This window comes from Rutidosis leptorrhynchoides, chromosome 1 (genome assembly GCF_046630445.1).
Source record: "Rutidosis leptorrhynchoides isolate AG116_Rl617_1_P2 chromosome 1, CSIRO_AGI_Rlap_v1, whole genome shotgun sequence".
Lineage (NCBI taxonomy): Eukaryota > Viridiplantae > Streptophyta > Magnoliopsida > Asterales > Asteraceae > Rutidosis > Rutidosis leptorrhynchoides.
Genome location: NC_092333.1, coordinates 510,899,881 through 510,971,969, shown reverse-complemented (window position 1 = coordinate 510,971,969; position 72,089 = coordinate 510,899,881).

Genomic DNA, 72,089 nt, shown 5'->3' with positions numbered 1-72,089 from the left:
GATTAGGACGGGTCCTTTCAGTTGGTATCAGAGCGGTGGTCTTAGCGAACTGGGTCTTGCATTAGTGTGTCTAACTGATAGTTGTTTAGATGCATTAGTGAGTCTGGACTTCGACCGTGTCTGCATGTCAAAAGTTTTGCTTATTATTTCTTGTCGGAAATTACCTGCGTATCATTCTTAGTCTAGACATGTCTTACTGCCTCTATTACATAGACAGTGTATAGATAAATTCATATCTTAGCGTATATGTTATTGTTACCTTTGCCTGACAGCTTCCGTAGATTCCTCCATAACTTATGGGATTTTAGTATTATATATACATATGTAAATTATATATTGCAGGATACTAATCTACAATCTATTTCTTATCGAAAATCATTCATCTGATCGTACGAGATGAATCCCTCAGCCAGTTCAAATTCCTCGGATTCCGATAGCTATTCCGATATGGAGTTTCACCTAAGCTCTGAAAGCAGTGTCACCGGAATGAATCAACCAATCATCCATCCCCAATTCATCTGATGAGTTCGTAGTCAACTTAATCAATGGAGATGCAAAGAAGGCGATCCTTTTCACCAACCAAATTACCCTCTTGACGATGAACCTGAAGCACTTACCGGCGAACCTGTTCGAGACACCATTTTCTCTCTCATTTCCAAAGTATCTCATCACAATTATATTCTCTCCACAATTCTAAACCTTATTCATCCACTTGTTCCGACCGACAATCATCCCGGAGTAATACAAGAAGTCAGCGAACTTCGTGCTAGAGTTGTAGCCCTGGAAAATATGGTGCAAAACTTACCAACTTCAACAAGATCATCGGCACCAACAGTACCATCAGTAACAGCATCAGTACCATCAACAATCCATGCCTCAACATCTCATTCTGTACCTCGAGTATAATCATCGTTCTACATGACGTTCAACATCATTTATCTTCGTTCGACATGGCGATTATGTATTCTCTAATGTTTTAGAGATTATATATTCTTGTTCTAACGGTAAATCAAATGAGACTATTATCATATTGACTCATTAAATCCATGATTACATCTGAGGAAAATATATATGTAAGTATATTTTCATAAAGATTGTAATTGAAAATTTTTTCGTACAAACTGTTAATGATGAAAATATTTTAACGGGTAGGTAATACCCGAGGAATATTTAGATTTCACATTAATAAGTTACACTGTACATTCTTCGAATCTGATCCAACAGTCATTTACTATCCTACTTACATCTACAGATATACGTATCCGTTCATCGCAGATTAACCATTTTCATTCAATTTCATATTTGGATTTTGATCTATCAGAATCCAACAAGTGGCATAATGAAGAAAATATTTGACAAAATAAAATCTGTTAGAAACAGACAAATTAACTATGAGAAAATTTTGTTAAGAATCCACGCTAACTGTTCCTAGCTAACTGTTAATTCCGTATTACCTTTTATTTATCGCAATTTATTTATCGCAATTTATATTCTCGTAATTTAATTTATCGTCATTTAATTTCTGTTATTTATTTTTACGCACTTTAAATATCGGGACACGTATACAAGATTTTGACATATCATATCGACACATCTATATATATTATTTGGAATCACCATAGACACTCTATATGCAGTAATGATCGAGTTCTCTATACAGGGTTGAGGTTGATTCTATAATAATATATATACTTTGAGTTGTGATCGAGTCTGAGACATGTACACGGGTCACGATACGTATTAATTAATTCGAATATTATATATTAAATTATATATGAAAATGAATTATTGAACTGTCAACTGTGGACTATCGACTGTAGACTAATAACATTGGACAATTAAAATGAATTAAAATATTGACTATAACATATGAAACTAAACAATCCCTCAAGTTTGCCACTTGAATTCACCTTAAACCTCATTTGTATCTTGACGATTACAATCTGCGTTCAAACCTTTCATAATTCTTGAAAACACTTCAATCGATAGGATGAACCAACCGCACTTCATCTACGGAAGAAAAGATTGATGCATATAGTTATGCACTTGAAAAACTCTCGGAAACTGAGTAAACGTTTAAAACATAGCTGTGCTAATTTCTTTAGTGTTATTATCACCCAAAATAACTTTGCAGTTCTTCTTCAAAATAGCCAATTTTGTCACAGCTCCAGCAAGACAACTTTGACTTTTCGTACGAAACAACCTTATTATAACGTTGATATATACGCGTGCTCTTTTATTGTCACCAGAGAACCTTTCATATTCCACCATGTTACCATCAGCGTTTAATTATCTAAAAACACAATTCTCCTGAAACCACCTCGGATTAATAACCGATGATTCAGATATCATAGCATTAAATGCAGAGGAAACAGAAAAATGATAGGTGGTCTAAACGGCCAAAAGTTTGATGATAAAGAAAGGAGTGTTAGGAACGCTCGATAGAAAATTGGGTATTGAAAAACAGATTGAGCTACCCATTAAGGAGACCAAGGACAAATACAAGGACCAAATCCTATATTCAAAGGATTCAGGTAATTCTGGATCCGTTGAAATCTTTAGAGAATATCTTGCTCTGAAGTCATGTTAAAATCTTGCGGAAAATCTTTCTCCATCAACCATCGAACTTAGAAATTCCAAATTATCATCATCAATATCTTCGATATTTCTGAGGATATTTTCATAAATATTCTCGTCCGAGATTATATACCTCTTCGTGCTTCCTGTGTATCATTATATTGGAAACATTCAATAAAAAATTTAGTACCGAAAAGCAGATTATGCGAAACTATGAAGAAAGCCGGGGACAAATCACAAAGAATAAGTTTGACTTCAAAAAAAAAAAAAATCCAAATGATTCAATGTCTGCTAAAGTCTTTAGTGAATATCTTGCTCCTTACTCTAAACCCTTGCAGACAATAGTTTCTATCATCCTCTGATCTTAGATATTCAAAGATATTATATTATATTTCATTATAAATATCCTCCATATTTCTGAAGATATTTTCATAACTATTCTTATCTAAAATCATTAATCTTTCCGTACTATCAGTGTTACATCATATAGAAACTGCTAGTTTCTATACTCTGTAACTTTCGAGCTTAAAATATGAATGTTATTGAAGTAATGTTGGGAACTGATGCATGAGTTAGTATAATATAATGACACTTGATCAACGTGATTATATTATAGTAAGTCATGCTGAGTTTCTAAATGGAATGTGATGATTCACAGATTATAACGTCATCATGTGCTATGTTACACGACTCTTACATTCTGTCTAATCTGTAAACATATCAAGAACATATTTTCTTGATAGTTGTATTTTTCTCTTGAATTCGGGTAATTTGACAAGTCAGATTGTGCTATTACCGTTTCTTTCTGAGAACATCAACTATATTCATTCCGAAATTCATATCTACGAATTCTGGACCATTATTCGCTTGGTTTAAAGTCGGGGGAAAAAAATGAATCTCCGAAATAGAAATGAGGGGTATAAATAGCAGTAAATAGGAGAGAGTATTAACCGTGGATAACAATGATTATTGAAGACAGAAGCAGGGACTTTGAAATATAAGAGAAAATATAAAGCCCAACGACAACACAGGAATTATAAACCGTGGATATTAATATGAACAGCAATATAAAGACACGGTATAATTAAGAATAGTATCACCCCAAGGTAATAGTAGAAGTAGACAGATTTTTCTGGTGGAAGATTGAAAGAAGGGTGACAGAAATGATAATTAAGAAAAATAACAAGGATTAGAACGGGATTAAGCATATTCATAATATTTTGGGTGTATGAACTAAGAAAGAAAGTATAGGAATGGTGAGAATAATGGAACGGAAGAGCTTAAATTTATAATGGAAATATCAGACAGAGTAATCGAGGCAGATCACCGTATTTAATTACAGAGATCCTAATTTTCTTAAATCTCGAAGAATCAGATCTTATAGATTTCGAAGATTTTCTTTAATCCCTTGAATTCTGGAATTCAACCCTGATTTTGCCAAAAGTTAAGACTAACTTTATTGTCTGAATTCAAACGTGACTACGTCATCGCTTAAGTCAAATCTTCATTTACTCATTTTCACTCTTTTGTGATAGCTTCATTCGTACTCTTCGAATAATCAAATTACTTCATCCTTATTTCTCAATGGTAATAAAACTCTATTTATCAGCCTATATGAGTCATGAAAACATACTTATTATTATTCATGACCATCCCACTCAAATTTCGGGACGAAATTTCTTTAACGGGTAGGTACTGTGACGACCCGGGAATTTTCGACCAAATTTAAACTTTAATCTTTATATGATTCCGACACGATAAGCAAAATCTGTAATGATTAAGTCTCGAAAGTCTTGAAATTTATATTCATGTAATCAATTACCCTTTGACTAATCCCGACGATTCACGAACCATTGTTGTTAATAATATATATATATATATATATATATATATATATATATATATATATATATATATATATATATATATATATATATATATATATATAAGTTGAATATATGTGTATGAATAATAAAGTGAAATAATAAAATACAAATTAATCAGCAGAACTAAAGTTCATAGTATTCAATTGATTTAACTTCAAAAGTACAGAAATATTTTTCGATTCAATCGAGTGTGATTATTAAAATGTTTTGTTTAAATGACATAATTGGAATATATATAATATGATATTAATTACTAGAATTAAATATATAAATAACTTGCAAAGTGTAATTAAAAACATGTTTACATATATTTCGAATTATTTAATAAATAATATTAGTAGTCGATTAGGGACTCGATTGATATTTAATTAAGATAATTAAAATATTTAAGAAGGCAGAGTAAACACTAGTACATAAATGATTCATAACAAATTATGTTATATAGTATAATTAATAACTATTACAAAATTAGCAATATGTAAATAGATTAAATGTAATTACAAGTTAAGAATATAGATGTTATAGTAATATTATTATTACTTTCATTAAAATAAATAATAATACCAGTGTTATTAATACTATAAAAATTATAAAATATGGATATAAAGTTTCGTACATGTAAATTGTTATATTATTATTAGATATTAATATGGCTACCATTTCTTGTATTATTATTATTTTTATGGTTACCATTTCATTAGAAATTATTATTACATTTATTAAAATTCTTATTACATTTATAGTTATCATTATTATTATTAATAAATAAATAATTATTAATAAAGGAAAAAGCAGTAAATCACGGACTCAGTTTGTACAATTCTTTATCAATCCCTTTCCCTTTTGAAATTTGATGGATTACACTAAACAAAGAGACAAATCACTTACTAATCAGTATCAAGCTTTTTATTTTTTTTTAATTCATTTATTCTATTTACTTGTGATTTTTGGTCGACTAACATTCATCACAAGAATACCAACTCATATCCCCACCACATTTAACTCTCTCTATGCTTTTTCTTTTGTGTCAACTCTATCACCAAGAAAGTGTACACAAACAAGAAAGTGACAACCACATTTGTGTCAAGTAAGTGAAGTTTCAATTTGGTTCATCTTCACTTGCAGCTATGAATTCACATCTCCCTTAAAACACGATCATCACCACCATTTGAACCAACTCCTGTTACTCGATCATCGAACACCTTGAAACCACCCTTTCAAACCCCACTAACACCACCCTTCGGTTGTTAGTTATTGTTGCCATTATATATTCCTGGTTCATGAATGACAAAACTCATAATAATCATCTTCATCAACAAATCAACGCCACCATCGTCAACCTATAATCATAACCACAACCGCCACCATTCCATTTATAATTTTGTTACAACCAACACACATGATCACCAAAATAAACATCATAGTAAACTGTTTGTTACTGCCATTCGAATTTTCAAACAAACACAAACCTGGTATACTCAAAGATTACTGCAGCTTGCATCCTTTCTCAATGACCAAACCGATCACCATCATCATCATTACTGCTACTATGGTATTACTGCTGTCTATCGAACAATACCAAATCACACCATCTTCTACTCGATCATCTTTGATGAATATGAATACGGGAAACTACTATCACACCTACTTATTCATGTTGCTGTTTGAGTTCGAATCACTCATCAAGAAACCATCACTAGACCACAAGTAACTTTAGGTTCCTGCTATAAATCGAAGCCCTACAACAAACTTACACAATAAGTTCTCAAACCAAATATCATCACCTACAAACAAATCAAACCTTTATTACTGTTGGTCATCTCCTTGCTCCAATAACCTGCAACCGACAAATCATGAGGATAGCCAAATAATGACGAATATATTGATAAATCTGCTTATTCATGTTCGCGTACACACGACCGAAAATCAAATCCTGCGATGGTTGCTGAAGATTGATGATGACGGTTGAAGATGATGAATCAAGAACTACTGTATATCGACGTTTGTCATTTGATTGATTGAGCTGTGTGATGAATCGAATAAACCCTAAACCAGGATGTTGTTTTCCTCTGCGTTTTTTTTTTTCTTTTCCTCTGGTGTCTCGATCTGTTTGAGCCGATGAGTTCTACACTTTATTAGGTAGAATTATTACTCTTATAATTATTACTTTTATTTTTTATTTTTATTATTATTAGTATTAATAATAATAATAATAATAATAATAATAATAATAATAATATTATTATTATTATTATTATTATTATTATTATTATTATTATTATTATTATTATTATTATTATTATTATTATTATTATTATTATTAGTATTACTCTTATTATTATGATTAGGATTACGAAACTTTAGTAATTAGTTTACAAATTTAACATGAAGATTTTGATTAGGATTAACATAGGTATTGTTATTAATATTATCATTAGTAATGAAATTTCTATAATGGTTATTATTATAAAGTATTATGTATTACTATAAAAATTATTATTTTCATTATCATTATTAATAAACTTTTTATTTTATTAAAAACTACTGTTATTCTTTTAAAAATTATCATTATTATTATTATTATTATTATTATTATTAGTATTAATAATAATAATAATAATAATAATATTATTATTATTATTATTATTATTATTATTAACACTAGTATTATCATTATCATTAGTTTAATCACTACTAATAATAATTTAGTATTAATATAATTACTATTTTTAATAAACAAGTGATAAATAATATATTTAAAAATATATTTAATAAACATATTCTAACTACATTAATATTACTATATATAAAATGAAAGTATATATATATAATGAAACTTGTTAAATTATAATTTACTTCACAAATAATGATACATATATTGTACGATTATAATTACGTATATTAATAAATATACAAATTATATAGGTTCGTGAACCCGAGGCCAACCTTACACTTGTTCAATGATGTTATATGTATTTTTACTACAAAATACAGTATGGTGAGTTTCATTTGCCTTTTTACCCTTTATATTTTTGGGCTGAGAATACATGCGCAATTTTTTATAAATGTTTTACGAAATAGACACAAGTACGTGAAACTACATTCTATGGTTGAATTATCGAAATCGAATATGCCCTTTTTATTAAGTCTGGTAATCTAAGAATTAGGGAACAGACACCCTAATTGATGCGAACTCTAAAGATAGATCTATCGGGCCCAACAAGCCCCATCCAAAGTACCGGATGCTTTAGTACTTCGAAATTTATATCATGTCCGAAGGAGGATCCCGGAATGATGGGGATATTCTTATATGCATATTGTGAATGTCGATTACCAGGTGTTCAATCCATATGAATGATATTTTTGTCTCTATGCATGGGACGTATGTTTATGAGAAATGGAAAATATGAAATCTTGTGGTTTATTAAAATTATGAAATGATTATTTATGTTAAACTAATGAACTCACCAACCTTTTGGTTGACACTTGAAAGCATGTTTATTCTCAGGTATGAAAGAAATCTTCCGCTGTGCATTTACTCATTTTAGAGTTATTACTTGGAGTCATTCATGACATATTTTAAAAGACGTTGCATTTGGGTCGTTGAGTTCATCAAGATTATTGTTTAGTCAATTATAGTTTGATATATTATGAAATAGTATGCATGCCGTCAACTTTCGATGTAAATGAAAGTTTGTCTTTAAAAAACGAATGCAATATTTGTAAAATGTATCATATAGAGGTCAAGTACCTCGCGATGTAATCAACTGTTGAGAATCGTTTATAATCGATATGGACTTCGTCCAGATGGATTAGGACGGGTCCTTTCATCAACAGTCATCTACTTCTATCTTATAGGAATAAGCAATCAACTGCAACTAGCAACACTAATCGTCACATATTATCATCATAACAAATACAAAATTCAACAAGACAAGAACACAATCTACAGGTACAATAATAACAATTACAACAATGTAACAAGAATGTACCTTTATGAATAAGAAGACATCTTCTGTATCTATCAAAACCTCGATCGCACCCGCACCCTTAACCCTCATCAATTCTGCAACTGAATCCTCATCATTAAAGCCACGTCAAATAATACTCGTCAAATCCTTCATCCAAATCAGCATCAAACGCGTCCACCGAAGTTCTGTCAGCATTGAGGGTCAACGGGGCACCAGCAGGGTGGAATCGATCTTCATACCTGTCTTATCACAACATCTCACACACAAAAGCTTAGTAGAAAATCTGTTAGTTTCCACCAACTAACTCGTTAATACCTACTTCACTCACTTAACCCACCCCCAATATATGTTTGACTCGACACACAGTTTGGGAACATGTCACTTCCGTGCACATGCTGCCAAACCTACGCTCTGATACCAACTTGTAACACCCCTGCTTTTTTTATTTTTTTTTATACAGTGGAAGACCTGGTTATTATATATATATATATTATATAAAATCCACTTGATTATAATATACACGTTAATATTTAAAATTCTGGGTGTTATATTAAATATTACAATAACTTTTAATATAAAGGACACGACATCAGAGTTTTCGGCTTTGTCAAACATATCTTCCAGCATCCCATCTTCACCCTGATAACTAGCATACAATAAATCCATAACCTGCAGGGAAGATGTGGGGGATTAGCACGAAGCTAAGTGAGTGCAACTAACTACGGGCATAGCATATAGAAGTGTTATACTAATCATGTCACATAGTCTAACACACAAACATCACCCAAGTGCCGTCTACAGAGACTCTGGCAGCTCGGCCAAACCATTAACCACCAGCTGATCGGACTGAGGCTTACCAGAAGTTCCTCCACCATCGTATGTATATACATAATCCACATGCGACGGACGCATCATTCACATGTATATACACCACGGCTGTCTAGGCAACCACATGAGGAACCCAACCCGCAGGTTGATCTCTCCTACTGAGGCAACCACACAATAGGGATGCACTAGGATCCAACAGACAAGCATCAACCAATATGCAGTCATCACAACATACTAACTAACTGTATCAGTAAGTATAACTAACAAGCATGGCAGTCATAATATAACATGCTACTCTATACTATATTCCACAGTTAGTCCCACTCACCGATATCGGCAGCACTCGGTAGTCTAATGTCACTGAGTCTTCCTCGTCCATATCACCTGAGAACAAATACTGAATAAGTTAATAATCGTATTCCAATACTAACTATATCACGATCACAGTATATATAAACTAACACTTAAGCACATAACAACTGGTCCATCAACCGTACGAGTAAAACTCTCACTCGTACGTTTGAGAACACTCAACCGTACGGGTGACAACTTACTCGTACGTTTGATCTATGACCATACATCATACAGTGACTAATCTAATCCGTACGGTTCACCACACTAGTGACCGGTGACTCGTACGAGTCACATCTCAACTGTACGTATCATCATAATCAAATTATATGTTTCCATCACTACTCACTCGCACGGTTCACCACACGGGTGACTATCTCAACCGTACGAGTGAAGGCTCACTCGTGCGAGTGATGAAGAACATTAGCAGCAACTATTTAATCGGGTTTCAACTCCAAATGTACAACATAAACATCAATTCATACAATAAGTTAACACATATCATCATATATTCACTATATGATAAGTCTACATCATAAACTCAACCAATAACGACACTAAACGAGTGCACATCAAGACATACACTTGAAAATACCTACTTCTGACCAAAATAAAGTTTGATCTAGCTTTTTAAAACCTTATCATTGGATATTAAACTTCAAGACGATTCCAACAATAGTTTATTCATCGAAAACGGAGTTACGGTTTGAAAGTTACAGCCTTTTCAAATTTACCAAAAACTGACCAGTGCTCACTCGCGTGGGAGAGACCTCACTCGTGCGAGTGAGTCATCAACCACCTGGTTGAGCCTCAAATGTGTGGTCACATGTACGGTTGACCTGTCAGAAGTGTGGGAGCTGTTAGAACATTCCAGCTCGCTGATTTTTGCCATTTTGGCCCAAAAACTCGATTTTTGCAAGATCTAACACCAAAACCACTCCCAAAACATCATATAAACTATATAGAACATATTTCTAACATCAATTAAGCACAACAAACACTTTAGATCAAAAATCAAGCATCAAAACCTAACTTTTACTCAAGAACACAAAAACCCATTTAATCAAGGATTAAAGCAATGATTCAAGCAAGCAAACCTGGTTAGATGATCACAAGGATGCTAGAAATCAGTCCCTCAAGCTTCTTAATCCAATCTCTAACATGAATGAATTAGGGTTTTGGTGATGGAGGAAGTTAGGTACGAGCTTCTTATCAAATTTGGAAGAAAATGGACAAGAATTGTCCAGACCATGGCTATATGTGGGTTTAAAATCCATACCCCATATCACACGGGTATTTATCAGTTAACTGAATTCTTTCGTATGTCATTTGGTGACCCAAACGAAGTCTAAATTAAACAAACAAACCTGTTCTGTGACCCTTGTCACAAACTGGTCCTAACCACATCATCAAATAATAATAAACACTAATTAAAAATAAAAGCATATTAAACCACACAAGGGCAAAATAGACCATTTCAACTAGGCCCAATTCAAGGATGTTACACATAACATCTCGTCTGTATAATATATAAACTTCGAAGTACTAAACACCACGCCCACTAGCTCTTTCGTCTAGTGAACATTCTGGGTGGGGGTGTTAAACCCGGTAGCTACCTTTAGGATTCGCGTGAATTAGGGTCATACCCGATTCTAATTCTTAGGTTACCAAGCAATAATAATCAGAGGAAAATATATTCATTAATTGGTGGCAATTATCATGTCCACCTAATTCAATAATAATCAACAGAACTTCTGTCTGTATAATAATTCATTCGAGGAATGTTTTGCTTGTGTCTATCTCGTTAAACATTTATAAAAGCATATCAGTCCAAAAATATAGATTTCAAAGGCATTTAATAAAGCAGTTGTAAAACAGTTATAAAGCAGCACACGTATTCTCAGTCCCAAAAATGTAAAGAGTAAAATGGAATCAAATGAACTCACGATACGATATTTTGTAGTAAAAATATGCATACAACGGAACTGAACAATGCAGGGTTGGCCTCGGATTCACGAACCTCAAAGAAGTATCCCTAAAAAAAATACACAAGTCCGGGTTTGAACCCGCGACGTCCCGCTAACCCAATAATATCCTTAACCATTGAACCATCTGCTGCTTTTCTGAAATAATACCCAATCTATATCTATATATCTAATATATCTATCTATTTCCATCTTCTTTTCTAAAAAAAATGCCACAACCGAGACTCGAACCCGCGACCTCTCAGTTAAACCAACACACACCAAACTATTGCTCCATTTCTTATTTTCTGTTATAATTAACACTTTAATTTCTTTTAACTAATATGTTTCCTGCCTTCTTCTTCTTAACTTAAAAACTCGATTAACATCATTATCATCTACAACTTCTTCATGTATTCATACATCATCTTCATCCTTAATACGTTTTCGTTTATCACCACTTCACCATCGATCGTGAATCATAATTATATTATTATCACACTCGTAGCATCTCTAACCATCATCAATATATATCTCATTCGGCCCAAAAATACCATGGGCCCAATAACAAGAAAATGGCCCAACAATCTAAATTATTTATACGGCCCAAATAAAACTGAGTTATACCAGTCCATAACGTGATTCAATGAAACATATATGGGTGTTTGTCTGGTAAAGGGGAACATAAATAAAGCAGAAAGAAAAAAGATTTACGCATTATCATATACGTTCATCATAGTCTTCATCATAAAATAGAACAAAGCCGTAGCAAAATATAGGAAAGAAGGGAATAGCATTAGCGACCAGTAATCCACCCCAAATTATGCGGATCGTGTTCTTATGTACGCTAAACGAGTAATATCTTCTTCATTTACTGTTCGAACAGAAGGGTTCTAGTTTTCTTCGATGTTTTGTGTTCGGTTTGCAACAGAAACATAACATATTTAACAGCCGTACTTAGTTAACAAAGCGTGGTGTTCCGGGTTCTTATATTCAACAGAAATAGCGAATAATGTGCAGCTGTAAATGCCGTAAGTAATCTGTGATGGTTGTCTTGGTGGTGGGTTCGCAAAGGAAACAAGAAACAAAAAAAAAATGTATAAAATTTGATCATTACTTTATTAAAGTAAAAATACATCAACTATCCATCTCGATTTTGGGTAAAATATAAAAAGTATTAAAACTTAACAAATAGTTCCTAAAAACATTTTTAATAAGCCTAAAATTTATAGAACTGATTTTCGGATCACCGTTTATTTTAAAATCATATATGTTCGAATTAAACTTGTCTAGTTAATAATCGAAACGTCTAACGAGTATTACAATCATTTAATATTTATTTTTAATATACTTTATTTATATATAAAGATATATTTTAAATAATAATTATTATAATATCCTATTTTTATTTTATTAATTTTTAAATAACAACATATAATACTTCAAATTATATTTCGAATTATTATTTATATATACATACACACATATCTATTTACAATTAATTGTTCGTGAATCGTCGGGAGTAGTCAAAGGTTGAATGTTTCTATACAAACAGTTCACAAATTTTGAGACTCAGTTTAACAAACTTTGCTTATCGCGTCGAAATCATTTAAAGATAAAGTTTAAATTTGGTCGGAAATTTCCGGGTCGTCACACCCGGTAATCTCAAAAACCTGGGCCGTTTGTGGCTCTACTGAGATAGGTACTGTGACTAAGTGACAGCCCTCAGGTAGCTCACGAACAGGGACTGTCTCAATGACTAGAGCAGGTGAAATAGTTACAACAGGCGGCGTGATAGGAGTAGCGTGAACTGGAACGGCGGCTGAGGCTACTGAATGAACTGAGACTAGAGTGGAGAGCATGGGAGTAGCTTGTGGTGTTAGTGGAACACGGCGTGCTAGTCTGAATGATGAATTTCCTTGAGTACTCTGGGGCATTCCTTCGCGCTGAAGGTATGCTCTGAGAGCTCGATAGAGTCTCTGTTGGTCTCTAAATAATGCCCACGTAACATCTGGGTCATTCAAGGTGGCTCCATAATGAATCACAGTATGCGGCTCACGTGTCTCTAATGGCTCTGGATGCTCAGCGGGTCTCGAAGCTAAACACCTGGAGCGTCGCACTAGAGGGGCTAGCGATGTCGTACTGATGTCCTCCTCAACACTCTCAAGGACCAGACCCCTTGGGCCCAAATGTCCCGTTGAAGGTCTGTGCTGATCTGTGCTGCTCTCTGATAAGTAAACTCTGAGAGTCTTCCTCCTGCGAACTGGAATGCAATAGGAAGCTCATGAACTTGGCATTTTTCTTGAATACATTCAGCAAACTCGTAAGTACTAAGCGCAAGTATGGCACTTGGGGTTAGTGCACAGTAAAGAATATTTTTGTAGACTAAAAATAATTTGAAATAAAAATTAAGAAAATAAAAAGGATAAGCAAGGGTGCCTCCCAAGAGTGCTTTGTTTATCAAGTCGTTACATCTCGACTTTTCCTGGCATGTCTTCAGAATTGATCAAAAGAGAAGAGATGCTCCTCCTTGTCGTGGTCTTCTAGATAGGCTTTTAATCGGTGGCCGTTGACTTTGAATTTACTAGTAGGTCCTTCTAATTCTACTGCTCCATGCGTAAAAGCATATATTACTTTGTATGGCCCACTCCATCTTGATCTGAATTTACCAGCGAATTTCTTGAATCAAGAATTAAAGTGTAGAACTTTATCTCCACCAGCGAACTTTGTAGGTATTAATTTTGCATCGTGTGTCAACTTCGTTTGTTCCTTGTAGATATACGACGTTTCATAAGCTTGGTCTCATAACTCAGCGAGTTCATTCATTTGAATCTTCCAATGCCTAGCGGTTACTGAAGGATCAAGGTTACAGGTTTTCAAGGTTTTCAATGCCCAGAGAGCTTTATACTCCAGTTCCAGCAGAAGGTGACAGTCTTTCCCATAGATCATGCGGTAGGGTGTAGTTCCCAGAGGATTCTTGTAAGCAGTCCGGAATGCCACAGAGCATCGTCTAGTTTCTCGGCCCATTTATTCCCATGATGACCGACGGTGCGTTCTAGAATTCTCTTGAGTTCTCTGTTAGTGACTTCTGCCTGCCCGTTAGTATGCGGATGATAGGCAGTAGACATCTTGTGGGTAACACCGTATTGTTGCATCACCTTCATGAATTGGGTATTGCAGAAGTGTGTGCCTCTATCACTTATTATAGCGCGGGGAGCTCAGAATCGGCAGAAGAGTCGCTTCAGGAAGGTGGTGACGACCTTAGCATCATCGGTTGAAAATGCTTGGGCTTCGACCCATCTAGAGACGTAATCTACTGCTACGAAGACCTCGCAAGCTTGGATATTAGTCCGAGGCATCTCATTCTTCATAGAGATAATGCCTTGTCTTTGGCATGCGTCGCAACGCTTTACAAGCTCTTGCGCATCTCGAAATATAGACGGCCAATAAAATCCTGATTCGTAGACTTTTCTTGTGGTTAAGTTTGCTCCATAATGACCTCCAATTGGTCCGTGGTGACATTGGTGAAGAATTCCTGTTACTTGTTTCTCATCTACGCACCTCCTGATTATCTGATCAGGGAAAATTCTGAACAGGTACGGATCTTCCCAGTAGTAGTACTTAGCATACCTGAAGAACTTCCATCTTCGGGATGTGCTCATTCGTTTTTGTACTACTCCAGCAACTAGGTAGTTGGCTATGTCAGCGTACCAAGGAGTATCAGTGAATTGTGATCCTATGTTAGCTTGTCCTAAGATCATAAGCTGTTCTTTCGAAAATTTGTCTCTGATATCTTGTTCAACAAGTTGTTCCATTGCTGGGTTCTCCAAACGACTAAGATAGTCTGCTGCGACGTTCTCTGCTCCTTTCTTATCTTTAATCTCAACAAGAGCGTAGGGGTGCGCGCTTCGCTGCTTAAAATTGTATGTGATATTCATTACAAAGTTATTTTACATGCGACAATATTAAACGTTAAAAACTTATCGCAATTAACATCCAAAATGTTGAAGCAAAAGAAAAATGCCTAAAACAAACTCATAAAGAAACACCTCAACATCATTACCATGATCATAAGTATGTACAGTTTACCTAAAAAAGTATTACAGGGTTAAAAACTTACCGAGAGTCGGCTATTCATTACAAACTTAATTTACATGCCAAAATATTAAACGGTTACAAACTTACCATAATTTACACCCAAAATTGTCTTACGATTACAAACCTACGAGTACATAATATAATGAGCTTATACCTTAGGAAATAGTCTTATGGTAGAAAACAAATCATCACTTGTATAAGATAGAAATAAGAAACAACAAATATAACTAAAGCTAAAGAATATGAAACAGTAATAGAAAGAAAATATGTTACCCCGTAGAATAGAAAATAGCAAATGCATATTCGAAGTTCAAATATAACTTCCAATAAAACCTGAAAAAAGGAAACACATAATGGAATTTGCAGCGTCAATACACACTTCATATCAATCGTCACACGCACAACAATAGTAACGCATAATTTCATTGTCACAACCTCAATAGCTTCGGTAGAAATCATAATGTATGGATAAGAATAAAAATAGTTGAGTGAATGAACCTAATGGTTCAGGTGAGCTTATGCATCATATAAAAGATAATATAACAATGTAACAATGACTTATAATTATAAACTCTTCCCTACAAAGGCTTGATAATCATCCTCAAGAGTCCCTTCATAAGCGTACAGGAGATTTATTTTCCATTCTTCCCCAAATTAAACTACTACGTACAAAAAAAAAAAAAAACAAACATCATTAACTAAAATAAAAAAACATAATCCAATGACAATAAGAAATCCAAAACAGCTGTAGCTTAGCATCTTACCGAAATCAGCGAATAGCATAGACCTGAAGAAGCATAAACATTATCATAATAAAATTAGAAGGACATCCCCATAGAATAAACCTCAAGAACAGTGGTTAATCAATTGTATCTTACTTTGATTCTTTGACCTTTAGCCTTGGTCATAATAAAACTGTGCATACAGAGTATAAGGTTTCAACCATTCTATAATCCTAAAATGCTAAGGTAATTAGAAAGCACTTATCACATATGTACGCAATATCTGAAAGTTAACCAATAATAAGAATACAGTCATACCTTGAACGCATAGACAAACACATATTTAAGCTAAATCTTTCATGCTTATGCTTAAAAAAAAAAAAAAAAAAAAAAAAAAAAAAAAAAAAAAAAAACTCTTTTCGTGCTTTTCTACTTTTATTAATACATCCCTTTTTTTTTTTTTTTTTTTTTTTTTTAAGGCAAACTCACACACCCACCTAAATCTAACTCGAATATATACACCACGAATTGTCCTAAACAGGACTCGAACCCTCAACCTCAAGGTTGTAAGGGTGACCTCGATACCGCCAAGCCATTGGCTCTTTGGTTAAACCATCAAAAAGAAATAAGTGAGTGCCTTTTCTCTCTAGACTTCAACCTTTCATTCTAAGTATATCGTTTAGAAAATTTAATCTCTAAAAAAACCTTCGTTCGTTTTCCACTGCCAGTCAGTTCATTCAAGAACCCATAATATTTTGTTAGATACTTTGAAAATTTAAAATTCTGTAGTTGTAAGTGTTATGGATTTAAAAAAGGAATTGCTACTAAAGAGTACACTTATCATAGGTGAAGCAAAAACATTTGATTGAAAAAATAAACTGTTACAATTTCAGAGAATAAAATAAAATGACTATGAACCTCGATGGCTAATTTGTTTCCCGTGACATCAAAACCGTCAAATGTCAACGATGAGGAATTGTGTTCGCTGCCTGTAGATAGCATAACTATCTAAAATAATAAAAACTTAAAATGTAGCATATGTAGAAGAGAATTATAGGATACGAATACTAAAAAAATATTTCGACACAAAACAGGTTTGACCTGCTGTGCAGACAACGTTATTTATCCATTTTGACACCTTTATATGTTACCTTGTAAAAATGAACGGGTATCTTTTTTTCTTCCAACCTTTCAAGCATCTTCATTTATGAAGGCAAAAGAAACATAACCGACTTCCCAACCGATTCATAACTGGCAGTTCGACCAACCCTGTGTATATAACCAGCCACATCATTAGGGCAATCCACCTGGCAAAAAGAAAAAAAAAAATCAAAATCACAACTTTCAACAGTTAAATATATAATAGTTATAAAGTTAACTAAAGATGGCATGTTTTAACACTTTCATTGATGGATAAGGCGAAAGAGGGTCCTTTTTAACTCAACTGGTCATAGCAAAAAACTTCAGCTAAAAGGGAATAGGTCGAAGTGTCAAAAAGGTTAAAAGATGCTCAAACTGTATTTTAAGATCATGAAACAGCCTACATCCCTAGCAAAATTTCAGATTTTTTATTGCAGAATACTGTTTTTATACTAATAATTTACACATTAAATGTAACATAGCATTTTCGATGTACAGTTTGATAATATTGCAACAATAAATGATATGGATTCTCACCTTGGCTTCAGGAGATGATGCTATGGAAATGTGCTCATCGATTCTTTTGCATCATCATCAAGACAGTCAGAGCACACAAGTAGCTCCAGTTTCTTTGCAACATCAATTGTCATGCCCATACATACCGGATGGAAACTACGGAATAGTTAGATGTGCAAGCATTAGTAACATGTGCAAATCTGCTATCTATTTCTCTTTTAAAACACACCTTTAAACTATAGTGTAAAACACCAAAATAATTGTAACGACCTGGATTTTTCCGCTAATATATATAAGATTAATATTTACATAATTAAATGTTTTCAACATGTTAAGCAATCCAACTTGTTAAGACTTGTCTATTTGAAATGAATTTCATACAAACGTTTGACCACCCAGGTTGTCTGACGATTCACGAACGTCATAACGTGTAATAATTATTTAATGGAATATATACATGGATATATATATTTATGAATTGTTAAAATGATATTTAAGTATCTCATTAAGTATATTAACAATTGGTTATATATATAAAATGATACTACTAACTTAAAGACTTCGAAACAATATACATATATGTAACGTTTTTTGAAGTCTTAAACCTTAATTTAAACTAAATGTATATGTATTGTATTAAGATGTATTAATACACTTTTGAAAGACTTAAATACATATATCAACATACTTATACTCAACAAAGATAGCTATACTCATAATCTCATTCAATTCTATCAAGAATTCTACTCGTATTCATTCGGTATTTATACCCGTATCATACCCATCTTCTAATCGTATTTACTATTGATATATACATACCAAATCATTGATCTTAGCAGCCCTTAATCAGTTGTTAGACATGTATAAACATGATGGAGACTTGTGTGAACCATCCTTTGTCATTAACCATGACTTATTTGTAACAAAACAAAACTATACATATCATATATCTATATTTATATTCACGTATGTATGTATGTTTATATATACACATCTCATTTCATTTACATCTTCATTTTAACTCACTCTTAAACACATACTCAAAGTATTCAGCAACCTTTCATCATATATCTCATAAACCATTTCAAGAATCAAGCCTTAAACATCATAAGAAATTCCTTTCAAGAACACTTCAATAATCCTTCCAAGTTTGCAAGATTACTTCCAATCTTTGTAATCAAAACCAACAACACTTCAAAGATCAAGAACATCCTTTTAATCTCAGCAACTTTGTTCAATTGACTTGAGGTAGTAACCTTATTCATAATCTTATTCGATTCATATTCATATAGCTATCTTATTATGAGTTTATAACTTACAATAACAAGAACATAGTTTAGATTAATTCTAAACTTGTTTGCAAACAAACTTAATCCTTCTAACTTGACTTTTAAAATACTTCAACACATGTATTATGACAGTATGTCAAGCTAACATAAGGATATATAACTTATAAACACGAAGAACACTTTAAAATCGAATATACGCCGTCTTAGTCGAACGGAGGCTGTTTTGGGATCAATTTTAAAAACCAATCTTAAACTTTGAATTAAAAGATTTCCTTTGGTGAAAAATCTTATTTTATATGGATATGAAATATATCCAAAATACATGGTTAAACACTATGTGGAAGTATGTTTTTCGAAAGAGTCATCAAGATGTCGTTCTTACGACGGATATGACTATCTTCTCTTATTTGACACCTAAGTTATATTTTCTACTATAAACATATACTTTTTCTATTTAGATTAATAAATAACGGTTCGATACAAAACCATGGCAACTCGAATCACTAAAAACGGATTTGTAACGAAGAAATTATGGGTAAAACAAAATTGGATATTTTTGTTTGTTTTTAGCTACGGTTTTGATTAATAAAAATGGATGCTAACCTTATCCTAGCTAACTTACCTTGTATCCTACATGTATTTATACATGTCTTGTTCCCGAACTTTTGAAAATACAATTTATAATAGTCGTGATTAAGTTTTATATATATATATATATATATATATATATATATATATATATATATATATATATATATATATATATATATATATATATATATATATACGACAATATATTATAGTCTTAATAAAGATCGTAAGGCACTATATATATATATGACTTGATCACCGTGGATTCGTATACAAAGTTTTGACATATCATTTTGACTTCTTCTATATATATTATTGGAATGAACTATAACACACCATTGGCAGTAATCTCGAGTTAGCTGTGGGTCGAAGTAGATTCCAACATAATATATATACTTTGAGTTGTGATCGAGCCTGAGACATGTATACAATGGGTCGCGGATTGCTTCAGACAATATACATATTATGTGTCTTATTATATTAAGACAATATATTATAGTGTTAGTAAATTCTAACACAATATACGCATTTATATTTATATATATATTTATACTGTTGGACTATCGGACTACTGGACTACGAACATTGGACTACTAACAATGGACAATTAAAATTATCACAAGTATCATAAGTATGGAATATTAATTATATATATATATATATATATATATATATATATATATATATATATATATATATATATATATATATATATATATATATCTTGACACAAGAATATTATTATTAGGTTCGTGAATTTGTCAAAGGCCAAGTCTTATTACCATCTATTCGGAAATCATCACAAGTGAGTTATAGTCCCATTTTTACTATCTAAATTATTTTGGGATGAGAATACATGCAAATTTATAAATGTTTTACAAAATAAGCACAGGTTCATGAAACTACATTATACGGTTGTTTTGTTATACCGGATATCTGTACTTATTATTATTATGCTTGGTAACCTAAGAATTAGTGAAAAACACTAATTGACGCGAACCCTAAAGGTAGATCTACGGGCACCAACACCCCCCATTTTCGAATAGTGAAAATGCTTTAGTAATTGGAAGGGTTCTTGTCATACATTTGAATAGTGGAATGTATGATGCCAGATATCTTAAGCGCTCCATGTTAAGGTCAGTTACCAGGCGACTCATCGTATGAATGATTTTTGTATTTGTAATGATCCTGCGCATTTAATTAAATGAAATCTTGTGGCTTATTAAATATTATGATTATTATATAGAAATTAAATCTATGACTCACCAACATTTTTGTTGATGTTTTAAGCATGTTTATTCTCAGGTGAATATTAAAAATTCTTCCGCTGTCGTATGCCAACCCAAGGTCAAGATTTGTAGTCGGCATAATTGTTTATATTGTTTAAACTTGCATTCGGAGTGTTTGTTGTAATATATTTGATCATATTGTAATGGGTTGTGTAAAAACTTATTTATTTGAGGAGATTGTCTTTGATAGACAATTTAAATTACGTCATTAAGACCTTTATTCAATAATAAAGGTTATGGTTATTTTTAAAACGAATGCAAGATTTGAAAAACGTCTCATTTAGAGGTCAAAACCTCGCAAATAAACCAATTAATATGAAACATTTATAATTAATATGAACAGGGCATTCCAGTTGGTATCCGAGCGTTGGTCTTAAAGAACCAGAAAATTTTTCATTAGTGTGTCTAACGGATTTTTTTTATGCATTAGTGAGTTTGGACTTCGACCGTATTTGTTTTAAAAATGATTGCTTAACATAATTGTTGGAAACATAAGATTATTAATATGTAAATATTATAAGATATATTATTTCCTTAACGTGCCTGCTATTATGTGATAGATGACTTCATCCGATCATATAAGCATCTCTAGTGATTCAGATTTCATTTACTTATCAAGTGATTCGGAGACTGAGTCAAAGCATACGACTTATGAACCAACAGAAAAGTTAACTTTTGGTACTACCATTAAAGAGGAAAATTGTTGGGAAAATTGGGAAGATTCACAATTTCCAGAAGAGGATCCGGAAGAAGATCCAGAGGAGGAACCCGAAGAAGAGGATCCTGAAGAAGTTGTGGAAATTACCGAACCACAACGTGATTTGGGAAATCTTTGGCTGTTATACCCGATCCCAAACCCGATGAACCTATTATGACCCAAAATGTTTGTGATCATCCACCTGAACCATCTAAGAAACTAGTTTATAAAATGACTGCTCGTATAACGACTGGTGGTTTTGCTCCCAAACAATTAGCCAAAAGAACCAATTGGGAGGAATTGGAAAAAGAACTATCCAAACGAAAATCCAATCGTTCGGCCGAGAAAGAAACAACGTCAACATCTAAGAAATCTCGTCGTTCTTGAACCATCGGCAGCTATTCTGTATTCCATGCATTGTGAAATATGTAGTATATTGTATGTTTAAGTTTGTATGAAAGTTTGCGATGTAATTTTCCTTATGATTGTATAATTATAAGAATAAGCATGGAAGGTTTATTATTATTATTACAACTTATTATTACGTAGTAACGTAATAACTTACCATAGTTTTTCATATTAGAATTTTAGTAGTTAATTTGTGTGTTAGCTGCCAAGTATGAACATTATTACAGTTATAAAACGCTAATATGAAGAAAAGACTTTTATAATAATAAGTTCATATTAAGCTATAAAATACTTTTTGGCTACTTCTAAAAATTCTATGTGATTAACTCATTCGGCTATTTTTGAAGGAAATGGCTCATCCTGTTACTAGACAACAACAATTGAACACAGAAGAACTTCAAGCTTTCGCTGCAAATATGGCTACAGTAGTGAATGCAATGAACAACAATAACCAATCGGGTTCCAGCAGTGGAGGAAACAATGGCAACCGGGTAGGATGTTCCTACAAAGCTTTTATGGCCTGCAAACCCAATGAGTTTGAAGGAACCGAAGGACCCGTTGGACTAAAGTGGTGAACAGAGAAGGTTGAAGCCGTGTTCGCAATCAGCAACTGCGCAGAAGAGGATAAAGTTAAGTATGCCACACATACTTTCAGGGGTACTGCTTTGACATGGTGGAATACCTACATGGATTACGTAGGACAGAATACCGCCTACGCACTTCCATGGTCCGCTTTCAAGCATATGATGAAGGAAGAGTACCGTCCCAGAACCGAAATCAATAAGCTCAAGGCAGAGCTTAAAGCACTGACAACCCAAGAGTTAGATGTCACTACCTGTCACACCCCCATAATGGAACCGGGGGTAATATGTGACTAACCAATATCATAACACAAGTGTAAAGCGAGAACAACTCTATATGAGACGTTTTATTTGATAACCAATGTACTAAAGCAGCGGAATGTACTAAGTCATTACAATTGTATACTTTAATGTTCTAATGCAATAATATGAATGTATATATACGGACTCCAAATGCAGCAAAGTCCAAATAGCAAATAATCTTTAGCAATCTTCACCTGAGACAAAACATGCTTAAAGTGTCAACCAAAATGGTTGAGTGAACAACATAGGTTTAATAGTTATAACAAGCTTTCAGACCACAAGATTTAATTATGAGGTTTAATCAGTTCGGTAGTAGTGCTGGTGTATATGATATCGAAACTAACCAAAAGTTACCCTAAACACATCACGTTCGTGTCGTTGAATCATTATTATGTATCCATTGACCAGCGGTCATCCGGATAGAGACGTCACTCTCAATAGCGCTATTCACAATAACTAAGCTTACCATTATTCCAGTAATTAACGATATCATGGTAGGGATTTAGCATGAATCAAAGCATGTTAGCAACAGTTTGAACTGATCAAAATAAAGTTTGAGTACTTGTGTCTAAGCATAAAACAGTTTAAAAGCAAGCATGTGTCTCACCCTAAAGTTATAAAATAAGTAATAGAGAAAGTTAAAAAGTGGGGCTATGAAGTTCACCTTAATAGCAGAAAGATATTCCACGCAAGTTATATGATCGAAGTGTTGAACACGGAGATCTCAACCTAGAGATATTATGTTCGATTAGTTAATGTCTAATAGACATAAAGTTTGTTTATTAATATAGCAAACTATATTAACAGTGACCGTTCTCGAGAAAAGTTATATTTATATAAGTGATAATATACTTAGTGTTCTTAAGTGTTACTATATAGATAAGTGTATGAGTTATAATAATAATAGTAGTATTATTCTTTAATTAATCAAGTATTAAGTAGTCTCATTAATACAAGTGTTATATACATCCATACCTACATGTTACCTATACATATAATCTTTGTTATTATATTATGTATGTATTTATAGCCATACTATGTATGTATATCTTTTATGTATGTGTTACATATATATTAGTGTAAAGGTGATACATATATATACATATAACTACTTATCATCTTTGTAATTTCTTATAATATTTACCTAATACATATACACACTCATACATACATACAAACGTACATATACATACATATATACATATACATATACACCTATGTATATATTCACATACACACACACACACACACATATATCTACAATGTATACATGTACATACGTACGTATGCATGCATACATGCATGCATGCATGCATGTGTATCATTATTATTATTACTTACTAACCTTCTTTCATATATTACTAATCACATAAAATCATAACCTTTAATCATAATACATAAACTTCTACCATTAACCCTAATCTTCATTCATGTACATAATCTTTTAACTTAAAAATCTAGCTTCATGTTCATAATCCTTAACCTTTAACTATTATAATTAACTTCATAAACAAAATCATAATTAACAACCTAATACTTTATCTATTATCATCTAGTTTATAATCATACTTAATCTTATAAACTTATTCATAACCTTTTAACATTATCATTATCTTATTCATAAATCAATACCATGATCATAACTTATATCCATACTTGATTATATTACAAGTTCATAACTTTCTAATTATTCATACAACATAATCTTTTAACCATATTCACCTTATTCATAATCATTATCTATTTAATTAGTTCATATTTTTATAATTATTCATACTTCAAGATCAATTAAAACACGATAACTAAAACAATCTAAAAGTATGATTAGTTTTAAGATTTTAGGTAGACCTTAGGCGTATTAAGATCAAGAGAAGGTGGTAATGAAAACCCAACAGAGACAAAAACTCCAACAGCAAAAACGACCCAAACAAAAGGGTTTTTGGGTATGTTTGAACACGCAGAACCAACAGGAAGTTTACAGCAACACAAGTCAACTTTGAGACTGATTTAGGGTGTCGAAAGATAGCAGGAAAAAGGCTGAGATGATGGCGTCTGTGGTGGTGATTGCATCGATCAGCAACAGCAGCAAAGAAGCTGCAAAAATAGGCTATGATGGGCTGTTTGGGTCACGACAGCAGCAACAGAAAACATGGGTTGTTTTCGTTGAAGGAACACAGCAGGAAAAACGCAGCAACAACGAGTTTATTACGACTGTTTTTATGGCAATTTGCAGCTGAAGATCAGCAGGAAAAAGAGCTGTTATGGTGGCGATTAGGAGCTGTTTATGTAGCGACAACCTGCAGCAAAACAGGAGGGTGAATGGGCTGTAAAAAACGCAGCAGGGATGTGTGTTCGTGTGATGATCGTCTACTGCAAAAAGGCTGCAGAAAGTAGTCGATGCAGGTGATGGAAAAGGGCTGTTTTCAGTCGACTAAACAAGGGTTGTTTGGAGATGGAAACTGCCGTTTGATAAGAATAAGGAGGAGAGGTTTTTGTGGCTTTATTTGTGATGCCAAATTATGAGAAACATGAGGCACTTTTTATAGATAATTAGCAAATTGTACTCACATTAGGATTCTAGGATTTACTTGGTGATCAAGGATGCAAGTTAGAATTAGAGTAGGATTAGGCTTTGTTACTTAGCAATCAAGTTCCCTTCTCCATTTTATTATTATTTAACCGATTTATATAATAAGTTTATATATATATTTTTTATTTCGGTATTTTAATATTTATTTACATATATATTATATATTTTTTATTATTTAGGGTACATTAATATAAAATACATTTTATTTAATAATAATAACATTATTTATAATAGTTTTTAGGGTTTGGATTTAATATTTAATATTTAATAGGATTAGGGTTTCGTATTTAATGTATAGGGTTAGGTTTAGGGTTTTAATTAATATTAGAGTTTAAGTATTAATTACCATATTTATTATACCCGGATAACAACCCTAATGCCAATACACATGATATGACATTGAAAGCCTAAGGGCAATTTGGTGAATTCAGAATGGAAAAGTGATGGTTGTTATACTACCTACGAGCGACGTTTCAATGAACTGGCTTTAATGTGTCCTGGAGCATTTGAGGACGAAGAAGCAAAAATTGAAGCATTCATAAAAGGGTTGCCGGAACGAATCCAAGAGCATGTAGGTGCTAACGACCCTGCAACAATGCAGAAAGCGAGCCTTATAGCCCACAAATTGATAGGCCAAATTACAGGAAGGATAAAGAATGAGGCAGCCGAGGAGGCCATAATGAAACAGGGAAAGAGAAAATGGGAGGAAAGAGGTGACCAGGGTAACCAGTACAACAACAACAATAATCGCAACAACAACCGCAACAATAACCGCAACAACCATCCTAATAATAATTACAACAACAACAACCGCAACCAAAACTACAACAACAACAACCCCAATCCCAACAATAACAACAACAAACGTCTCAACAACAATAACCCTAACAACAACAACAACAACAACAACAACAACAACAACAACAATGACAACAAAAAGCAAAGGACTATATGCCCAAGGTGTGATACGTTTCATCTAGAATGGTTTTGTAGAGAGTTATGTACCAGGTGCAATAGGAATGGCCATATTGCGGCAAAGTGTGAAGTCTACGGACCAAATAGAAACAGAGGAGCAAATAATGCCGGAACAAATAATAACGGCGTTGTTTGCTATGGATGTGGAAAACCGGGCCATACCATAAACCAGTGTTGGAATGGAAATAGGCAAGGCCGTGGGAGAGCATTCAACATTAATGGAGAGAAAGCACAGGAAGACCCGGAGCTTGTTACGGGTACATTTCTTATCAACAATACACCTGCTTATGTTTTATTTGATTCGGGTGCCGATAGAAGTTATATGAGTAGAGAATTTTGTGCCAAATTAAATTGCCCGTTAACGCCTTTGGATAACAAGTGTATAGTTGAAGTAGCAAACGGTAAACTAATTAAGGTTGATAAAATTTTCCGAAATCGGAAAATTAGTTTAGTTAGCGAAACGTTTGCAATTGATTTAATACCGGTGGAATTGGGAAGCTTCGACGTAATTATTGGAATGGATTGGATGTCCAAGGTGAAAGCCGAAGTTGTTTGTCATGAGAAGGCGATTCGCATTTCGAGAGAAAACGGGTTACCCTTAATGGTGTACGGAGAAAAGGGTAATGCCAAATTAAATCTTATTAGTAGTTTGAAGGCACGCAAACTAATAAGAAAAGGTTGCTACACCGTACTAGCACACGTCGAGAAGGTTGAAAAAGAAGAAAAGAAAATCGATGACCTTCCTGTTGCAAGAGAATTTCCTGAGGTGTTTCCGGACGAATTACATGGACTACCTCCATACCGATCCGTTGAATTCCAAATAGATCTAGTACCAGAAGCCGCACCAATAGCTCGTGCTCCATATAGACTTGCTCCCACCAAAATGAAAGAATTACAAAGTCAGCTACAAGAATTATTAGAACGTGGTTTTATCCGACCGAGTACGTCACCATGGGGAGCTCTAATTTTGTTCGTTAAAAAGAAAGATGGGTCTTTTCGCATGTGTATCGATTACCGTGAGCTGAACAAAGTAACCATCAAAAACCGATACCCTTTACCCCAAATCGACGATCTATTTGATCAACTCCAAGGTTCGAGCGTATACTCCAAAATCGACTTAAGGTCGGGTTATCATCAACTGAGGGTTAAAGAAGCCGATATACCAAAAACAGCCTTCAGAACTCGTTATGGCCATTACGAATTCATGGTTATGCCATTCGGTCTAACCAATGCACCCGCAGTTTTCATGGATCTCATGCACCGAGTATGTAGTCCATATTTAGATAAGTTTCTTATTGTCTTTATTGATGACATTCTTCTCTATTCGAAGAATAACCAAGAACATCAACAACACTTGAGACTTGTGTTAGAATTGTTAAGAAAAGAATAGCTTTATCTAAAATTCTCTAAGTGCGCTTTTTGGTTAAATGAAGTACAATTTCTTGGCCACGTAGTCAGTAGTAATGGAATGAAAGTTGATCCCGCCAAGATCGAAGCCATCAAAAATTGGGAAACCCCGAAAACACCAACGCAAATACGTCAATTTTTGGGTTTAGCCGGTTATTATAGGAGATTTATTCAAGATTTCTCCCAAGTAGCCAAACCTTTAACTGCCTTGACACATAAGGGGAAGAAGTATGAATGGACTTCCGAACAAGAGGGTGCCTTCCAATTGTTGAAAAAGAAGTTGACTACGGCACCTTTTTAATCGTTACCTGACAGAATGGAAGATTTTGTTATCTACTGCGACGCATCAAGAATGGGTTTTGGGTGTGTTCTTATGCAACGGAAGAAGGTGACTGCATATGCTTCTCGACAACTCAAAATTCATGAACAAAACTACACCACACATGATCTGGAATTGGGCGCCGTTTTTTTTGCATTAAAGATGTGGAGACATTATCTATATGGGGTCAAGTTTATCGTATACACTGACTACAAAAGTCTCCAACATATTTTAAATTAAAAGCAACTTAACATGAGGCATCATAGATGGGTTGAGCTGCTAAATGATTATGATTGTGAAATCCGTTACCACCCGGGGAGAGCAAATGTGGTAGCCGATGCCTTGAGTCAAAAGGAAAGAGAACCTATTCGAGTAAAAGCTATGAACATGATTATTCATACTAATCTTACTACTCGAATAAAAGAGGCACAACAGGAGGTTTTGAAGGAAGGAATTTTTGGAAGGGAAATACCCAAAGGATTAGAAAAATAGCTTAATATTCGGAAAGACGGAACCAGGTATTTAGCTGAAAGAATTTGGGTACCAAAGAATGGGGATTTAAGGAAAGTGGTACTAGATGAAGCACATAAAACCAGATATTCAATACATCCCGGAGCGGAGAAAATGTACCAAGACCTCAAGAGAAACTTTTGGTGGCCAGGAATGAAAAGCCGATATAGCCACATATGTAGGAGCATGTTTGACTTGTTCTAAAGTCAAAGCTGAACATCAGAAATCATTGGGTCTACTCCAACAACCTGAAATCCTAGAATGGAAATGGGAAAACATTATCATGGATTTCATTGCTAAGTTACCGAGAACCGCAGGAGGTTATGATATGATTTGGGTAATAGTCGATCGTCTTACTAAGTCAACACAATTTCTGTCAATAAAAGAAGAGGATGGTATAGAGAAATTAGCACGATTATACCTAAAAGAAGTTGTTTCTAGAAATGGTATACCAATCTCTATTATCTCTGATCGTGATAGCAGATTTACTTCCAGATTCTGGCAGGCATTACATGAAGCATTGGGAACTCGTCTAAATTTAAGTACGGCCTATCATCCACAAAATGATGGGCAGAGTGAAAGGACAATTCAGACACTCGAAGACATGCTACGAACATGTGTTATTGATTTTAGAAGTAGTTGGGATCGACATCTACCGTTAGCTGAGTTTTCCTACAACAACAGCTATCATTCTAGTATTGAGGCGGCACCATTCGAAGCACTTTATGGTAGGAAGTGCAGGTCTCCGATTTGTTGGAGTGATGTGGGGGATAAACAAATTACAGGTCCGAAAATTATCCAAGAAACCACCGATAAAATCATTCAAATTCAGCAACAATTGAAAACAGCCCGGAGTCGACAAAAGAGATATGCAGATGTTAGGAGAAAACCTTTAAAGTTTGAGGAGGGTGATATGGTTATGCTTAAGGTATCACCTTGGAAAGGTGTTATTCATTTTGGAAAGCGAGGGAAATTGAGCCCAAGATACATTGGGCCATTCAAGATTGAAAAACGCATTGGGCCGGTGGCCTATCGACTTGAGCTACCTCCACAATTAGAAAAGATTCACAACACCTTTCATGTTTCAAACCTAAAGAAATGCCTAGCTACCGAAGATCTCATTATTCCTTTACATGAGATTAAAATTGACGAGAAACTAAATTTCATTGAAGAACCCGTCGAAATTATGGATCGTGAGGTCAAACGATTCAAACAAAGTAAGATACCAATCGTTAAGGTTCGATGGAATGCTCGTAGAGGACCTGAATTTACTTGGGAACGAGAAGACCAAATGGAGCTGAAGTACCCACATTTGTTTTCCGATATCGCACGTTAACTAGGTACTATTCTAAATTTCAGGACGAAATTTAATTTAACGGGTGTGTAATGTAACGACCCGGATTATTCCGCTAATATATATAAGATTAATATTTACATAATTAAATGTTTTCTACATATTAAGCAATCCAACTTGTTAAGACTTGTCTATTTGAAATAAATTTCATACAAACGTTTGGCCACCCAGGTTGTCTGACGATTCACGAACGTCATAACGTGTAATAATTATTTAATGGAATATATATATGGATATATATATTTATGAATTGTTAAAATGATATTTAAGTATCTCATTAAGTATATTAATAATTGGTTATATATATAAAATGATACTACTAACTTAAAGACTTCGAAACAATATACATATATGTAACGTTTTTCGAAGTCTTAAACCCTAATTTAAACTAAATGTATATGTATTGTATTAAGATGTATTAATACACTTTTGAAAGACTTAAATACATATATCAACATACTTATACTCAACAAAGATAGCTATACTCATAATCTCATTCAATTCTATCAAGAATTCTACTCGTATTCATCCGGTATTTATACCCGTATCATATCCAGCTTCTAAGCGTATTTACTATTGGTATATACATACCAAATCATTGATCTTAGCAGCCCTCAATCAGGTGTTAGACATGTATAAACATGATGGATACTTGTGGGAACCATCCTTTTGAAATGTCCCGTTCTTATTGATTAAAAACGTTCCATATTAATTGATTTCGTTGCGAGGTTTTAACCTCTATATGAGACGTTTTTCCAAAGACTGCATTCATTTTTAAAACAAACCATAACCTTTATTTCATAAATAAAGGTTTAAAAAGCTTTACGTAGATTATCAAATAATGATAATCTAAAATATCCTGTTTACACATGACCATTACATAATGGTTTACAATACAAATATGTTACATCGAAATACGTTTCTTGAATGCAGTTTTTATACAATATCATACAAGCATGGACTCCAAATCTTGTCCTTATTTAAGTATTCGACAGCGGAAGCTCTTAATAATCACCTGAGAATAAACATGCTTAAAACGTCAACAAAAATGTTGGTGAGTTATAGGTTTAACCTATATATATCAAATCATAATAATAGACCACAAGATTTCATATTTCAATACACATCCCATACATAGAGATAAAAATCATTCATATGGTGAACACCTGGTAACCGACATTAACAAGATGCATATATAAGAATATCCCCATCATTCCGGGACACCCTTCGGATATGATATAAATTTCGAAGTACTAAAGCATCTGGTACTTTGGATGGGGTTTGTTAGGCCCAATAGATCTATCTTTAGGATTCGCGTCAATTAGGGTGTCTGTCCCCTAATTCTTAGATTACCAGACTTAATAAAAAGGGGCATATTCGATTTCGATAATTCAACCATAGAATGTAGTTTCACGTACTTGTGTCTATTTTGTAAATCATTTATAAAACCTGCATGTATTCTCATCCCAAAAATATTAGATTTTAAAAGTGGGACTATAACTCACTTTCACAGATTTTTACTTCATCGGGAAGTAAGACTTGGCCACTGGTTGATTCACGAACCTATAACAATATATACATATATATCAAAGTATGTTCAAAATATATTTATAACACCTTTAATATATTTTGATGTTTTAAGTTTATTAAGTCAGCTGTCCTCGTTAGTAACCTACAACTAGTTGTCCACAGTTAGATGTACAGAAATAAATCGATAAATATTATCTTGAATCAATCCACGACCCAGTGTATACGTATCTCAGTATTGATCACAACTCAAACTATATATATTTTGGAATCTACCTCAACCCTGTATAGCTAACTCCAACATTCACATATAGAGTGTCTATGGTTGTTACGAAATATATATATATATATGTGTCGACATGATAGGTCGAAACATTGTATACGTGTCTATGGTATCTCAAGATTACATAATATACAATACAAGTTGATTAAGTTATGGTTGGAATAGATTTGTTACCAATTTTCACGTAGCTAAAATGAGAAAAATTATCCAATCTTGTTTTACCCATAACTTCTTCATTTTAAATCCGTTTTGAGTGAATCAAATTGCTATGGTTTCATATTGAACTCTATTTTATGAATCTAAACAGAAAAAGTATAGGTTTATAGTCTGAAAAATAAGTTACAAGTCATTTTTGTAAAGGTAGTCATTTCAGTCGAAAGAACGACGTCTAGATGACCATTTTAGAAAACATACTTCCACTTTGAGTTTAACCATAATTTTTGGATATAGGTTCATGTTCATAATAAAAATCATTTTCTCAAAATAACAAATTTTAAATCAAAGTTTATCATAGTTTTTAATTAACTAACCCAAAACAGCCTGCTGTGTTACTACGACGGCGTAAATCCGGTTTTACGATGTTTTTCGTGTTTCCAGGTTTTAAATCATTAAGTTAGCATATCATATAGTATAGAACATGTGTTTAGTTGATTTTAAAAGTCAAGTTAGAAGGATTAACTTTTGTTTGCGAACAAGTTTAAAATTAACTATACTATGTTCTAGTGATTACAAGTTTAAACCTTCGAATAAGATAGCTTTATATGTATGAATCGAATGATGTTATGAACATCATTACTACCTTAAGTTCCTTGGATAAACCTACTGGAAAAGAGAAAAATGGATCTAGCTTCAACGGATCCTTGGATGGCTCGAAGTTCTTGAAGCAGAATCATGACACGAAAACAAGTTCAAGTAAGATCATCACTTGAAATAAGATTGTTATAGTTATAGAAATTGAACCAAAGTTTGAATATGATTATTACCTTGTATTAGAATGATAACCTACTGTAAGAAACAAAGATTTCTTGAGGTTGGATGATCACATTACAAGATTGGAAGTGAGCTAGGAAACTTGAAAGTATTCTTGATTTTATGTAACTAGAACTTGTAGAATTTATGAAGAACACTTAGAACTTGAAGATAGAACTTGAGAGAGATCAATTAGATGAAGAAAATTGAAGAATGAAAGAGTTTGTAGGTGTTTTTGGTCGTTGGTGTATGGATTAGATATAAAGGATATGTAATTTTGTTTTCATGTAAATAAGTCATGAATGATTACTCATATTTTTATTATTTTATGAGATATTTCATGCTAGTTGCCAAATGATGGTTCCCACATGTGTTAGGTGACTCACATGAGCTGCTAAGAGCTGATCATTGGAGTGTATATACCAATAGTACATACATCTAAAAGCTGTGTATTGTACGAGTACGAATACGGGTGCATACGAGTAGAATTGTTGATGAAACTGAACGAGGATGTAATTGTAAGCATTTTTGTTAAGTAGAAGTATTTTGATAAGTGTATTGAAGTCTTTCAAAAGTGTATAAATACATATTAAAATACTACATGTATATACATTTTAACTGAGTCGTTAAGTCATCGTTAGTCGTTACATGTAAGTGTCGTTTTGAAACCTTTAGGTTAACGATCTTATTAAATGTTGTTAACCCAATGTTTATAATATCAAATGAGATTTTAAATTATTATATTATCATGATATTATCATGTATGAATATCTCTTAATATGATATATATACATTAAATGTCTTTACAACGATAATCGTTACATATATGTCTCGTTTAAAAATCATTAAGTTAGTAGTCTTGTTTTTACATATGTAGTTCATTGTTAATATACTTAATGATATGTTTACTTATCATAGTATCATGTTAACTATATATATATCCATATATATGTCATCATATAGTTTTTACAAGTTTTAACGTTCGTGAATCACCGGTCAACTTGGGTGGTCAATTGTCTATATGAAACATATTTCAATTAATCAAGTCTTAACAAGTTTGATTGCTTAACATGTTGGAAACATTTAATCATGTAAATATCAATCTCAATTAATATATATATACATGGAAAAGTTCGGGTCACTACAGTACCTACCCGTTAAATAAATTTCGTCCCGAAATTTTAAGCTGTTGAAGGTGTTGACGAATCTTCTGGAAATAGATGTGGGTATTTCTTCTTCATCTGATCTTCACGCTCCCTGGTGAACTCGGGTCCTCTACGAGCATTCCATCGAACCTTAACAATTGGTATCTTGTTTTGCTTAAGTCTTTTAACCTCACGATCCATTATTTCGACGGGTTCTTCGATGAATTGAAGTTTTTCGTTGATTTAGATTTCATCTAACGGAATAGTGAGATCTTTTTTAGCAAAACATTTCTTCAAATTCGAGACGTGGAAAGTGTTATGTACAGCCGCGAGTTGTTGAGGTAACTCAAGTCAGTAAGCTACTGGTCCGACACGATCAATAATCTTGAATGGTCCAATATACCTTGGATTTAATTTCCCTCGTTTACCAAATCGAACAACGCCTTTCCAAGGTGCAACTTTAAGCATGACCATCTCTCCAATTTCAAATTCTATATCTTTTCTTTTAATGTCAGCGTAGCTCTTTTGTCGACTTTGGGCGGTTTTCAACCGTTGTTGAATTTGGATGATCTTCTCGGTAGTTTCTTGTATAATCTCCGGACCCGTAATCTGTCTATCCCCCACTTCACTCCAACAAATCGGAGACCTTCACTTTCTACCATAAAGTACTTCAAACGGCACCATCTCAATGCTTGAATGGTAGCTGTTGTTGTAGGAAAATTCTGCTAACGGTAGATGTCGATCCTAACTGTTTCCGAAATCAATAACACATGCTCGTAATATGTCTTCAAACATTTGTATCTTCCTTTCGCTCTGCCCATCAGTTTGTGGATGATAGGCAGTACTCATGTCTAGACGAGTTCCTAATGCTTGCTGTAATGTCTGCCAGAATCTTGAAATAAATCTGCCATCCCTATCAGAGATAATAGAGATTGGTATTCCATGTCTGGAGACGACTTCCTTCAAATACAGTCATGCTAACTTCTCCATCTTGTCATCTTCTCTTATTGGCAGGAAGTGTACTGATTTGGTGAGACGATCAACTATTACCCAAATAGTATCAAAACCACTTGCATTCCTTGGCAATTTAGTGATGAAATCCATGGTAATGTTTTCCCATTTCCATTCCGGGATTTCGGGTTGTTGAAGTAGACCTGGTGGTTTCTGATGCTCAGCTTTGACCTTAGAACACGTCAAACATTCTCCTACATATTTAGCAACATCGGCTTTCATACCCGGCCACCAAAAATGTTTCTTGAGATCCTTGTACATCTTTCCCGTTCCAGGATGTATTGAGTATCTGGTTTTATGAGCTTCTCTAAGTACCATTTCTCTCATATCTCTAAATTTTGGTACCCAAATCCTTTCAGCCCTATAACGGGTTCCGTCTTCCCGAATATTAAGATGCTTCTCCGATCCTTTGGGTATTTCATCCTTTAAATTTCCCTCTTTTAAAACTCCTTGTTGCGCCTCCTTTATTTGAGTAGTAAGGTTATTATAAATCATTATATTCATAGATTTACTCGAATGGGTTCTCTATCCTTCCTGCTCAAGGCATTGGTGCATTTGCCTTCCCCGGGTGGTAACGAATCTCAAAGTCGTAATCATTCAACAATTCAATCCACCTACGCTGCCTCATATTTAGTTGTTTCTGATTAAATATGTGTTGAAGACTTTTGTGGTCAGTATATATAATACTTTTTACCCCATATAAGTAGTGCTTTAATGCAAAAACAACCGCGCCTAATTCCAAATCATGCGTCGTATAATTTTGTTCGTGAATCTTCAATTGTCTAGACGCATAAGCAATCACCTTCGTTCGTTGCATTAATACACAACCGAGACCTTGCTTTGATGCATCACAATAAATCACAAAATCATCATTCCCTTCAGGCAATGACAATATAGGTGTCGTAGTTAGCTTTTTCTTCAATAACTGAAACGCTTTCTCTTGTTCATCATTCCATTCAAATTTCTTCCCTTTATGCGTTAATGCAGTCAAGGGTTTTTCTATTCTGGAAAAATCTTGGATGAACCTTCTGTAGTAACCAGCTAGTCCTAAAAACTGGCGTATGTGTTTCGGAGTTTTCGGGGTTTCCCACTTTTCAACAGTTTCTATCTTTGCCGGATCTACCTTAATACCTTCTTTGATCACTATGTGACCGAGAAATTGAACTTCTTCCAACCAAAATGCACACTTTGAAAACTTAGCGTACAATTCTTCCTTCCTCAATACTTCTAACACCTTTCTCAAATGTTCACCGTGTTCTTGGTCATTCTTTGAGTAAATAAGTATGTCATCAATGAAAACAATGACAAACTTGTCAAGGTATGGTCCACACACTCGGTTCATAAGGTCCATGAACACAGCTGGTGCATTAGTTAAACCAAACGGCATGGCCATAAACTCGTAATGACCGTAACGTATTCTGAAAGCAGTCTTTGGAATATCATCTTCTTTCACCCGCATTTGATGATACCCGGAACGTAAGTCAATCTTTGAATAAACATACGAGCCTTGTAGTTGATCAAATAAGTCGTCGATTCTTGGTAGTGGGTAGCGGTTCTTGATGGTAAGTTTGTTCAACTCTCGGTAGTCGATACACAATCTGAATGTACCATCTTTCTTCTTGACAAACAAAACAGGAGCTCCCCACGGTGATGTGCTTGGTCGAATGAAACCACGCTCTAAAAGTTCTTGTAATTGGCTTTGCAGTTCTTTCATCTCACTGGGTTCGAGTCTGTAAGGAGCATGAGCTATTGGTGCAGCTCCTGGTACAAGATCTATTTGAAATTCAACGGATCGATGTGGGGGTAATCCCGGTAATTCTTTCGGAAATACATCGGGAAATTCTTTTGCAATGGGAACATTATTGATGCTCTTTTCTTCAGTTTGTACTTTCTCGACGTGTGCTAGAACAGCATAGTAACCTTTTCTTATTAGTTTTTGTGCCTTCAAATTACTAATAAGATGTAGCTTCGTGTTGCCCTTTTCTCCGTACACCATTAAGGGTTTTCCTTTTTCTCGTATAATGCGAATTGCATTTTTGTAACAAACGATCTCTGCTTTCACTTCTTTCAACCAGTCCATACCGATTATCACATCAAAACTCCCTAACTCTACTGGTATCAAATCAATCTTAAATGTTTCGCTAATCAATTTAATTTCTCGATTCCGACATATATTATCTTCTGAAATTAATTTACCATTTGCTAATTCGAGTAAAAATTTACTATCCAAAGGCGTCAATGGACAACTTAATTTAGCACAAAAATCTCTACTCATATAGCTTCTATCCGTACCCGAATCAAATAAAACGTAAGAAGATTTATTGTCAATAAGAAACGTACCCGTAACAAGCTCCGGGTCTTCCTGTGCCTCTGCCGCATTAATATTGAAAACTCTTCTGCGGCCTTGTCCATTCGTGTTCTCCTGGTTCGGGCAATTTCTAATAATGTGGCCCGGTTTTCCACATTTATAACAAACTACATTGGCATAACTTGCTCCGACACTACTTGCTCCGCCATTACTTCTTCCGACACCATTTGTTCCTTTTGTTCTATTAACCCCTGGTCCGTAGACCTCACACTTCGCCGCGCTATGACCATTTCTTTTACACTTGTTGCAAAATTTGGTGCAGAACCCCGAGTGATACTTTTCACACCTTTGGCATAGCTGCTTTTGATTGTTGTTGTTGTTACGGTTATTATTGTTGTTGGGATGATTGTTGTAGTTGCTGTTGTTGTTGTTGTTGTTGTTGTTGTTGTTGTTGTTGTTGTTGGGTCATTTGTTGTAGTTGCGATTGATGTTGCGATTGTTGGGATAATTGTTGCGATTATTGTTGTAATTGCTGTTGTTGTTGTATTGGTGATTCTTATCACCGTTTTCCTCCCACTTTCTTTTGACTTGCTTCACATTGGCCTCTTCAGCAGTCTGTTCTTTAATTCTTTCTTCAATCTGGTTCACTAGTTTGTGAGCCATTCTACATGCCTGTTGTATGGAGGTGGGCTCGTGTGAACTTATATCTTCTTGGATTCTTTCCGGTAATCCTTTCACAAACGCGTCGATCTTCTCTTCCTCATCTTCGAATGCTCCCGGACACAATAGGCACAATTCTGTGAATCGTCTTTCGTACGTGGTAATATCAAATCCTTGGGTTCGTAACCCTCTAAGTTCTGTCTTGAGCTTATTGACCTCGGTTCTGGGATGGTACTTCTCGTTCATCAAGTGCTTGAATGCTGACCACGGTAGTGCGTACGCATCGTCTTGTCCCACTTCCTCTAGATAGGTATTCCACCATGTTAACGCAGAACCTGTGAAGGTATGCGTAGCGTACTTCACTTTGTCCTCTTCAGTACACTTACTTATGGAAAACACCTATTCGACCTTCTCGGTCCACCGTTTCAATCCGATCGGTCCTTCGGTTCCATCAAATTCCAAAGGTTTGCAGGCAGTGAATTCTTTGTAGGTGCATCCTACACGATTTCCTGTACTGCTAGATCCAAGGTTATTGTTGGTATGTAGCGCAGCTTGTACTGCGGCTATGTTTGAAGCTAGAAAAGTACGGAATTCCTCTTCATTCATATTCACGGAGTAGTCGGTGCCATTTCCTTCAAAATAGTCAAATGGAACAAGTTAATCATACAGAATATTAAGAGTAGTTAATAGTATTTCATAGCATAATATGAACTCATTTATAAAAGCTTTTTCTTCATATTAGCGTTTTATAAGTTTAAATTCGGGTAGTACCTACCCGTTAAGTTCATACTTAGTAGCTAATATATAATTCAACTACTACAATTCTATATGAAAAACTGATTATAATAATATTTCGCGTTCAAACTTTTACACAATATTTTACAAACTTACAATACCGCTTATTTTACATATAGCATGAAATATAGCACACAATAAATTTGATACAAGATGGTTGTGAAGATAATTCTAGCTAGTACACAAGTCGTTCAGCAAAGGCAATAAAGACACGTAATTCATACGTCCAGAAACAAGTCATGCATTCTGGTTTTACTAGGATTACTTCCCATCCTTGGTCTTGTGGAACATAACCGTTATGGCCGTTGAAAAGACAGCGTGTTGTAACGTCGTCATAGGGATGAGGGTTAAGTAATGTCCAACAGTCCCGTAACAATCTAAAAACCTCATTTCTTACCCCAATTACCGACTCCGTCACTTGTGGGAACGTTTTGTTTAATAGTTGTAGCCCGATGTTCTTGTTCTCACTTTGGTGAGAAGCGAACATTACTAATCCGTAAGCATAACATGATTCTTTATGTTGCAAGTTAGCCGCTTTTTCTAAATAACGAAGTCCAATATTCGGATATATTGAGTCAAAATAATTTCTTAACCCATTGCGTAAAATAGCATTTGGGTTCCCCGCAATATATGCGTCAAAGTAAACACATCGTAACTTATGGATTTCCCAATGTGATATCCCCCATCTTTCGAACGAAAGCCTTTTATAAACCAAGGCATTCTTGGAACGTTCTTCGAATGTCTTACAAACTGATCTCACCTTAAATAGTTGTGCCAAAGAATTCTGACCGACTCTAGACAAGATTTCATCAATCATGTCTCCGGGTAGGTCTCTTAAAATATTGGGTTGTCTATCCATTTTGTGTTTTTATACTGTAAAATAGACAAGAGTTAGATTCATAAAAAAAAATACTTATTAATACAAGCAATTTTTACATATATCATAAAGCATAAGCACACTATATTACATATATTACACCACACGAATACAACTATCTTATTCCAACTCGCTTGTTTCTTCTTCTTCAGTTTTGGTTCGTTTTGCCAAGTTTAGGGATATATGATGTTCCCCTAATACGAGCCGTAGTTTTCCACATTGGTTTAGAAAAACCTGGTGGTTTAGAGGTTCCCGGGTCATTGTTACAACTTAAGGACTTCGGGGGTTGACGATACATATAAAGTTCATCGGGGTTGGAATTAGATTTCTCTATTTTTATGCCCTTTCCCTTATTATTTTCTTTTGCCTTTTTAAATTGAGTTGGGGTAATTTTTATAACATCATCGGAATTCTCGTCGGAATCCGATTCATCGGATAATTGGTAATCCTCCCAATATTTTGCTTCCTTGGCGGAAACACCATTGACCATAATTAACCTTGGTTGGTTGGTTGAGGATTTTCTTTTACTTAACCGTTTTATTATTTCCCCCACCGGTTCTATTTCCTCCTCCGATTCCTCCTCTTCCGGTTCTGATTCTTCTTCCGGTTCTGATTCTTCTTCCAGTTCTTCTTCGGGAACTTGTGAATCAGTCCAATATATATTCGACTCTTCGTTATTATTAGGTGAGTCAATGGGATTTGTGCTAGAGGTAGACATCTATCACACAATATCAAACATGTTAAGAGATTAATATATCACATAAAATATACATGTTAATAATATATAGTTTCCAACAAAAATGTTAAGCAATCATTTTTAAAGAAAACACGGTCGAAGTCCAGAATCACTAATGCATCCTAACAAACTCGATAAGACACACTAATGCAAATTTTCTGGTTCTCTAAGACCAACGCTCGGATACCAACTGAAATGTCCCGTTCTTATTGATTAAAAACGTTCCATATTAATTGATTTCGTTGCGAGGTTTTAACCTCTATATGAGACGTTTTTCCAAAGACTGCATTCATTTTTAAAACAAACCATAACCTTTATTTCATAAATAAAGGTTTAAAAAGCTTTACGTAGATTATCAAATAATGATAATCTAAAATATCCTGTTTACACATGACTATTACATAATGGTTTACAATACAAATATGTTACATCGAAATACGTTTCTTGAATGCAGTTTTTATACAATATCATACAAGCATGGACTCCAAATCTTGTCCTTATTTAAGTATGCGACAGCGGAAGCTCTTAATAATCACCTGAGAATAAACATGCTTAAAACGTCAACAAAAATGTTGGTGAGTTATAGGTTTAACCTATATATATCAAATCATAATAATAGACCACAAGATTTCATATTTCAATACACATCCCATACATAGAGATAAAAATCATTCATATGGTGAACACCTGGTAACCGACATTAACAAGATGCATATATAAGAATATCCCCATCATTCCGGGACACCCTTCGGATATGATATAAATTTCGAAGTACTAAAGCATCTGGTACTTTGGATGGGGTTTGTTAGGCCCAATAGATCTATCTTTAGGATTCGCGTCAATTAGGATGTCTGTTCCCTAATTCTTAGATTACCAGACTTAATAAAAAGGGGCATATTCGATTTCGATAATTCAAGCATAGAATGTAGTTTCACGTACTTGTGTCTATTTTGTAAATCATTTATAAAACCTGCATGTATTCTCATCCCAAAAATATTAGATTTTAAAAGTGAGACTATAACTCACTTTCACAGATTTTTACTTCGTCGGGAAGTAAGACTTGGCCACTGGTTGATTCACGAACCTATAACAATATATACATATATATCAAAGTATGTTCAAAATATATTTACAACACTTTTAATATATTTTGATGTTTTAAGTTTATTAAGTCAGTTGTCCTCGTTAGTAACCTACAACTAGTTGTCCACAGTTAGATGTACAGAAATAAATCGATAAATATTATCTTGAATCAATCCACGACCCAGTGTATACATATCTCAGTATTGATCACAACTCAAACTATATATATTTTGGAATCAACCTCAACCCTGTATAGCTAACTCCAACATTCACATATAGAGTGTCTATGGTTGTTCCGAAATATATATAGATGTGTTGACATGATAGGTCGAAACATTGTATACTTGTCTATGGTATCTCAAGATTACATAATATACAATACAAGTTGATTAAGTTATGGTTGGAATAGATTTGTTACCAATTTTCACGTAGCTAAAATGAGAAAAATTATCCAATCTTGTTTTACCCATAACTTCTTCATTTTAAATCCGTTTTGAGTGAATAAAATTGTTATGGTTTCATGTTGAACTCTATTTTATGAATATAAACAGAAAAAGTATAGGTTTATAGTCGGAAAAATAAGTTACAAGTCATTTTTGTAAAGGTAGTCATTTCAGTCGAAAGAACGACGTCTAGATGACCATTTTAGAAAACATACTTCCACTTTGAGTTTAACCATAATTTTTGGATATAGTTTCATGTTCATAATAAAAATCATTTTCTCAGAATAACAACTTTTAAATCAAAGTTTGTCATAGTTTTTAATTAACTAACCCAAAACAGCCCGCGGTGTTACTACGACGGCGTAAATCCGGTTTTACGATGTTTTTCGTGTTTCCAGGTTTTAAATCATTAAGTTATCATATCATATAGATATAGAACATGTGTTTAGTTAATTTTAAAAGTCAAGTTAGAAGGATTAACTTTTGTTTGCGAACAAGTTTAGAATTAACTAAACTATGTTCTAGTGATTACAAGTTTAAACCTTCGAATAAGATAGCTTTATATGTATGAATCGAATAATGTTATGAACATCATTACTACCTTAAGTTCCTTGGATAAACCTACTGGAAAAGAGAAAAATGGATCTAGCTTCAACGGATCCTTGGATGACTCGAAGTTCTTGAAGCAGAATCATGACACGAAAACAAGTTCAAGTAAGATCATCACTTGAAATAAGATTGTTATAGTTATAGAAATTGAACCAAAGTTTGAATATGATTATTACCTTGTATTAGAATGATAACCTACTGTAAGAAACAAAGATTTCTTGAGGTTGGATGATCACCTTACAAGATTGGAAGTGAGCTAGCAAACTTGAAAGTATTCTTGATTTTATGTAACTAGAACTTGTAGAATTTATGAAGAACACTTAGAACTTGAAGATAGAACTTGAGAGAGATAAATTAGATGAAGAAAATTGAAGAATGAAAGTGTTTGTAGGTGTTTTTGGTCGTTGGTGTATGGATTAGATATAAAGGATATATAATTTTGTTTTCATGTAAATAAGTCATGAATAATTACTCATATTTTTGTTATTTTATGAGATATTTCATGCTAGTTGGCAAATTATGATTCCCACATGTGTTAGGTGACTCACATGGGCTGCTAAGAGCTGATCATTGGAGTGTATATACCAATAGTACATACATCTAAAAGCTGTGTATTGTACGAGTACGAATACAGGTACATTCGAGTAGAATTGTTGATGAAACTGAACGAGGATGTAATTGTAAGCATTTTTGTTAAGTAGAAGTATTTTGATAAGTGTATTGAAGTCTTTCAAAAGTGTATAAATACATATTAAAACACTACATGTATATACATTTTAACTGAGTCGTTAAGTCATCGTTAGTCGTTACATGTAAGTGTTGTTTTGAAACCTTTAGGTTAACGATCTTATTAAATGTTGTTAACCCAATGTTTATAATATCAAATGAGATTTTAAATTATTATATTATCATGATATTATCATGTATGAATATCTCTTAATATGATATATATACATTAAATGTCTTTACAACGATAATCGTTACATATATGTCTCGTTTAAAAATCATTAAGTTAGTAGTCTTGTTTTTTCATATGTAGTTCATTGTTAATATACTTAATGATATGTTTACTTATCATAGTATAATGTTAACTATATATATATCCATATATATGTCATCATATAGTTTTTACAAGTTTTAACGTTCGTGAATCACCGGTCAACTTGGGTGGTCAATTGTCTATATGAAACATATTTCAATTAATCAAGTCTTAACAAGTTTGATTGCTTAACATGTTGGAAACATTTAATCATGTAAATATCAATCTCAATTAATATATATATACATGGAAAAGTTCGGGTCACTATGAAGGTATTTAGTATGCCCGAGAGACATATTAAATTAATGTGGCTAATATGTTTTGATCCAAGTCGGGTCATACCCAATAACAAGCTTACCAACACTTTATATGTATTTAATCTTAACGACTGGATCGTTAAATAAATACGCGACACTTGAACTTTAGAAAATCGGTTTTCTGAAATGTTATTACTTGAAATAAATTATTTGGATAATTTGTATTTAATTATTTATAGGTTTAAATAATTATGTTGTATTATATTTTATAAAAAGGTTTATAAAATTATTGCAAATAATAAGTACATGTATATTTTATACAAGTTTTATAAAATTATTTACAAGTTTTATAAAATTTACATCTTGTATAAAATAATGGAGATCGTGGGCAGATTTTGTAGACCCAAGAAGTCCTCCCATGCTTATTCCTTTTGGTACTTTTGAGGTCTTAACTCCTAGGAACATGCTTAATATGTTTACCAAGGTCTTGACTCAAAACACACATGCAATACACAACATAACAACAAGTAAAAAAAACTGCAAAAATTGCTTCTGCTGCTGTCAAAAGCTGTGGGCTGTTAAGGGCAAGAGGGAGGTTCTAACTTTGCTTTTACAAGCTCACATTAAGTGTAAAACAAATCCTAACTAAAGGAATAAGTGTTGGGGTTATTGCTTGGGGTATTACACACTTGAGGCTTCAAGATAGAAGCTATAAACTCTTCAATATCATCAAACATTCTGCTCATATTTGGGAGCTGCTGTTCGAATTTTTCCAAGGTAGAAAGGTGGGTTTTCAAGCTAGATTAACAAGGGTGTTAAGGTTACAAAGTCTAGCTAACTTAAGGGTGGTGTTGGAGGATCAAAGGCTTGAAGTTCTACACTTTTGTTCATCATCTTACTACCATTTGGACAGCCCTTAAACTTGCTTTAAGGAGGTATATTACTCTTCCTTTTCTTGTTAATTGTAAGCATGATTTCATAACTTGATCCTTGTGGGATTTAACTTTAATTGGTTTAAAGATTAAACAAGTTTAATTGGTAATTCACGCTTCCGTTTTGATATAATCTTAAATGAACTTAAGAGTTTCAAACTTGTTAAAATCCCAACAATGGTATCTAGAGCCGAAGTTGTTGAAATATGCTTCAATATGTTATTTTAAACCCACTATATTTGCATTCTATAAACATGCATGAATGTAGAATGCAAAAATAAAAGGGTTTGGGTGGGTTTAAAGGTAAGACCGAATTTATGGAGTCCCAAAATGGGTTTGGGTTCTTCCATTTGGTTCATATTTTGGTTGCATGTTAATGTTCACAATTTTAGCCTTGACCTTGTGTTGCATGCATGTGTGTTTGAATGAATTGTATTATTTATTTGGTATGTAATATTAATTCATTCAATTTGGTTTGTAATAATTATTTATTTGGCATGTATTAATTCATTCATTTGGTTATGTAATTTATTTATATTTGGCATGTAAAATAGATTAGGTTATATTTTCATTTTCTAGAGAAAAATGTATTAGGATACATATTTTGTAAAAATGAAGATACAAGATGATGAAAACTTGAAGAACACAAGGAGCATATGGATACAAGGTTAAGTGGGAGATTTGAAATCTCCTACTTTGTATTATTACCCCTTAACCCGGTGACATTTGTTTTCGGCTAAACAAATGTCCACCTAAATGGCTAGATTGTGAACATATTTGTTTTGCATGTGTGGTTGTTTGTTTGTTTATTGTATTGTATGTTTGGTTGATACAATTAATCACAAGATAACAACAAGCAAAACGACAATTTAATTGGTTAAATTAAACGTATTAATAACATGCAAAACGACAATTTAATTGGTTAAATTAAAAGCAACTAAAGACCTTAATAAATGGTTATTAAGAACAAGAAAAGGATCACGTATATATAAAATGGTTTATATCAAGTAATTGGCAAATTACAAGACATGAAAATGGTTTTTCATAAGTACCATACACTAAATGCATGTTGGTGTATGGCATAAAAGTTTTCTCAAACTAGAATTAATGAAAACTTAAAATCCCTTAACTAAAACAAGGTAAACAAGTTAAACGCAATTCTTTTGTGGGAACACTTGAACATAGTAGGGAACTCATAATGGGATAAAGGTCACCTAACCATTATGAACTAACTAATATGGTTAAGGTAAAATTCGCATGCTTGTGGGATAAAGATCACCTAACCACTTGTATGTTGATTTTACATGTTTACACAAGTAGGACAACTTGATTTGGGAATGATGAACTTAGGGTCACCGAAGCATGAGGAACAAATAGGCGTTGATGGGATAAATATGCCATGCAAAAGGATTGCATGATCCCATAATTTAGAAGTTGCAAAAGGGTTGCAATTGTCATATAAATGACTACCTAGCTAAATCAAATAACGGGATAAAGGTCACCTAACCGAAATTTGATTTACCATTGGATTCTAATATTTAATAAGACAATTAATTATAAAAGGGTGTTGTTTATTAAATTTAAAATCGATACTTAAATGAACTTTGTTAATTTTGTAGATGGCCGCAAATAACAACAACATGCAAAATGCACCACTTAACCTAAACAACCTATCATTAAGGTCTCTCCTCGAGAAAGACAAACTCAACCATACGAACTTTATGGATTGGTTCCGTAATCTTAGGATTGTCCTCAAACTTGAGGATAAAGCGTATGTGTTGGAGGACCCTATTCCCGACCAACCGGATGAGGAAGATCTAGAGGGCATGGCTTATTATGACAAGTATTGCGCCGATTCGGTGCAAGTCGCTTGCCTAATGCTTGGAACTATGATACCCGAACTCCAAAAGGATTTCGAACATCATAGTGCATATGACATGATTACGCAATTGAAGGAGATGTTCCTTCAACAAGCACGTGTCGAGCGCTTCGAAACGGTTCGAGCGCTACATGCATGTCGTATGGATGACACCCAATCCGTATCCTCTTATGTCCTCAAAATAAAAAGCCTTATTGATCGCGCAAACCGTCTTAATCTCAACATATCTAATGAGCTAGCCACCGATCTTATCCTAAACTCCTTGTCAAAGAGGTTTGACCAATTTGTAATTAATTACAATATGAATGGGATGGACAAGACCATTGGTGAACTTCATGGCATGTTAAGGACGGCCGAAACTAGCATGGGTAAGAGGGCTTCACCCGTGCTAATGATCAATGATGGTGGGTCCAAAGGTAATAACACCTCTAAGCCAAAGGCGGCTAAGAGGAAAGGACCCGCTCATCAAGGCAAGGGAAAGGGGAGGATGGTTACCCTAACTAAAAACAAGAACAAGAAGCAAAAGGTTGCCGGACAAGCAAACCCCAAGGAAGACCCATGTTTCGGTTGCGGTGAAATGGGTCACTGGAAACGAAACTGCCCTGTCTACCTTAAGGAGTTGAAGGAAAAGAGGGATGCGGGGCAATCCTCAGGTAAGATATATATGGTATATATAGAGCTTAGTATTACTTCTTCTAATACATGGGTATTAGACACTGGTTGTGGAAATCACATTTGCAATACTTTGCAGGGGTTCAAAAGAAGTAGCAAGCAAACGGGAACATCAAGTCTCTACATGGGTAATGGAGCTAAAGTGCAAGTGAAGGCTCAAGGAGACTTTGTATTAAAGCTTCCAAGTGGTTTGGAACTTATTTTGAACAACGTTTTGTATGCACCGGATTTATGTCGAAACATTATTTCAGTTTCCCGTTTGAAACAATGTGGTTTTTATCTTAATTTTGTTAATGATGATATCTACGTTTATTTAGATAATGTATTCTATTTTAAGGATTCACCTTCAAATGGAATTTATGAATTGGTTCATGATGACACATCATCTAGTAGCTCAATATACCATACTAGCACCAAGAAACTCAAAAGGGATTTGAGTGATTCCTACTTATGGCATTGTCGCCTTGGTCACATAAACAAGAATCGAATGCATACACTTCAAAAGAATGGCCTTTTGAAATCAAATGAACTAGACTCGTTTGATGTATGTGAATCTTGTTTACAAGGCAAAATGACTAAAGCACCTTTCAAAGGGACCTTTGAAAGGGCTAAGGACTTATTGGGATTAATACATTCGGATGTATGTGGACCCTTTAAGCCCATAACTAGGAATGGTGAAAGATACTTCGTTACTTTCATTGATGACTTCAGTCGTTTCGGATATGTCTACTTGTTAAGACATAAGGACGAAACTTTTGAAGCATTCAAAGAGTACCAAAGCGAAGTACAAAATCAACTCAATAATACAATCAAGGTACTTCGTACCGATAGAGGAGGTGAATACCTAAGCGATGCTTTCCAAGATCATCTTAGGAGTTGTGGGATTATCTCACAACTTACTCCACCAGGAATACCCCAACTTAATGGAGTTTCTGAAAGGAGGAACCGAACCCTAATGGATATGGTTCGATCTATGATGGCAAGAAGCTCGTTACCTCTATCGTTTTGGGGTTATTGTCTATGCTCCGCGGCTCGTATTTTAAATATGGCCCCAACCAAGAAAGTGGAACGAACTCCTCATGAGATGTGGTTTGGAAAACCTCCGTCTCTATCATACTTAAAGGTATGGGGATGTGAAGCTTATCCTAAGCGTTACGTCCCTAATAAGTTGAATGCTCGATCCACGAAGTGTATCTTCATAGGATATCCCAAGGATGATATGGGATACTTGTAACATCCCGCCTTTTTCCATTTACTTTTCCGTTATACTAATTTAAACCCCGTTATATGTTTATAACATCTCTCGTTAATACGCGTTTTAAAATACCTCGTTTGGGTAATTCACGCACCCGCAACCGAACTAGAGGGACCATTGTTGCCAAGAGAGCAAAGAGGTGACTAGGTCAACTAGTCAACCCTTCACTCTCATCCATTCATTTATTTCTTTTTCTTTTCCCTTTTTCTCTAACACTTTCACCAAATCTCTCAAACACCACTTCAAGGATTCATCATCCAAATCAAATCGAGCAAGCATCCATCTAAACAAATTGCATATTCGGAATCCTCTCATCTTCCTCTTCGATTCCATACCGATTTCATCAAGTTTGGGTAACTTTCTAAAATTACTAGATTTTGTGTTCTTGATGTTTTTAACTTATAAAAGTGTTAATTAGTGTCTATGGCTCAAGTCTAACATGAATATATGATTTATATGCTCTATCTCGTTGTTTTAGTGTAACTAGCATGAACTTGAATTTTGGTGTGTTGTTCTTGAATTTAGGATGATCATATGTTGTTAGATGTTAAATGTTGATGTTTTAATTGTGTTACTAGCATCACTAGCTTCAATTTGATGTGTAGGTTGCCTTAGAAAACTTCATGAACTTGATTATTGATTTTGGTGAATTTGGGTTAGGGTTTGATGAACTTGAAATGGACTTTTGATGCATTGAATGCCATGGATTATTATTGGTAACTGTTTAGTTCGGATTGTATGCTTGATTACCTTCGAAACGGCATATCATTCATGTAAATTGGTTGCCCGAATCATTGAATTGCATTTATGAACTTGTATGCGGTTAATGTTAAGCATTAGATGCGGTTTTGGTTGTTGTAATAGGTAGATTGATTGATGAAATGTGTTTAGTTGTTTTCCTCGTCAAATTACCTTCCCAACGGCATAAGATACTTGTCTTGATTGTTTGCGGATCATAAATGGTGATTGTTTGAAGTTAGGTTCGTGCATAAAACCTAAAAACTGCCAGAATTCTCTGCACAGGTAATGGCGCGGCGCGCCATATACCCGCGCGGCGCGCCAAAGTGGTCTGTCCAATTTTGTCGATTTTTGAATAATGTTTGCTATGCTACGCACCCCCGATCAACATGAAACTTGGCCAACATGCTCATATATGATTTCTAAGCTCAGGAAAATAGTTCGGGACCCGACCCGACCCCGTTGACTTTTTCGTTGACTTTGACCGACCAAAGTTTGACTTTTTGTCAAACTTAACCAAATGATTATGCAACCTTCCTAACTTGTTTATATACTTGTATCTTGCATGAAACTTGACAATTTGATTTCACATGCTACATAATCGAGTCGTAACGAGCCATAGGACTAATTGAACATCTTTGACCTATCGTGTTTACCGTTATTGATACGACCTATTTGTTTAGGTCAAGACTAGCACTATCCTTCGCACACGTTATTTTGTGAAGTACTTTTCGTACGTGCACTCAAGGTGAGATCATAGTCCCACTTTTACTCTTTTTGAACTTACATTTGGGATGAGAAAACATAAACATTTCTTTTACTAAGTGAACACAAGTACAGGAAAACAAACATTCTACATACGAGTTTAGAACAAAATCCTCAATTCGATTATCATTAGTTACACTTGCCGGGTGTAAGCGAGAACTTATGTTGTATGGATCCATATGGGTTTGACAAACCCTCATTCAAACGGTTCGCTACCGTTTACGAATGAAATATATTTTCGAGAAACAGTGTATGTTCTAGCACTAAGTGATGGGGTTCAATGGAAGGAATGTTAAGCATTGATAATTAGGTGCTCGTGAAACAAACTTTTGGAATGTATTACTATTATTTCATTGATGCAAATCTTGTGGTTCACTTGTACTTACTTACTTAAACCTATGATTTCACCAACGTTTTCGTTGACAGATTTCTATGTTTTTCTCAGGTCCTTGAACGATACATGATACATGCTTCCGCTCATTATTTTGATACTTGCATTGGATGTCGAGTATATATGCATACATGGAGCGTCTTTTGGATACTTTTAAATTGTGTCGCATAAGTTTCATTTGTACTTAAAACTTTGTATCGTAACTTGTGGTGGAACTATTCTTGTAAACTTGAACAATCTTTACATTTGAAATGAATGCGACATATCTTTTGGTCAAACGTTGTTTTAAAGACTTATGACCACGTAAAGGGACCTAAGTAGACGGCGCCGTCAAATGACGATTTTGTCGGGTCGCTACAGATGGTATCAGAGCGTTGGTTGTAGGGATTTAGAGTTCATTGGTGTCAACCTCGAGTCATAGGGTACATTGGTGAGTCTAGACTACAACCGGCATATAGACTTGAAGTAGGAATTACTTGACTACTTGTGCATTTATACTCGAACGCTTCTACTCATATCTATGTAACATCCCGCGTTTTTCCGTTAAATTTATTTTTAACACCGTCTTTTTCTTTTAAATAATACCTTTCGTTATTTAAATTCGTAGTTTCCGTTGACTAACGTTCGTAATAATTCCGTCATTTAATTATAACATCTCTCGTTAACTTGCGTTTTAAAAATATTCGATCGGTTAAATCCCGCACCCACTTTGAAACCCGAGGGACCGGAGTTGCCAAATGGGCAAACTAGTTGACTAGGTCAACTAGTCAACCCATTTCATCCATTCCATCATCTCCCTCATCCCTTTTCTCTCCATCTCAAGAACACACACACAAACCCATTCCATTCATTCATCATCTAAATTCAATCTTGGAAGCTCACAACAAATCCGATTACATATTTGGAATCCTCTCTTCATCCTCTACAATTTGATACCAACTTCATCTCGTTTGGGTAACATTTCTAAAACTCTAGATTTCTCTAAATTCGTGTTTTTGATTTGAAATGGTGTTAGTTAGTGTCTATGGCTCGAGTCTAACATGAATATATGTTTGGTTTGCTCGATTTGTTGTTTTTGGAGTAACTAGCATGAACTTGAAATGGGTGTGCTTAATCCTTGATTTTGGATGAGTTAATGTTGTTAGATTGTTAAAGTGCATGTTTTAATTGTGTTACTAGTATCATTAGCTTCGTTTTGATGTATAGGTTGATTAAGGAAACTCCAAAAACATGATTATTGATTTTGAGATGTTTGACTAGGGTTTGATAGTTCTTGACATGAACTTTTGATGCTTGAATGCCATGAAATGTTAATTGTTAGTGTTTAGTAGTAATGTATGCTTCATTACCTTCAAAACGGCATATTATATGTGTGAATTGGTTTCCCGAAACTCAAATTGCATTTGAAGAACTTGAAACCTTAAAAATGAACGTTTAATGATCACTTGATGAGTTTTCGGCTATTATAAATGATGTTTTTGTTTGGTGAAACATGTTTAGTTGTGTTCCTTGTCAAAAGAGCTTTCCAACGGTATAAGATACGTCTTCTAGTTGTTTACGGTTTGAGTTTTGCGTTTGTTTGAAAATTGACCAAGCCTTGAACAAGTGAAACAGGCCTGGGACCAGGCCACGGCCATTGTCGCGGCGCGACAGGCCTGGCCGCGGCGCGGCATAAGCCGTGCCCAGCTTCTGTCTCCAATGTCCATTTCACGTGAAATGTTTGCCATGTTTTAGACTTCCAATTCGCGTGCAACTTGTTCTAACATGCTTATATATGAATAACTAGCATAGAAAATTTGTCCGAGACCCGACCCGAACATGTTGACTTTTTCGTTGACTTTGACCAAGTTTGACTTTTTGTCAAACTTAACCAATTAATTATGCAATCTTTCTAACATGATTCTATACTTGTATCTTGCATGAAACTTGACAATTTGACTCACATGCTTCATAATCGAGTCGTAACGAGCCATAGGACTAATTGAACATCTTTGACCGTTTGTGTTTACCGTTATTGATATAACCTATATGTTTAGGTCAAGACTAGCCTTGTCTTTGCACGCGTTTACTTGTTGAAGTACTTTTATAACTCTCGCACTCAAGGTGAGATCATAGTCCCACTTTTACTCTTTTTGAACTTATATTTGGGATGAGAAAACATAAACGATTCTTTTGAACTAAGTGAACACAAGAATGGGGAAACAAACATTCTACATACGAGTTTAGAACAAAAATCCTCAATTCGATTATCATTAGTTACACTTGCCGGGTGTAAGCGAGAACTTATGTTATATGGCCATATGGGTTGACAACCCTCATCCTTGACGGTTCGCTACCGTCTACGGATGAAATATATTTTCGAGAATCAGTGTTTGTTCTAGCACTAAGTGATGGGGTATACAATGGAAGGAATGTTAAGCTTTGATAATTGGGTGCTCGTGAAACAAACTTTTGGAATGTATTACTATTATTTCATTGATGCAAATCTTGTGGTTCACTTGTACTTACTTACTTAAACCTATGATTTCACCAACGTTTTCGTTGACAGATTTCTATGTTTTTCTCAGGTCTTGCACGATATGTGAAACATGCTTCCGCTTACTATTTGATACTTGCATCCGATGTCGAGTATACATGCATTTCATGGAGCGTCTTTTGACTTTACTTTAAACCGTGTCGCCTAGATTTCAATCATATCTATAACGTTGTAACTTAACTTTTGGTTGAACAATTCTTGTAAACTTTGAAACAATCTTTATTTTGAAATGAAGGCGACATATTTTGGTCAAACGTTATCTTAAAGACTTATAATCAGGTAATGGGACCCACGTAGCCGACGCCGTCACTTGACGATTTGTCGGGGTCGCTACAGGTGGTATCAGAGCCTTGGTTGTAGGGATTTAGAGTTCATTTGTGTTCACCCCGAGTCATAGGGTACATAGGTGAATCTAGACTACAACCGGCATATAGACTGAAGTAGGAATTATTTGACTAATTGTGCATTTATACTCGGACTCTTCTATCATATCTAACTCGTATTCGATCTTGATCTTACGTTGATAAATTTTGTTGGTGCGCCACCTTGACTTTATGAAGTAATGTTAAATGCACATGAGAATCAGGGTAATATAATTTCCGGGATTATATTACGGTGATTCACATGGACGTTCCGACATTTTGACATAGAGAATTTAAGGCGAGTCAAGGAAAATTTTTCTCTCTATCCTTATTCCATGCCACGGTTAGTATTGTTGAAAATACTAACCAACGATATTCTTGTCTCATGAAGGAACAATGGCTCACCAAGGTCAACACAATACTCCTCTCGAAACTTTAGAACAAGCTCTTCAACGAATGATAACCACCGCCGTGGGTACGGCCGTGGCCGATCACTTTTCTAACAACAACAATCATGGAGCCGGTAATTCAATCGAAGGTTGCTCCTACAAGAACTTCATGAAGTACAATCCTCCCACTTTCGATGGAACCGGAGGACCGGTTACTCTCACCCGATGGTTTGAACAAATGGAGACCGTTTTTAACACAAGCGGTTGTCGAGACCAAGATAAGGTCAAGTTTTCCACCCTCACTTTCACCGGTATTGCTCTCTCATGGTGGAACACGTATGTACAATTAGTGGGAAGCGATGAAGCCCACACACTCTCTTGGACCGAATTAAGAGAAAGAATGATCACCGAATACTTCCCGCGCGACGAGACTCGAAGGCTCGAACAGGGTCTAAGGAATTTAAAAACGGCCGGAAATGACCTCAAGGCTTATAATCAACGGTTTATCGAACTAGTCTCGATGTGTCCAATTCTCATGACTCCCGAATCCCTAAGAGTCGAACTTTACATGGATGGCCTCCCTAAGAGCATTCAACACAAGGTAATGACATCTCAACCCACTAACCTACAAGAGGCTTTAACAATGGCCCGCCAAGCCTTAGAAACGGTGAATGAAATGGAAGCACCGGCACCAATGGTCGAGAACCACCCGAGTAACAACAAAAGAACATGGGAAGCCTCTCAATCAAGCAACCACAACAATAACAACAACCCCGCCAAGGAGCCTTTTACCTCCAACGACAAGAAAGGCTATGCCGGAAAACTGCCTTTTTGTGACAAATGCCACAAGCATCACTTTGAAGGATGTGGCAGGTTTCGCCACCGGCGCCAAGGACCCGTCGCTCGAAAGATGCCCAACGCACACAGAACGGGTGCTTGCTTCGAATGTGGCCAACTGGGTCATTTTAGGAATGTGTGCCAAAATAAGAAAATCAACCCCAACGCACGCCGTTGAACCTTCGACATCGACACCAAGGATGCCCGGAACGACGATGGACTAGTAACGGGTACGTTTCTTCACAACAAACCGTATATTTCATACTTGTCGATTCGATTACCGCTAGACGTTTTATAACCAAGGATTTGACTCATGCTCTTTATATTCCACCTCTTTCCCCCAGATACTACTTAGACGATTTAAGTGACCGACGGAAAAATATTGTGTGCCTATAAATTTTATTGGAGGAAATACGTTAAGACTTTTGACTTGACACCTATAGAACTAGGGAGCTCGGAACCTATTCGTAAAAAAAAAAAAAAAAAAAAAAAAAATGTTTCCCCATCATCTTGTATAGATTATTGTGAACTGAGTAATTTTCGGTTGGAAACCGATACCCTCTCCCTCGCATCCATGACCTCATGATTATTTGCACGAATCCCGTATGTTCCAAATTGACCTCCGTTCCGGTCATCATCAATTGGGGGTTAAGTGAGACGATGTCTCCTAAGCCACTTTCCGAACTCGCAACGTTAGTTGTAAATCTCTCTTAGTACTGCTTGATTTATTTAGGGCTCGCCCGTATCCATAAACCTCTTGAACCGCGTATGCAAATTCATATAGACTAATCTGTTATCGTATTTATAGATGACATCTTAACTTATTTAAGTAAAGAAGGAAAACGAACAACATCACCATCTTACGCTCGAACTTTTGAGAAAAGAGCAACTTTATACCAAATTCTCCGAGTGAGAATTTCTGTTGAACGAAGTCCAATTTTCTAGACCATGATGTTAATGGTCAAGGCATTACAATCAATCTCGAAATCAAGCCACATGTAATCAGGAAACTCTCCCAACTCAGACTTGTATTCGTAAAAATCTTAGATCTCACCGGTTGTTACCGAAGATTCATTTCTGACTTTTCTTGTGTTACACAACTTTAAACCTCTCCGTGTTCGAACCTTGAGCGTGATTCTTCACACCAACATTTCTAGTTAAAATCGTATAGCAACAGATGGAACTCGAACATGGAAATATTTCTATTTGAACGCCGAAAGGCATACTCTCTCGACTCAAAAATCAACATAACTAAAATTCGTTATTTTACACGAAGAATTCGAATACTAAATTGTGGATCCGATCAATCTTCTCGTCATCACGTACCACACTACATACCTCTGTTATTTCACCGTCACCGTCTGATATTACTGGAATTTAAGATAACACACAATCCAACGATACTTCACTCTTCTTTGACTTAACGCCCTTGTGTTTCTGATAATCGGTCAACTATTATTCAACCCCGAACTATACAACTACGTGTACTACCTCGTTTCTCTTTCAGACTTCAACTTTTGACAACTAGAGGCACGTTATGGCAACCTCGAGATGTAAACTCATCCTATTCTAAGTCCTCATTTCGCTACTATCTTTACCGTTCGCATTTCCGTTTAAAGAAACTCCTTGTAACATTTCTCCATGGATAGAGAAATTCCTCATATTACCTTAGTATTCGCCACGAGGGTGAATAGTCCTAACGAACATTTTTTTTTTCTCGAACCCTAACTGACTTGTTCAAACATATCTTAAGAGATCCTATTCTAACACGGTGTACCATTGCCAATTACCTCGGATCAAAATACTCGTATCACTTCTAGTTTTGCAAGAAACCTTGGAAACCCACTTGGACATACGTACCGCGTATCTCCCACAAACAGACGAACCGAACAAACGAACGATTTACGTCTTCGAAAGACATGTTACAGACTGGTATTGTCACCTTCAGTAATTCCTCTTACAACGACAGCTATCACTCGTATATTAACGCAGCACTTTCCGATACCCTATATGACCGCTAATGTCATACCCCTATTCATTTAACCAAAGCATCAACCACCGAAATCTGAACTCCATCAAGAAACAACAATTGAGATCGTTCAAGTCCGAGAAGGGCTCGAGACAACCCATTGTCGCCAGAAGAGTTATGCCGAACTTAGATGAAAACCCCACCAAACCCAGTGTGTAACCGCGTAATATTGAGAAACCGCACCTTGAAAAGGTGTAATCCATCTTGGGAATCGAGAAAGGCTATAGCCGCAATATTGAACCTTTTGAAACCTTGGGGCGTATTGGAACCGCTTCCTACCGTTTAGAACTTCCGACTCAATTAAGTTTCCGTTTACCCTACATTCCGTGTAACAAACTTAGAAACGTGTCCTGCGGAACAGGAACGTGCAATCCTGCTGGATACATCAACTATCGATGACAAACTTCTCTTCATAGGAAAACAAGTTGAAACTGGGGATCGTAAAAACCGAACCTTAATGCAACGTAAAACCCTGACTATCCAAATTCATGAGAACCCTCAAGAACGTACTTTCACTTATTCATAGCATTGACAACGTAAAGTCTCGAGTAAGAGATATCGACTACTACTTCCAACTAAATTTCGGGACGAAATTTCTTTTGAGTTGTGGATAATGTAACATCCCGCGTTTTTCCGTTAAATTTATTTTTAACACCGTCTTTTTCTTTTAAATAATACCTTTCGTTATTTAAATTCGTAGTTTCCGTTGACTAACGTTCGTAATAATTCCGTCATTTAATTATAACATCTCTCGTTAACTTGCGTTTTAAAAATATTCGATCGGTTAAATCCCGCACCCGCTTTGAAACCCGAGGGACCGGAGTTGCCAAATGGGCAAACTAGTTGACTAGGTCAACTAGTCAACCCATTTCATCCATTCCATCATCTCCCTCATCCCTTTTCTCTCCATCTCAAGAACACACACACAAACCCATTCCATTCATTCATCATCTAAATTCAATCTTGGAAGCTCACAACAAATCCGATTACATATTTGGAATCCTCTCTTCATCCTCTACAATTTGATACCAACTTCATCTCGTTTGGGTAACATCTCTAAAACTCTAGATTTCTCTAAATTCGTGTTTTTGATTTGAAATGGTGTTAGTTAGTGTCTATGGCTCGAGTCTAACATGAATATATGTTTGGTTTGCTCGATTTGTTGTTTTTGGAGTAACTAGCATGAACTTGAAATGGGTGTGCTTAATCCTTGATTTTGGATGAGTTAATGTTGTTAGATTGTTAAAGTGCATGTTTTAATTGTGTTACTAGTATCATTAGCTTCGTTTTGATGTATAGGTTGATTAAGGAAACTCCAAAAACATGATTATTGATTTTGAGATGTTTGACTAGGGTTTGATAGTTCTTGACATGAACTTTTGATGCTTGAATGCCATGAAATGTTAATTGTTAGTGTTTAGTAGTAATGTATGCTTCATTACCTTCAAAACGGCATATTATATGTGTGAATTGGTTTCCCGAAACTCAAATTGCATTTGAAGAACTTGAAACCTTAAAAATGAACGTTTAATGATCACTTGATGAGTTTTCGGCTATTATAAATGATGTTTTTGTTTGGTGAAACATGTTTAGTTGTGTTCCTTGTCAAAAGAGCTTTCCAACGGTATAAGATACGTCTTCTAGTTGTTTACGGTTTGAGTTTTGCGTTTGTTTGAAAATTGACCAAGCCTTGAACAAGTGAAACAGGCCTGGGACCAGGCCACGGCCATTGTCGCGGCGCGACAGGCCTGGCCGCGGCGCGGCATAAGCCGTGCCCAGCTTCTGTCTCCAATGTCCGTTTCACGTGAAATGTTTGCCATGTTTTAGACTTCCAATTCGCGTGCAACTTGTTCTAACATGCTTATATATGAATAACTAGCATAGAAAATTTGTCCGAGACCCGACCCGAACATGTTGACTTTTTCGTTGACTTTGACCAAGTTTGACTTTTTGTCAAACTTAACCAATTAATTATGCAATCTTTCTAACATGATTCTATACTTGTATCTTGCATGAAACTTGACAATTTGACTCACATGCTTCATAATCGAGTCGTAACGAGCCATAGGACTAATTGAACATCTTTGACCGTTTGTGTTTACCGTTATTGATATAACCTATATGTTTAGGTCAAGACTAGCCTTGTCTTTGCACGCGTTTACTTGTTGAAGTACTTTTATAACTCTCGCACTCAAGGTGAGATCATAGTCCCACTTTTACTCTTTTTGAACTTATATTTGGGATGAGAAAACATAAACGATTCTTTTGAACTAAGTGAACACAAGAACGGGAAAACAAACATTCTACATACGAGTTTAGAACAAAAATCCTCAATTCGATTATCATTAGTTACACTTGCCGGGTGTAAGCGAGAACTTATGTTATATGGCCATATGGGTTGACAACCCTCATCCTTGACGGTTCGCTACCGTCTACGGATGAAATATATTTTCGAGAATCAGTGTTTGTTCTAGCACTAAGTGATGGGGTATACAATGGAAGGAATGTTAAGCTTTGATAATTGGGTTCTCGTGAAACAAACTTTTGGAATGTATTACTATTATTTCATTGATGCAAATCTTGTGGTTCACTTGTACTTACTTACTTAAACCTATGATTTCACCAACGTTTTCGTTGACAGATTTCTATGTTTTTCTCAGGTCTTGCACGATATGTGAAACATGCTTCCGCTTACTATTTGATACTTGCATCCGATGTCGAGTATACATGCATTTCATGGAGCGTCTTTTGACTTTACTTTAAACCGTGTCGCCTAGATTTCAATCATATCTATAACGTTGTAACTTAACTTTTGGTTGAACAATTCTTGTAAACTTTGAAACAATCTTTATTTTGAAATGAAGGCGACATATTTTGGTCAAACGTTATCTTAAAGACTTATAATCAGGTAATGGGACCCACGTAGCCGACGCCGTCACTTGACGATTTGTCGGGGTTGCTACAATCTACTCTTAGTTCATCTTAATCTCACGTTGTTTAATTTGATTGACACGCCACCTTGACTTTATAGAATAATGTCGAATGCACATATGAATCAGGGTAATATAATTTCCGGGATTATATTACGGTGACTCATATGAACGTTCCGAAATTATGGCATAAAGAATTTAAGGCGAGTCGAGGAAAAACTTCTCTTTATCTTTATTCTATATCACGGTTAGTATTATTGAGAATACTAATCAATGATATTCTTGTGTCTTGAAGGAACAATGGCTCCTCGTCATGTACGCCGCAATGAAACTCCCGAACAAGCTCTCGAACGGATGATAGCCACCGCCGTAGATGCGGCCATGGCCGGTTACTCATCCAACAACAACAACCACAACAACAACAACAACAACAACAACAATGGAGCCGGAAACTCAAACGAGGGATGCTCCTATAAAGCTTTCATGGGGTGCAAACCTCACACTTTTGATGGAACCGGGGGACCGGTCGTGCTCACCCGATGGTTTGAGCAAACGGAAGCCGTCTTTAGCATAAGCGGTTGTCGGGACCAAGACAAGGTCAAATACTCCACTCACACCTTTGCTGGTGTCGCTCTTACATGGTGGAATACTTATGTACAATTGGTGGGTACCGATGAAGCTCACGCCCTCTCTTGGGCCGACTTGAGGGAAAAGATGATTGTCGAATATTTCCCTCGTGAAGAAACCCGAAGGCTCGAACAAGAGCTAAGAACTTTAAAGGCGATCGGAAATGATCTCAAGGCTTACAATCAACGATTTTCCGAACTAGCCTTGATGTGCCCAAATCTTGTGAACCCCGAAGCTTTAAGGGTTGAACTTTACATGGATGGTCTTCCAAAGAGTATCAAACACGGAGTAATGTCATCCAAACCACTAATCATCAAGAAGCTTTGAACATGGCCCGCAAATTGATAGAAACGGTTGACGAAATCGTAGTCCCGGCACCTAAGGCCGAGGATAAATCGGGCGGCAACAAAAGAAAGTGGGAACCCTCCCAATCAAGCAACAACAACTTTGCTAAGAAGCCTTACACCTCTGACGGCAAGAAGGGTTATGCCGGAAATCTACCTCTTTGCAACAAATGCAACAAACATCACTTTGGTGAATGTAGTAAGCTAATTTGCCATCGGTGCCAAGGAATTGGTCATAAGGCCAACGATTGTAAAAGTGCCACTCCCGTCACTCGAAAGTGGCCCAATGCACCAAAAACGGGCACTTGTTATGAATGTGGCCAAACGGGCCATTATAGAAATGCATGCCCGAAAAGGAAAGATAACACCAATACGCGCGGCCGAGCTTTCAACATCAACACCGAGGAAGCCCGGGATGACACTGAACTAGTCACGGGTACGTTTCTTCTCAACAATTCTTATGTCTCTTGCTTATTCGATTCGGGTGCCGATAAATGCTTTGTATCCAAGACTTTGACTCATTCTTTTAGCACTCCACCTCTTCCATTAGATACCACTTATACCATTGAAGTGGCTAACGGGAAACTATTAAGTGCCGACACATATTACCGAGGGTGTACGTTAAACATTTTGGGTAAGGAATTTGAAATTGACTTGATACCTATGGAACTAGGAAGCTTTGATGTAATAATCGGTATGAATTAGTTAGTCAAAACGAAATCTCACATTCTTTGTGATCTTAACGCAATCCGAATTCCTATCGAGAATGGTGAACCTTTGATTGTTTATGGCGAAAAGAGTTCCACCAGACTCAACCTCGTTTCGTGCCTTAAAGTTAGAAAACTACTCCGTAAGGGTTGTTTTGTGATCCTTGCCCACGTTAAGAAAGTCGAGTCCGATGAGAAGCATATCGATGGTGTGCAAATTGTTAGTGACTTTTCCGATGTATTTCCCGACGAATTGCCGGGTCTTCCACCTCATCGACCGGTTGAATTCCAAATTGATCTTATTCCGGGAGCCGCACCCGTAGCACGTGCACCGTATAGACTTGCTCCATCCGAAATGCAAGAATTGCAAAGTCAAATCCAAGAACTACTTGACCGTGGTTTTATCCAACCTAGCCATTCACCTTGGGGCGCTCCGATTTTGTTTGTTAAAAAGAAAGATGGGTCCCTACGAATGTGCATTGACTATCGTGAACTAAACAAATTGACGGTTAAGAACCGATATCCTCTTCCTCGCATCGATGACCTCTTTGATCAATTACAAGGGTCTTGTGTATATTCAAAATTCGATCTCCGCTCGGGTTATCATCAATTGAGGGTTAAGGGGGAAGATGTCTCCAAAACCGCTTTCCGAACTCGTTATGGTAGTTATGAATTCCTTGTAATGCCATTTGGTCTCACTAACGCACCGGCGGTGTTCATGGATCTTATGAACCGCGTGTGCAAACCGTATCTCGATAAATTCGTTATTGTGTTCATCGATGATATATTGATCTATTCTAAAAATGAAGAAGAGCACGAACAACATCTTCGACTTGTGCTTGAACTCTTGAGACAAGAACGACTTTATGCCAAATTCTCCAAGTGTGAATTTTGGTTGAAGGAAGTTCAATTTCTTGGTCATGTTGTAAGTGATCAAGGTATTAAAGTCGATCCCACGAAGATCGAAGCCATTAGTAAATGGGAGACTCCTACTACTCCTACTCACATTCGTCAATTCTTGGGTCTCGCCGGGTACTATCGTAGATTCATCGAAAACTTCTCTTTGGTTGCACGTCCTCTAACCGCATTAACTCACAAGGGAAAGAAATTCATTTGGGCGACCGAGCAAGAATCCGCGTTTCAAATCTTGAAAACGAAGCTAACCACCGCTCCTATCTTGTCACTTCCCGAAGGTAATGATGACTTTGTTGTATATTGCGATGCCTCGAAACATGGTTTTGGGTGTGTATTGATGCAACGAACGAAAGTCATTGCTTATGCTTCTCGACAACTTAAAATTCATGAACGAAACTACACGACGCATGATCTCGAACTCGGAGCCGTTGTCTTTGCACTTAAAATGTGGAGACACTATCTTTATGGAACCAAGAGTACTATCTTTACCGACCACAAAAGTCTCCAACACATTTTCGATCAAAAGCAATTAAACATGAGACAACGAAGGTGGATTGAAACCTTAAACGATTACGATTGCGAGCTTCGTTACCATCCCGGGAAGGCAAATGTAGTAGCCGATGCCTTAAGTCGAAAAGAAAGAGCGGTGCCTCTTCGTGTCCGAGCCTTAAACATCACCATCCACACAAACCTTAATAGCCAAATTCGGGTAGCCCAAGATGAGGCTCTCAAGGATGAAAACATCTCTCTCGAACACTTGAACGTCCTCACCTCTCGATTCGAAGTTAAAGAAACCGGACTCCGATATTTCGCCGGAAGAATTTGGGTGCCTAGTTATGGGGACCTACGAAGCCTTATTTTAGACGAAGCCCATAAGTCACGATACTCGATTCACCCCGGTGCCAATAAGATGTACCACGACCTTAAACAGCTATATTGGTGGCCGAACATCAAAAGGGACGTAGCTACTTATGTTTCCAAGTGTTTGACATGTTCCAAAGTCAAAGCCGAACACCAAAGACCGTCCGGACTACTTCAACAACCCGAGATCCCGCAATGGAAGTGGGAAAGAATAACGATGGATTTTATCACCAAACTACCAAAAACGACGGGCTGTTATGATACCATTTGGGTTATTGTTAACCGTCTCACCAAATCCGCACACTTCCTGGCCATGAAAGAAACGGACAAAATGGAGAAACTTGCACAACTTTACATTAAGGAGATCGTAGCTCGACACGGTGTACCTTTATCGATTATCTCCGACCGAGATGGCCGTTTCGTTTCTAGATTTTGGCGTACATTGCAAGAAGCGTTGGGAACGCGTTTAGACATGAGCACCGCATATCATCCTCAAACCGATGGACAAAGCGAACGTACAATTCAAACCTTAGAGGACATGTTACGAGCTTGCGTGGTTGATTTCAGAAAAGCTTGGGACAAGCACTTACCTCTCGCCGAGTTCTCTTACAACAATAGTTATCACGCGAGTATTAAAGCCGCACCTTTTGAAGCGCTATATGGCCGAAAATGTCGTTCACCTCTTTGTTGGGCCGAGGTAGGCGACGTGCAAATCACCGGACCCGAACTCATTCACGAAACCACCGATAAAATCGTTCAAATCCGAGATAGGCTTAGGACGGCCCGAAGTCGTCAAAAGAGCTATACCGACAAACGACGCAACGATCTTGAATTTCAAGTCGGTGACCGAGTAATGTTAAAAGTCGCACCTTGGAAGGGTGTAATCCGTTTTGGGAAACGCGGGAAGCTAAATCCGCGGTATATTGGTCCTTTCGAAATCTTGGAGCGTATTGGAACCGTTGCTTATCGTTTAGATCTTCCGCCTCAATTGAACTCCATTCATCCTACCTTCCATGTATCTAACTTGAAAAAGTGCCTTGCCGAACCCGATATCGTCATCCCTCTCGAGGAACTTACTATTGATGACAAACTTCATTTTGTGGAGGAACCGGTTGAAATTGTGGACACCTCCGTCAAGACATTGAAACAAAGCCGAATCCCGATTGTTAAAGTCCGTTGGAACGCCAAAAGGGGACCCGAGTTTACTTGGGAAAGGCAAGATCAAATGCAAAAGAAATACCCTCACTTATCCCCGATTCCGGAAACGCAAAATTTCGAGGCAGAAACAACAACTACTACGCCTACTTAAATTTCGGGACGAAATTTCTTTTAAGGAGTAGGTAATGTAACATCCCGCCTTTTTCCGTTTACTTTTCCGTTATACTAATTTAAACCCCGTTATATGTTTATAACATCTCTCGTTAATACGCGTTTTAAAATTCCTCGTTTGGGTAATTCACGCACCTGCAACCGAACTAGAGGGACCATTGTTGCCAAGAGAGCAAAGAGGTGACTAGGTCAACTAGTCAACCCTTCACTCTCATCCATTCATTTATTTCTTTTTCTTTTCCCTTTTTCTCTAACACTTTCACCAAATCTCTCAAACACCACTTCAAGGATTCATCATCCAAATCAAATCGAGCAAGCATCCATCTAAACAAATTGCATATTTGGAATCCTCTCATCTTCCTCTTCGATTCCATACCGATTTCATCAAGTTTGGGTAACTTTCTAAAATCACTAGATTTTGTGTTCTTGATGTTTTTAACTTATAAAAGTGTTAATTAGTGTCTATGGCTCAAGTCTAACATGAATATATGATTTATATGCTCGATCTCGTTGTTTTAGTGTAACTAGCATGAACTTGAATTTTGGTGTGTTGTTCTTGAATTTAGGATGATCATATGTTGTTAGATGTTAAATGTTGATGTTTTAATTGTGTTACTAGCATCACTAGCTTCAATTTGATGTGTAGGTTGCCTTAGAAAATTTCATGAACTTGATTATTGATTTTGGTGAATTTGGGTTAGGGTTTGATGAACTTGAAATGGACTTTTGATGCATTGAATGCCATGGATTATTATTGGTAACTGTTTAGTTCGGATTGTATGCTTGATTACCTTCGAAACGGCATATCATTCATGTAAATTGGTTGCCCGAATCATTGAATTGCATTTATGAACTTGTATGCGGTTAATGTTAAGCATTAGATGCGGTTTTGGTTGTTGTAATAGGTAGATTGATTGATGAAATGTGTTTAGTTGTTTTCCTCGTCAAATTACCTTCCCAACGGTATAAGATACTTGTCTTGATTGTTTGCGGATCATAAATGGTGATTGTTTGAAGTTAGGTTCGTGCATAAAACTTAAAAACTGCCAGAATTCTCTGCACAGGTAATGGCGCGGCGCGCCATATACCCGCGCGGCGCGCCAAAGTGGTCTGTCCAATTTTGTCGATTTTTGAATAATGTTTGCTATGCTACGCACCCCCGATCAACATGAAACTTGGCCAACATGCTCATATATGATTTCTAAGCTCAGGAAAATAGTTCGGGACCCGACCCGACCCCGTTGACTTTTTCGTTGACTTTGACCGACCAAAGTTTGACTTTTTGTCAAACTTAACCAAATGATTATGCAACTTTCCTAACTTGTTTATATACTTGTATCTTGCATGAAACTTGACAATTTGATTTCACATGCTACATAATCGAGTCGTAACGAGCCATAGGACTAATTGAACATCTTTGACCTATCGTGTTTACCGTTATTGATACGACCTATTTGTTTAGGTCAAGACTAGCACTATCCTTCGCACACGTTATTTTGTGAAGTACTTTTCGTACGTGCACTCAAGGTGAGATCATAGTCCCACTTTTACTCTTTTTGAACTTACATTTGGGATGAGAAAACATAAACATTTCTTTTACTAAGTGAACACAAGTACAGGAAAACAAACATTCTACATACGAGTTTAGAACAAAATCCTCAATTCGATTATCATTAGTTACACTTGCCGGGTGTAAGCGAGAACTTATGTTGTATGGATCCATATGGGTTTGACAAACCCTCATTCAAACGGTTCGCTACCGTTTACGAATGAAATATATTTTCGAGAAACAGTGTATGTTCTAGCACTAAGTGATGGGGTTCAATGGAAGGAATGTTAAGCATTGATAATTGAGTGCTCGTGAAACAAACTTTTGGAATGTATTACTATTATTTCATTGATGCAAATCTTGTGGTTCACTTGTACTTACTTACTTAAACCTATGATTTCACCAACATTTTCGTTGACAGATTTCTATGTTTTTCTCAGGTCCTTGAACGATACATGATACATGCTTCCGCTCATTATTTTGATACTTGCATTGGATGTCGAGTATATATGCATACATGGAGCGTCTTTTGGATACTTTTAAATTGTGTCGCATAAGTTTCATTTGTACTTAAAACTTTGTATCGTAACTTGTGGTGGAACTATTCTTGTAAACTTGAACAATCTTTACATTTGAAATGAATGCGACATATCTTTTGGTCAAACGTTGTTTTAAAGACTTATGACCACGTAACGGGACCTAAGTAGACGGCGCCGTCAAATGACGATTTTGTCGGGTCGCTACAATACTATTTCTATGATCAAACCGAGCAAAATGTATTTGTTGCTCGAAAGGTTGAATTCCTTGAAACTAAGTTCCTAATGGAAGGAAATAGTGAGAGGAAGATAGATCTTGAAGAGGTTCAAGACCAAGTAGATGATACACAATTGGTTGACACTAGCACTCAACATGAAAATGTTGAGAGTAATCAAATGGATGATCAAAATACACAAGACATTCGCAGATCTGGTAGGATTAGTAATCCACCTGAGAGATATGGGTTTCTCATGGATGGTTGCTATGTGGTTGATTTGGATGAACCAATAAACTACCAAGATGCTTTATCAAGGATTGATAAAGATAAATGGCAAGAAGCCATGAACGCTGAGATGCAATCCATGTATGACAACCAAGTATGGGAACTTGTTGAACAACCTACTGGCTCAAGGCTAGTTGATTGTAAATGGCTTTTCAAGATGAAAACCGACATACATGGAAACTTGGATACATATAAAGCTAGACTTGTAGCAAAAGGTTTCACTCAAACTCAAGGGGTTGACTATGATGAAACTTTTTCGCCTGTGGCAATGCTAAAGTCTATTAGGATATTACTTGCCATTGCTGCTCATTTTGATTATGAAATATGGCAAATGGATGTCAAGACTGCTTTCCTAAACGGACATCTTGAGGAAGATGTCTACATGGTTCAGCCTGAAGGTTTTGTTGATCCGAAATATCCTAAGAAGGTATGCAAGTTAAAGAAGTCAATATACGGATTGAAACAAGCATCTAGAATGTAGAATCATCGTTTTAATGAGGAGGCCAAGAAATTTGGCTTCATTAAAAATGGTGATGAAGCTTGTGTATACAAGAAAGCTAGTGGGAGCACTATCATGTTCCTTGTATTATATGTGGATGATATATTATTATTTGGAAATGACGTTCCGGCAATGCAAGGAGTTAAAACTTGACTAAGTAAATGCTTCTCCATTAAGGATCTTGGAGAAGCACAATATGTTTTGGGGATTGAGATCTACAGGAATAGATCTAAGAAACTGATAGGTTTGAATCAAAATGCATACATTGAAAAGATCTTGAAAAGGTTCAAGATGGAGAACTCTAAGAAAGTTTGGTACCTATTCAAAGAGGAACACTCCTTAGTTCATCTCAGTGCTCCACCACGAAAGATGAACAAGAGAGAATGAAGAAAGTCCCATATGCGTCTGCAATGATATGCACTAGACCGGATGTGTCATGCGCTCTTAGCCCGACAAGCAGATACCAGAATAACCCAGGAAACAGTCATTGGATTGCTGTTAAAAGTATATTGAAATACCTTAGGAGGACTAAGGATATGTTTCTAATATATGGGTCTGGTGAGGAGGAGCTCGCTGTGAAAGGTTACGTGGATGCGAGTTTCCAAACTGATCGTGATGATTCTCGATCACAATCCGGTTATGTATTCACGTTAAATGGAGGTGCAGTCTCTTGGAAGAGTTCAAAACAGGATGTTGTTGCATTATCCACTACAGAGTCGGAGTACATCGCCGCATCATTGGCAGCTCAGGAAGCTACAAGGATGAAGAAATTCATCGACGACTTAGGAGTAGTCCCTTCCATTCAGGACCCTCTTGAGATCTTTTGTGACAACGAGGGTGCGATTGCTCAAATCAAAGAACCTCGTGCTCACCAAAAGACCCGTCACATTGAGCGGAGATTCAACTACATAAGGGATGAAGTTGAAAAGGGAAAGATATGTATTCGCAAAGTTCACACAGATTTTAATATAGCGGATCCTCTCACGAAGCTCTTACATGGATCAAAACATGCTGGACATGTTTGTGCATTAGGGCTTCGATATTCTAGTGATTGGTCATGATCTGTTTTAAGTATTATAACGGAACGAAATTGTTCAAACTCATTAATATAATTATGGTATTAATTTATTTTGAGTTATGTTTCTATTTTGCATGTTTTATCCATGAATAAGTAATTATTCTAAATTCCGTAGTCGATCACATTTGTGGGAGCAAGTGTGAAGTTTAGACTATTATGAACTTGGATTGGTATACATTCACGGGATGAATGTGGGGCAAGGTTGCAACCAAGGTTCATAGATATTTGTAGTATACAAATAATGGAAGACCCGCCCTCAAAATTTACTAAATGGAGCCTTTGTGGTTGATCACATGTAATCTTGAGTAAAGGCGAATATCATTGTATCCTCTGACCTGAGATATGTATTGGATTCGGATATTTACCAGGTATTGTGCCTTGATTCTTTCCTTCACTATTCTGAAATATGGTAGTTCACAAGGAAAAGCTCAGGCATAATGCAAGGTACATATTTAGGACGTATGTAGTCAAGATGGAATTCGTCCCTCTTATTCGTTGAGAGTCAGATGTCTAAGGCCTGATAAAGTTAGATCTAGGAGAGAGTGATCACTCTGTGTCTCTTGGATTTAACATGACATCTAGGACAAAAGGATGTGATGAAAGATTCACCTATTCATATTCGAGATGGGAACTCGAAAGGGATGATGTTATTGAATGGCACAAAGTCATAACATATTGGGGGTGATGGACGGTCGTTAGGTGGTATCCATCACTTGCATTAATTTCTTATGTTTCTCGTGCAAGTGGGAGATTGAAGGTATTTATTATGCCCGAGAGACATATTTAAATTAATGTGGCTAATATGTTTTGATCCAAGTCGGGTCATACCCAATAACAAGCTTACCAACACTTTATATGTATTTAATCTTAACGAATGGATCGTTAAATAAATACGCGACACTTGAACTTTAGAAAATCGGTTTTCTGAAATGTTATTACTTGAAATAAATTATTTGGATAATTTGTATTTAATTATTTATAGGTTTAAATAATTATGTTGTATTATATTTTATAAAAAGGTTTATAAAATTATTGCAAATAATAAGTACATGTATATTTTATACAAGTTTTATAAAATTATTTACAAGTTTTATAAAATTTACATCTTGTATAAAATAATGGAGATTGTGGGCAGATTTTGTAGACCCAAGAAGTCCTCCCATGCTTATTCCTTTTAGTACTTTTGAGGTCTTAACTCCTAGGAACATGCTTAATATGTTTACCAAGGTCTTGACTCAAAACACACATGCAATACACAACATAACAACAAGTAAAAAAAACTGCAAAAATTGCTTCTGCTGCTGTCAAAAGCCGTGGGCTGTTAAGGGCAAGAGGGAGGTTCTAACTTTGCTTTTACAAGCTCACATTAAGTGTAAAACAAATCCTAACTAAAGGCATAAGTGTTGGGGTTATTGCTTGGGGTATTACACACTTGAGGCTTCAAGATAGAAGCTATAAACTCTTTAATATCATCAAACATTCTGCTCATATTTGGGAGCTGCTGTTCGAATTTTTCCAAGGTAGAAAGGTGGGTTTTCAAGCTAGATTAACAAGGGTGTTAAGGTTACAAAGTCTAGCTAACTTAAGGGTGGTGTTGGAGGATCAAAGGCTTGAAGTTCTACACTTTTGTTCATCATCTTACTACCATTTGGACAGCCCTTAAACTTGCTTTAAGGAGGTATATTACTCTTCCTTTTCTTGTTAATTGTAAGCATGATTTCATAACTTGATCCTTGTGGGATTTAACTTTAATTGGTTTAAAGATTAAACAAGTTTAATTGGTAATTCACGCTTCCGTTTTGATATAATCTTAAATGAACTTAAGAGTTTCAAACTTGTTAAAATCCCAACACACTACACCTTTGTCATTAACCATGACTTATTTGTAACAAAACAAAACTATACATATCATATATCTATATCTATATTCACGCATGTATGTGTATATATACACATCTCATTTCATTTACATCTTCATTTTAACTCACTCTTAAACACATACTCAAAGTATTCAGTAACCTTTCATCATATATCTCATAAACCATTTCAAGAATCAAGCCTTAAACATCATAAGAAATTCCTTTCAAGAACACTTCAATAATCCTTCCAAGTTTGCAAGATTACTTCCAATCTTTGTAATCAAAACCAACAACACTTCAAAGATCAAGAACATCCTTTTAATCTCAGCAACTTTGTTCAATTGACTTGAGGTAGTAACCTTATTCATAATCTTATTCGATTCATATTCATATAGCTATCTTATTATGAGTTTATAACTTACAATAACAAGAACATAGTTTAGATTAATTCTAAACTTGTTTGCAAACAAACTTAATCCTTCTAACTTGACTTTTAAAATACTTCAACACATGTACTATGACAGTATGTCAAGCTAACATAAGGATATAAAACTTGTAAATACGAAGAACACTTTAAAATCGAATATATGCCGTCTTAGTCGAGCGGGGGCTGTTTTGGGATCAATTTTAGAAACCTATCTTAAACTTTTAATTAAAAGATTTTATTTGGTGAAAAATCTTATTTTATATGGATATGAAACATATCCAAAATACATGGTTAAACACTAAGTGGAAGTATGTTTTTCAAAAGGGTCATCAAGATGTCGTTCTTACGACGGATATGACTATCTTCTCTTATTTGAAACCTAAGTTATATTTTTTACTATAAACATATACTTTTTCTGTTTAGATTAATAAATAATGGTTCGATACAAAACCATGGCAAGTTGAATCACTCAAAACGGATTTGTAACGAAGAAATTATGAGTAAAACAAAATTGGATATTTTTGTTTGTTTTTAGCTACGGTTTTGATTAATAAAAATGGATGCTAACCTTATCCTAGCTAACTTACCTTGTATCCTACATGTATTTATACATGTCTTATTCCCGAACTTATGGAAATACAATTTATAATAGTTGTGATTAAGTTCTACGACAATATATTATAGTCTTAATAAAGATCGTAAGGCACCATATATATATATATATATATATATATATATATATATATATATATATATATATATATATATATATATATATATATATATATATATATATATATATATATATATATATATATGACTTGATCACCGTGGATTCGTATACAAAGTTTTGACATATCATTTTGACTTCTTCTATATATATTATTGGAAAGAACTATAAGACACCATTGGCAGTAATCTCGAGTTAGCTGTGGGCCGAAGTGGATTCCAACATAATATATATACTTTGAGTTGTGATCAAGCCTGAGACATGTATACAATGGGTCGCGGATTGCTTCAGACAATATACAT